The sequence below is a fragment of the Vigna unguiculata genome, chromosome 10 (assembly GCF_037176805.1).
Source record: "Vigna unguiculata cultivar grain cowpea cultivar isolate G323 ecotype 2 chromosome 10, ASM3717680v1, whole genome shotgun sequence".
NCBI classification, from domain to species: domain Eukaryota; kingdom Viridiplantae; phylum Streptophyta; class Magnoliopsida; order Fabales; family Fabaceae; genus Vigna; species Vigna unguiculata.
Genome location: NC_140801.1, coordinates 7,332,385 through 7,387,952, shown reverse-complemented (window position 1 = coordinate 7,387,952; position 55,568 = coordinate 7,332,385). Strand labels below are relative to the sequence as shown.

General features: G+C 36.2%; 3 protein-coding genes and 2 pseudogenes across 8 annotated transcripts; 4 read left to right on the top strand and 1 right to left on the bottom strand.

Moving 5' to 3' along the window:
* Positions 1 to 1,329: 1,329 nt before the first annotated feature.
* On the bottom strand, positions 1,330 to 28,813 carry LOC114167042 (chromatin modification-related protein EAF1 B-like). Of its 6 annotated transcripts, none has more exons than XM_028051961.2 (23): positions 28,549 to 28,813; positions 26,605 to 26,795; positions 26,444 to 26,498; positions 26,264 to 26,361; positions 24,768 to 26,124; positions 24,542 to 24,661; positions 24,117 to 24,386; positions 12,691 to 12,882; positions 11,519 to 11,599; positions 11,269 to 11,341; positions 10,674 to 11,179; positions 10,496 to 10,549; positions 10,188 to 10,245; positions 9,877 to 10,070; positions 9,722 to 9,775; positions 9,523 to 9,603; positions 9,124 to 9,261; positions 8,903 to 9,022; positions 7,002 to 7,102; positions 6,557 to 6,772; positions 6,100 to 6,463; positions 4,056 to 5,778; positions 1,330 to 1,752 (listed from the first exon to the last, which is right to left on the bottom strand). In XM_028051961.2, exons 2-22 carry the CDS (start codon positions 26,745 to 26,747, stop codon positions 4,138 to 4,140), a joined length of 5,916 nt encoding a protein of 1,971 aa, XP_027907762.1. In that variant the 5' UTR covers positions 26,748 to 26,795; positions 28,549 to 28,813; the 3' UTR covers positions 1,330 to 1,752; positions 4,056 to 4,137. The 6 variants fall into 6 exon arrangements, with proteins under 6 accessions (XP_027907762.1, XP_027907757.1, XP_027907763.1 ...); XM_028051956.2 differs by having other exon boundaries at positions 6,100 to 6,472; positions 28,549 to 28,812; XM_028051962.2 differs by having other exon boundaries at positions 6,100 to 6,472; positions 11,269 to 11,326; positions 28,549 to 28,812.
* Positions 19,271 to 19,858, top strand: LOC146882074 (uncharacterized; annotated as a pseudogene).
* Positions 19,646 to 20,990, top strand: LOC146882073 (uncharacterized). The gene is made up of 2 exons (XM_085668197.1): positions 19,646 to 20,329; positions 20,415 to 20,990. The coding sequence occupies exons 1-2, from the start codon at positions 20,021 to 20,023 to the stop codon at positions 20,802 to 20,804; spliced, it is 699 nt and encodes a 232-aa protein (XP_085524323.1). The 5' UTR covers positions 19,646 to 20,020; the 3' UTR covers positions 20,805 to 20,990.
* Positions 28,814 to 43,945: 15,132 nt separating the features above from the next.
* LOC146882072 (uncharacterized) lies at positions 43,946 to 46,615 on the top strand (annotated as a pseudogene).
* LOC114165166 (uncharacterized) lies at positions 46,582 to 47,045 on the top strand. The gene has a single exon (XM_028049828.2). The coding sequence runs from the start codon at positions 46,620 to 46,622 to the stop codon at positions 46,959 to 46,961; it is 342 nt and encodes a 113-aa protein (XP_027905629.2). The 5' UTR covers positions 46,582 to 46,619; the 3' UTR covers positions 46,962 to 47,045.
* Positions 47,046 to 55,568: the final 8,523 nt, after the last annotated feature.

The following is a 55,568-nucleotide window of genomic DNA, read 5'->3' as shown; positions in this document are numbered from 1 at the left end:
CTTTTTAACTATCAAGCTCAACAAACAATATAAGAAGATATTCAAAATGATTTCAATGCTACACATTGACAAAAAAGGAATTGCAATAACTACTTTGTCAATTTTTCTCTATGCCGTAAAGCTTTAGAAGAATATTGTTTATATTCATTTAGCAAACTAGAGTACTTAACCTTATAAACATTAAAAAAAAAAAACACTACCCCATTCGATTACCTAGGACGGACTACAATATGAAAAAAAAAAAAAAAAAAACCCAATTTTTTTAGCTAGGAGTGAGCAAGTGTCATGGATACTTGATGGAATTAGAGTAACTACCATCCAATCAAGAGTAACTATGATCTAAAACCCGAGTTGTAAAATCTTTATCGTCTAACTACACATTTAAACAAACATACGTACAAAAAATTGCAATCAACTCTCCATTCTTTCCTTTTTTCTTATTTTTCACGAGCCTTGTATAACTTGTCACGATACTTGCAAATTGCATTGCCATCCACCCTTCTGTAATGAACCCAAGCCTTTGAAGTAACCTTTTTGTAACTTTTCTCGAATTCTTGACATAGTTCAAATGGCTCTAAATTTAACATTGATGGTGATTGAACTTTTAAATAAGACAGATTGAGTAGGGTTTGAGAAGATGTTACTAGTAGCATGTAACTTGAGATATTCATACTTCCAATTCAAATATTTTCATCAATTAAAATATATTTATGCATAAACAAATTTTTAGGAACTCCTTTATATGTTTAATTCCTACTTTAGTTAATTAATAATAGATTATAGAAAATTTATATAAACAAGCCCTTCAAATTAGAAATGATAAAACAGACTGCTCAATCCACTTGGACTTAAAATAAACCCTAAACCCACCAAAATAAAAAGAAGAAAGAGATTTTAATTCATAAAATTAATTTTAACGAACAAATTAAGTACAGAAAAATATAAAACGTTTGTAATCTAGCCTAAACTCTTATCAGTATTACAAAAAAGAAATGTACAAAGTAAACAAACAATAATAGCATAATAGACTTTCATTTTTAAAGAACATTAAAATACTAAAAAGCTCAATATTAAAAACTTTAAATTTAAACTCTTAAAGTACTTTTTATTTCATGTATGCCGATCAAAAAAAAATGTAGATCCAATCCCTCAAAATTGGTCATGACAAGCTGGTGAGTTTGAATCTCCTAACCCAAGGAACCACTTTTCTATCCTACGTAAAACTGATGCTGTTGTTGGTTGATACACATTTGGGATAAAAGGAAAAGCTAGTGAGACATGTTTCATTAAAATGATTACAAAATTGAGAAGTTGCATATATACAGATGGTAGTACCAAGACATCATTGGGAAACTTGTATTCACAAAAGCTTCAATTGGCTTTTGCCAATAAAAATGATTTCTATCCCGATTATCTAGAGTAATAATACATTCACTAATCTAGTAAAACAAAAATAAACTGTTTCTCTGCACATGAGAAGGTAAAACAAAAAAGGAAAAGGAGGGGAAAGTACAAAGGACCCAAGAGACGATCCTATACAAAAAGACCTCTATACTCGTCTCTTTTCCAAAAACCAAAATGGTGGGGTCAACCTTCTAAGAACACTGTTAATATACAAGATTTGTCAAACAAGAACATGATAAGCCATGATGCCTGCCAATATAACTTGGGTTAGTACATCAACAGGACCTGTGCAGAAACAACGAATATCTGTTTCCATATTCCACAGTCCCCATGAATAATCAGCTTCATCTGCATAAAACCCCACAAATGAAGTCTGTTTTTCTTTTGTCATCTTACAGCAAAAAGAACAAATGTGAAGTACATGTGTGTGATGATATCTTCCAACCAAAGCAACACTTAATAAGACTACCGTCACTGGATTCATAAGAAAATTAACAAGGATAAGACCGCAATACACATTAGCCAAGATAAATTACTTACATGACACTAATTTCTATACATATGAACAAATATCATTAATAATGAATCTAAAAATACATTTCTGCTAAGAGATGTAATCATGCGAATCGATAAAACCGTTGACATGCCGAAATTTAAACAGTTTGTCTTGGCGAGTTAGCCAAAAACATGATATCAGAGCCTCCTTAACCAAGTGGTGATGAGGTTAACAGCTTTCAAACTCCTGAGGTGACAAACCTAGGGTGAAGAACTTCACAAAAGGAAGAGAGACTTGATAAGACTTGATATGACTAGATTTACATTCTTATTTTCGTTTAAATAAAATATATATTTTCATTGTTTTTAAGTACCTTTTGTAGCATTAATTTTCTTTTAAAAAAAATAAGAGTACTAAAACATCAAAACATCACGAGTTGTATGTGATCCCAATAATGTTAACACTAACATCAATCATATGTAGCACCTCAGAATATCACAAAAAAAGAGGAAACTACAAAGAATGGTGGGGGTACCAAACCTGACCCACTAATCCTTAACGGTATAAAATGAAAAATCAAATCCATCCCTGAAAAACTCAGAACAATGACTACCTTCTATAAAATATTAAAAAAAAGAAAACATGTTTTATAATTCCATATGATTTTGAGACATGAATGTTTTATTTATATTGAAAAAACAGAATCAATACAATAAATCAAGAAGATTTAGTAATATGAGAATAAATAAAAGGCTTAATTATTGATTAAGTCCACCAATTTGTTGAATCGGTTCATTTTGATCCCCTTATTATTTTCTGGTTCAATTTAGTCTTCCTCTTTTTAAAACGATCCAATTTTGTCCTCTCCAATTTGAGACCAAATTAGTAATTATGCTTAATTACAACTTATATGTACGTGTTAAACTAATTTTTTAGAATTTATATGTCAAATCATTCCACCTAATGTAAAAAATTTGAGTATTTAGGTGGGAGGTAAATTTGAGTATTTAGGTGGGAGGTAAATTTGAGTATTTAGGTGAGCTGATTTGATGTATAAATTATAAAAAATTATTTAACATGTATGTATAAGTTGTAATTGAGCTTAATTACTAAATTAGTCCCAGATCGGAGAGGACAAAATTAGATCATTTAAAAAAAAGGACTAAATTGAATCAAAAATAATAAAAGGACTAAATTGAAAAAAAATAATAAGAGGACCAAAATGAATCAAAGTAACAAATCAAAGGACTAAATCACTAACTAAGACTAAATAAGAATATTCCAAATATAACATAAAATTTAGATATTCTTTATTATATAGGATCTGTTCTGTAATTTTATAATTATAACACTACCAACTAACATTACTCCAGCGGTTTGATAATATTATTCACAAATGAACCTTTTTAATAGACTTTCCCTAGTTCCAATTAAGTTAGTTTCTGGGTAGTGGATTTTGTGTAATGTTCTAAAATGATACTTAGCATGTGATACGAATCAAGCCCAGGCCCAAGAAGATGAGAGACAAAAAGAGAAGGTTAAGAGGGTATATGAAAGAAAAAAATGGAAAACCATTAAGTGGGGTCCACAAGCAAAATCTGAGGGGGAGAGTGCTAACGGTTTTAGCAGAGATGGGAAGAGGAGAGAGAATAGCGAATCTTAGAGATTCTTTAGGTTAGAAGGGCTGAAGGAAATATAAAGGGAGGAAGGTGAGGAGAAAGCGGGGGAATTGGCAGGGACAGGCTTTTGGGCTGAGATGACAGTGGCTCGTGACAGCCATTGCTCTTTGTTTTCTTGATTTCATACTTTCAATAAAACAGTAGCTCCTTGGAGCAGCGTTCTTTTCTTCACTTATACTATAGAATTGTGTGTACGTAAGAGCATGCCAATTTATTCCTTTCTCACATTACCATTCAACACACTCGAGGACAGCAATAATTTCTAAGAAAAAATCTGCAGATATTGTAAACAAAGTGATCAATTACTGATACGATCATTCAGAAAAAAGCTTTCATATACGACGAATGTGTTTTATATGCATGTGGTGAAAAAAACATGAGCCTGCCACATCCAATAGAGTCAAACAACAAACAAATGCAATTCAATGCTATATTTGCACATATACGAGCTAAATATTTTAAGAATATAGAATTACCTGTACAATGCTGTCATTAAGGCATAAAAACTCCAATCTTGACAGAAAAAGTGCACTTGGCTGTTCCATCCGTTGCAAAGCATCATTCAACTTTAGAATTAGGTGGCTGGATAAACATACTGTTCTGCCCTGATTGTAGATGCGGCAAATGTTGTTGAGGTTGTAAAACAAGATCTTTGGGAGAATATTCTTCTTTCTCATGCTGTTTCTGCTGCTCAGTCTGATATGGCTGCTGAGATAGGATGGGTTGTGCCTGTTGGAGAGGTTGTACTTGATGTTTTTGCCACTGTGTATCAGAATTGTGTGCATGACAAGTCAAGCTAACTGATCTTGGCTCCAACCCTTGACTAATTGTCGGTTGCTCATTTCCCGTGGAATTTCCAGCAGGTGCACTTCCCAATGAGCTTATTTGAGTGGTTTGATTTTTCATAGTGGAATCAAATGGCGGTTCAGCTGTTTTCCTCTGAGAAGATACTGTGGCAATAACTGGTACAGCACTAACAGAATCCATACAACTCTGAGTCATTGTAGCACATGTGCTAACCTGGGAAGCGCTGTTTGCAGACTGTTGGTCAGCTTGAATTGGATCAGACTTTAATGGCTCAGTATGAACAGGATGGTTTAGTGGCAACATTCTCTGAACATTTGTTTGAGTATGATTAATTTTCTTAGACTGACTCTGTGGCTGCAGCTGATGGTGGTTAGAAGCAATAACAGCTGGCTGTGTAGGTGACAACAACTGGCCTGATGAAACTGGTGAAACCTGTGCTTGAGCTTTAGTATCAGAAGGAATATGAAGTTGCTTTGACGAAGTCGTTGGTGACACAGAATGCAGCTTCTGCTGATGATTTGAAGAATGAGCATGGCCCAAAGGCTTTGGATTTAAACCAGATCCTGGATATATATTTTGACCTTGCATCATGTGCAAGATTGGGTCCCCTTTTTCACCAGTTTGGCTTCCCACAGGCAGAGAGAGTCCACTTAGATGAGAAGTATCCACAGAGAGGTTCGGATGGACCAACATATTTCCTCTTCCCATTCCCTTCATAAGTTTTGCCTGTTGTTGAGACTGTACATTATTCCGTTGATTAGGATGCTGCCTACCAGATTGTTGATACTGCTGTGGTGGCGATGGCTGCTGTGGTGGATGTCGTGGGCGTTGCTTTGCTGCTTGGTTAGTCAACCCACTAGCAGGGGGATTTCTGCTGAACACAGGTTGTGATTGGTGAAGTTTCTGCTGTTGGAGCTGGGATGACATGGGAGTCAGAGGGGATGATGGTGTTATAGGTGAATGTGGGACTTGCTGAGAAGAATTTTGTGGTTGAACTTGAGAACTGTTCTGCAATGGTGTTGATGATATGGGAAGTTGAGACTTTGCCTGGACATGTGGCAACAATGCATTGGAGGCAGCAAGCTGCTGCTGGTGCTGGAGATATCGTTGCCTTTCCTTCGCTAACCGGACAGCATAGGTTTGCTGCTGTGAATTGGTATGACTTGGACCTTGAAGATGAGGACGAGGATTACTGAGATGGGACTGCTGCTGCGAGAGTTGGTGGGACTGTTGTGCATGTCCTGGATAAGGCTGAACAGGTGGTGTTGTCTGATTGCTAAAGGAAGAACTCAGCCCACATAGAGCAGGAATACCTTGACTGTTCCCTTGGGTGACTTGCATCTGAAGCTCTGGAACCATCATTTGTCTTTGATGTTCTGGGTTATGGCCAGGCTAATGTAGGAAAAAAGTCATTAGTATAAATAAAATAAGATCACCATAAATGTTAAGAAATAAACCAAACACCTAACAGACTAAGAGAGGCAATTATGATTACAGTCAAAGAAAAAATGTTAATTTGGTTGGGAAAACAAGTTTCATAACCACAAGGTGAAGTACAACTTAGGCACATTTTTGTTTTTGGCATTCCACAAAGATTTAAAAAAGTGGCTTTCTGATTAAATTGTCTCTGGCAATTTGATTATTAGCTTTTGTGAATACGTAATAAGCTTAAAGAATTCAATCCTAATATGACGGAATAAGAATACTTCTCACCCTCATCATATGTAGTGTCTCATGAGGTCTTAAAATTGAGTTGCCTGGTCCAGGGCCAACTCCAGAGTGCATATTTACAGGGCTTGGCATCCCAACCATACTAGAGGAAATCATGCTTCCAGAATTAAGCATCGATGGTGATGCTAATCCTTGAAACCCTGGCCTAGACATTGCCATGGCTTTGTTAATTCCACCCATTATACCAATACCATTTCCACCAGGAAGCATGCGACCATGATCACTTCCAGAAAGAGTCCCAGTAACTGGAATTGTCTGCTGAATGCTTCTTCCAGATAACATTTGATTGTATTGTATTCTCTGTTGCTCATCCACTGATGAAGGAGAATTCCTTGGAATTCCATATCTACCACCCCTGAAACAATCACATCAATTGATTGTATAGCAATGCCCAAAATGTTAATGCACAACAAGAATCCTCAGCAATGAAACTGCACACCTGACAGATGTTATGGCTGAACCAGATGATGATGACAAGTGATGGCCGAGAACCATACCAGAAGACCCAGGTAGTGAAGAGTTCACCCCAGATGTGGTAAGCGTTGACTGTATAGAACCTTGATGTGGTAATGTCAAACCACCAGGATGAGAACCTTGGTACCCAACGGCTGGGACATCTGGGTTTGTTTCTTCAGCTTCACAGAGATCAAGTGGCCTTCATCCGGGATTCAAACAAAAATTAAATTCTTGTGCTAAACAATCTAATCATGTGTATTTTAACTTGAAAGGAATAATTTGAAAGAAAGAAGATTCTTATTTTGTTAATTCATCTGAAATAGTACATCAACTTCTCTATATATAGAGTTTAGATGCGCAGAGTACAATGCAACAGAATCCAAATTATAAAATGTCCCTATTGGCAAGAAAATAAAATAAAAACTTACGTTAAAAGATTTCCATTCAGGTTGTTGGGACTCGTTAGGGAAAGAGCAATCACGTGTGAATTATGGGCAGGCACTACTTGTTTTGAATCCTGGTTATCAACCTGCATTAAAAAAAAAAAGACTTTCTGCTAAGAACAATCTCACAAACTAGCAACAAAACAGACAAATTTTGAATATAGCTATAATTCTGCTCCGTGCAGACAATATTCTTCAGAAGTAATCATTACTCAGACCAATAAGAAATAATTAAACTGTAAAAAATTAGTACGCCAAGGAATTGCTCCAAAAATTGGTTCAACTAAAGTTTTGCTGACTAAGATATGTTACAATATCTACCTAATATCTAAGATATTTTAATAATCTATGTTTATCTACTCATCTCTCTTTCTGATGTATATATATAGAAGTAAAATACACTTGAGTACAAGAATTATAGTATTTAATGTTATTTATTGCGCAGTAACTTTACTTATATCTAAATTAATTATTTTTCCTTATATAATATTAACTCGTATTTATTAAAACTTACATTTATTTAATGTTAATAATATTTTAACTATTACATTTATAAATGAAATATATTTATTTCATTTGATAAATGTAATATATTTATTAAACTGATATTGATAATCATATCACTACATGAATTTCATGCTGAAGTTACACCAAGCAACCATGGTAGTTGAATCGTGAATCGTATCGTGTATCGGAGAGCTGATTTATCGTATCGTGAATCGTATGATTCGTAAACATTTTGAAAGTTATCTTTTATAAATTTTTTTGGATGTAGTGACAGTTTATAGAGTTACTTTTTTGGGGTGAAGTAGTAACTTTAGTCATTTTTTTTTGGATGCAATAACTTTAGTGGAAGTTACCATTTACTTATTAGATTTTAAGATATTTTAAACAAAATGGGCTAAATTTAGGTTAAAACAGGCCCAATTCCAACACACTAAAAATCCTAGGGTTTTCAGTCTATCATATGCACAAGACCAGCTTTGAGGTTGTGCCACCGTCAGATACAATGATATCATGCAAGTTGCTACGAGTTGCCGCCGCTGAGGTCTGTTAACTTCTCTGTCATTGCTCCGCGAGGTAGTGAGAGACACCACGGCAAGAGGCACCACCGCGAGAGACACCATCGTAAAAGGCACCACCGCAAGAGGCGCCATCGCAAGAGGTGCTGCAGCAAGAATCGCCATCGTGAGAGGTGTCATCGAGAGGAACATTTGTGTCTGTGAATGTCAGGATTCAGATCGATTCGGAGTCCAAATCGTACGATACGAACACGATACAGGAACAAAAACGATTCATCAAACGATTCATATCGTGGAGCTGTTGAATCGTTTCGTATGGTGAATCATACGATACTTACTACCATGCAAGCAACTAACAAACTTTAATTGAGCATTAATAACACAAAAAGTAACCATCTATCATCTATTGCTCAATTAACAGCCAATCTAATTTAATCATTGACATTAGTGATTGAATGAGTATTGTGTGCAGGAGCAGTTATTCAACTGCCTCCTTGAGTATTAGTGTTCCATTACAGGTAGTTAAAAAACTCTTACCATCTGTGCTTTTAGTTATGACAGCTATGCATTCTATCATGTATAAATACACAATAGTACTCTATTTGACAGTGTGCTAATAATATTTCTCAAAATCACTTTTCCCAATTATCTGCTTTTCTTCTTTGCCTCAAACACTATGAGTGATAAGAAGGTAGCATATCAAGATTCAAATCATGAATCACAAGTAGTGAATTGAAGTGTATCACAAATCCTAAGATGTCCAATAATTAAAATAATGTATGTGCTAACAACGTCACACGTGCAAAATTTTAAGTGTCTCTGCATCTTATAATCTTTCCTGACGTAAATGTTTTGGATTCAAACCTGATTCTTAAAGTAATGTTGCTTCTGTCCAATCTTTATAATTTTCTCAAAATGAGACTTCAATGTATCCTCCTCCATTGGCCCCTGTAACCGTTGAAATAGCTGCCTGGCACTACCCTGCTAAAGATACGAAAGATTTACCCAATTAAAGGCACAACAAAAAACATGACATTGCCCCAACGCATCCAAATAACACAATGAAAATGAAAAAAATTCCATGCCTTAGGAATTCCAGGCAACGTAGACGGATAAGATTGAGAAGACCCTGAATCTTCAGCACTATCTGCGCCATCCCCAGTAGTTCTATCCATTAAAATTTTATGACGATCCTTGCACTCTTTTGGTTTGCGAAAGACGCACTGGATATATTATAAAATGTCATTATCAGCAAAGTTCCAATAAAAACCAAAATAACCCACCAAATCACAGATTAAATGAAATTTTAGCATTTAAAGTGTCATAAAGCACAGCTCAGAGATTCAAGAGTATGATGTAAGTAACATAAAGCATCAGAAGGATTTTGCATGATGATCTAATGGAATATGACATTATTTAGAAAAAGAAAAATCCAGAAACGATGTCCCCTTTCCTCTAAAACCATCCATATTGCACATCAGTACCTTGATTTGGAGAGCACTATTGATAGCATCACTCACGAGCTCCCAGTTTGGACCCATATCATGCACCAGGACCACAAGAGCCTGCAAGAAGTAGGGCAATAACGGTAAGCCTTTCAGACAAGTCATAGATATTCAAGTATAAAATATTAATTAAAAAAGGAGAGAGAAAATTTGGTAAGGCAATTGAACTCCACACCACCTGATCTTCAAATAGTGACCAAGGACTTCCAGAACCAGGCTGTCCAGCAGAAGTCTAATCGTAAAAAATAATAAAAATATAATAATAGAATTAGCACAATTGCAGAAACAAAAATTGCTAGCACATGAGCATCTAAAATCATATAAAAATTTTACCTTCAGAGATTTAGTTTTCCGGCCCCTGTCTCGACCACTAATGATCTTGATAAATTTATTAGGAGATGACATGTTACTCATTTGTGAAGCAGCAGGTGAAGGAATAGAATTAGTCAGTGGCACAATATTGTCCAAAGGATTATCAAGTGGCCTCATTAACTTTGGTTTCTTCCCTTTATGTTGCCCATATAAGCCTTCAAAACAGGAAAGTTGAATTTGTAAATCATTAATCATGAAGAAAATAGAATACACATACTAAATGTAAATAAAAGAAGTTTCTAAATCTATAATAAAATTCCAAGTAGCTTTACCACCACTTCCAATAGATTCAAAGTGATGACTATCCCCTCTCTTCTTAGACTGATCCCTCTGCATTGAGAAAACATGACAGAATAAGCATTAAAAATTAATATTCATAAACAGTTTATAAAATGAAGTTGAGAATACATATATAAGGTGGGTTATATAGCAATCCTAGATTCAAGCTATAGTAGAGCCTTAGGTTTAAGCTACAAAGTATAAAGATTCCCATTGAAAATTAACAATCCAGAAATTCAAATTCTGTTTCATAATGTTGAAAGATGAAGGCTACTAAGGCAATTTCACTGAAATAGGTTACCTGTTCATTTAGGACAACACAATCCAACTGCCACCCCTGATCATACATCGAACCCTGCAGAATAATTATAAAGCAAATGAAGCTGAAATACAGATTCTGAAATAAATCAAAAAACACCTCCACCACATGTTCAAAAATAAGTATCTCTCAAGTTATATAATTACAGATTGATTATTACCAAAGTCTTTGCCTTCTTCTTCTTCGTTTTAACAAATGTTTCTGCACAATCATAAGATAGCTGTTTTTCAAAATCTGCATTTGACTCCACCTCAGTCCCTTTTTGGATCAGGGGTCCGACATGTAAAGTACTCTGGTCATCATGAAAGGAATTGGTATCACCACTTGAAGCATCCGCCTTAGCTTGAGCTTGTACTGTCCCAAGGTTAGTAAAAGGGCTTACAACTCTATGCCTAGTAGCAGTACGCATGCGCTTTGTTGGTATTGATCCAACATTTAAACTAGCAGGTCTTTTTCCAAACATCATGGATGATTGAGTTCCAGTTGTATAGTGTACATAAGGCAAATCAGCACCAGCATCACCACACCTAGGAGTATAAGACTTCAAATTTTTATGTTTCTTCTGTGCTGATTTCGATGATTTGTTGCCCTCATAGACACCGGGCAAGTAATAAGTGCTATTTTCTCCTTCTTCCTCATCATATGCATTCTCTTGCGATCCAAACTCTATTTGAATCAATAAAAGAAAATAATGACAGGTTCAGAATAACCAACTAAACACAAAAAACAAACAGTGCATGTAGTCTCAACAGTACCTGCTGTGGTATCATACACAGATGTTTCAATTTCCTCTTGAATGCTATTCCCAATTTTCTGAAAAAGTTTATTCTATTGTTTCAAGAAGTCAAATATTGTGTTTCAATAAATATTTGAACTAATAAGATAAACACGTATTTTCCTGAAACGGCTTTGCCTTCCAGGAGGGAATAAAACATGGTAACCAAGTACTTTCTGTTTTTTTTCCTGATAAACAAAGTAATTGAGAATCTTAGATCATACATTTACCTCAAAATGATGGAAATGAGATTCTATAGCTTTTCTATATGTTTCCGTTGCAGTAGGAGAAACTTCGTAGAAAAGATTTTCCTATAAATTTAAAATGACATGTAAACTAGTTATTTGCATATAGCAGTTACATAACAACAACAAAAGCCTCCCACTAAGTGAGATTTGTTATTGACTACAACCAAAATAATAACAAAAGCACTCCATAAAATTCATCTGCTAAAAAAAAAAGATGAAAACACCACATTCAGTGCAGTTGGAAAAGAACATTGCATTTAGGTATACTATGTTGGAACAAAATGATATACAAAAAGACATACAAAGTTGCAAAGGTAACACGAAATAAATATGTTAACAATATTAAATCATAAATTAGATAAAGAAAACACATCTGGTCAAGTTTAAATAGAATATTACATTTAGATATAATATTTTTTATGGAGATCTCATATTGGCTAGGGATTAGGCCAAATTACAATTTATAAACAGAGACAATCTTCACCTTATAAGTCAGTTTTGTATGATTAAGTTAGGCATAAGTCAAATTCTTAAAACAGTATCAGAGGCATTTAAAGTATATCCTAGCAAGGTTTGTTGTTTGTTTGACCTATCATGCCAGCCACTATAAGGCCATTATCATACCACCCACAAACATCTAGTCTCACACTCAAACCATACATGCCTCAGCATGAGAGAGTATGTTGGAAATCCCATATCGATTGGAGATAAAACCAATTTACAATATATAAATGTGTGCAAACCTCACATTACCATCTGGTTTTGTGAGGATGAGTTAGGCTTAAATTCACTTCTTAATACAACATTAAAGGCTATTGTAATAAGATTTTTTGGGCCTATTGTGTCACTGCTATCAGACCACCCACATATCTAGCCTCACACACAATATGTACATGCCTAGATTTGAGAGTGATGTGTTGGAGATCTCACATTCAATTAAAGGTAAGACCAAATTACAATTTATAAGTGGAGGCATTTCTCACCTTACAAGATAGTTTTATAGGATTGAATTAGCTTAAAGTGCACTTCTTAAGAATCTTAGGACAAATGAACACATATGACACAATCATACACAAAAGGCATGCACACCAAGTTGCAAAGCTAACATCAAATAAATATATTTAACAAGAACTAAAAAGTAACTTGTCCCATACTTCATTAAGATGCTCATCCCATGACATATCAACCGTGCTTGAGTCAAAAATCTTTTCAGGAGTTGTTGGTGCCTCTGCTTGAGAGGAAATTCCATGAGACCTATTAGCCTTTAGAAATCTCAAAGCATATGCATGCACTTTAAGTTGAGCATGTTTGACTGGATTTTGTCCCTCCACAAGTTTGCTTGTTTCCTGACAAAAACCACCAACATATTCAAGCATTAATAATAAATAGCTCAAAACAAATTGATGTGGATGTTACAAACAGTTAAGAAAAAATAATTAAGCATTCCAAAATTTCCCTCAATAAAAAGAAAAATGTAATAGTTCTTGATTTAAACCTCTAGTGCTTCCGGATCACATCAAAGTTGATAAAAAGCATTGTGAAATTTACAATTTTTATCTTATGGTTTACATTAAATATTATGCTACCTTATCTGATCAAGAAAAATAAACTGTAACCACTAGAGCAAATTAATTTATTTCCAATGTTAATTCATCAAGAAATCAACATAAAGCCAAAAGTCAAATAACTACCTACAAGATCTAAATGTATTCAAACAAACAATCTCTAGTCACTATATCCCGGATGTTGCAAGGTATAACACCCAACAAAGGATGTTCTACATCCACTCTAGCATGATTTCAATTTGAAGTGAACCATACTTTACGATACATAAATAAAATATTATAACCCAAATTGTAGCATGATAAGTATCCAAGCACATGGGAAACCCATCCTCAAAAGCCAAAGGGGGAACCTACTTAGATACTTCACCGAACATCTCATACTACTTGATATATGACTTAAACACCCCATAATACAAAGTTCCCATCATAGCACCGCCCCTACAAGCTAGTGTATTAGAGGCTTTCACTCCACAAGACTCCATTTAGTTGCACTTCACTCAACTCCTCGTTTCTTAGAACCTTCCACTAAACATAACTCGCATGGGTAGCTCATTTCAAGAAACTGACAATGATAGGATTCAACTGATAGAATAAGAGATTCTGGTCAAAAGAACAAGTCAATGAGCCTATATTTTATTAAATGTCTATTGATCAATGTGACCAAGGCATGCACTAAGGGATCCAAGAGTCCTCTCCTCTCCTTACAACTTTTGAATCAATTCTTAACCCCTAGCCAGTGGCAGAGCTTCTCATTGTCTGAGGGGGGCTTTGGCCCCCCCAACTTTTTTTAATATATATAAAAATGATTTATTTTAATTTCAGTATATTTTGTGTATGTGACAAAATTTTGTATATTTGTTTTGGCACCCCCACAATATTTACAGAAGATCTGCCACTGCCCCCAACTACCACCCTTTATCTTCCAATCTATTAGCTATTCATTACAACTATTAGCCCTCGCATACATTCTCTTAACCACTACTCTCCTATCAATACTTCCCACCAAAATCATTCTCCTTCTCCTAAAGGTGAAAATGTGGAAAATAAAGTTGAAAGTCTTCAATTGTTTCCCATGAGTTGTCACAATCAGGTAGATGAGCCCAGTTCAGTAGAACTTCCAATTGTAACAAAGGCATGCCCTGGCTTATTGTAGTTGAGCCCACAATAAGGCATGCCCCTGCCTACTGTAACATAGCTCAAGGATATCTTCCAATTGAGGTTGAATTTCACAATCCTCAGTCAAAGTAGCAGCAGGCATCTACCAATTTCTCCTTCTCCTCTTGGCCAGAGTCTTCCATCCAGAAGGGGTAGCCTTGGGATACACCTAGTCTCCTTGCTGTAGTTGCACGTACCTCCTATTTTATCTGCTTCCTTCTTCATCCTTTGTTGTGCCACATTCGGATTTTTCTGCAGCTGATCAAGGACAAATACCTCTGTTTTCAATCAATGAATTTTACTGCTTCAACTGATGATAGTAAAGTAGAGGAGCCCTTAATGATGGGTGGTGTCCCTTTGATATAATGCCTTGAAAGGAGTCATCCCTATGAAGACATTCAAATTGGTATTCAACCACAATTCTGCCCAACACAACCATTTAGGCCAAGAATGTGGTTTCTCTCCAGCAAAACAGCATAAGTATGCCTCAAGGCATGCAGGCTCTAAAAAATCTGAAGGGTGATGAGTGAAATTCTGATATAATGGTGGAAAGCTTGGAAAACTGCTTAAGAAACATCAATATATTGTAGACGAATAATAATCCTTTTTTTCAGGAAGGAACTGGCAAGAGACCGTGGCCACAATGTGACTTGGAAAAAATTATTGCACCCTTCAACTCATCCAACAATTCATCAATTAGTGGAATAGCAAACTTGTTAGGAATCACTACCCCGTTTAGAGTTCTATAACCCAATTGTCATCTTTTTTCTTTACTAGTATACTTTGGGCTGGAATAACAAGCTTCTCAATTTCATATTTTGAAATGAGGATACCTATAAGGCCTGAGATTGGGGATTGTTGCCCCTTCTTTCAATGATATAGCATGGTCATGAGCCCTTTTAGGCGGAAGCCCCGATTTTTCTTGGAAGACATTCATAAATTCTTCTAATACATCCCTGACAATTGTTGGAAACCCACTCCCCTCTGTTAGTTTGTGATTCACACTCCACTGTAAAGCCTTCTTCCCTCTCTTGTCATTCCTTTGATAATAGTTTTGCTTATACCTCCACCTTGAAAAGGGTTGGATCCCCTTTCGAAGTGTACCTTACTCCATCCTTTTTAATTCTGTGTCAAACCTCTGAAATTAGTTTTCATCAAACATTTTCTACAGCAGCATTGGTAAGCTCTCACACACCACTAGTCTTAATTCTCAACCCTCTTCCCACCTTTACAGTGTAGTGTCAAATCCCATGATTTATGTTGCATTTAATATTTACTTGTACAGTTTTAATTACATAATTAGGAGATTGAATTACATTCCATAATTAGGAGGATTAATAGGTTAACAGCATATTTTATATTTATTGTAAAGGATCACTGATCCTGAATTGTAAGAGATTATATCCATCATAAATTAAGATTTTCAGTTATTAAGTCTTTGTATTCTACTTAAGAGCAATTGTTCTTCTATGAATAATATAAGAAACAGTATTTCTGACATGTAGGGTACTGGCACTGGTAACCCTAATCTTTCTACCAATTTTGTGAATATGATAATGAGTTGCCCCACTATCAACAAGAACCCAAACCTGCAAAGACTCTTCTCATCTTTTCATCATATTCCTCATCTATTACCCTCCTCAAGACATTGAAAACTTTACCTTTCTCTTCTGTGCTCACTTTGCTTTGGCTTCCATCCTTGTTCCTTCCTTAGATTGAAACCTGACAACAACACCATACCCATAGGACCACAAGATAGTATGACCTTCTCCTTGACTCATTTTCAGACTTCCTCCTCCTCGATTCTGGAATTGGGTTCTGGTTTGGGAGTGCCAATCCTTCTTTTCATTGATCCCATTCCCTTTGTCAAACAAAAGGGTGATGCCCATCATCACCTTCAATGAAGATGGCCATTAGAAAATTTTCCACACATGTACTCAGCTGGGTGGCCTATAATGGGCCCACTAAAATCTCAAATTGCTTTCTGTACTCCTTGATCCTGTCCTCTTCTAGCTTCAGTCCGAGTAAAATTTCAAGTGAGTTATACACATTGCATCTTTTAACTCCCCCAATTGAGATTCTCTTGAAATAATCCCACCACTATAACCAAGAAAGTACCTCCATGGCTACCAATAACGCTTCCATCATTTCTTCTTGATCAAGTTCCCTCAAACAAAATACATCTGGATTCCCCATATGCAACCTAACACATCATACTCAGCTGGGTGGCCTAAATTGTTACTCATTTGCCAAATCCCATGGCTTTGTGATTGAATTAATTGTTGCCTCCTAGGTTTTGATTTTTCCCGTACATACCTCCTCCCATTTTAACGTTTCAATTTCAATTCACATCAAGATTGGAATTTCCTCTTGGTTACCCATCATTTGACCAAATTTATGTATCATCTTCCATATGTTGTAGTGATACTTGAATCCATTCCTTAACTATGCAAAATTCTATCTTTAGAGCTTCAATTCTTGCATTCGTTCTGTTAGAATTACTACTTATATTTTGTATCATTAACCCTATGTATAAGGTGTAGAGTGTGGGAAACGTCTACTGCTGTATGTAATTATGCACCTAGGGTCCTAGTGCAGTCTCTTAGTTTTCCGTGTACTTGTATAAGTTTTCATTATAAATAGAAGAAAGTGAGAGTGGTTCCATAAGCCCACTACTCATATTTTCAGTCTCAATCTCAAGTTGGTATCAAAGTGGGCCGATCCCGCTCTGGTTTCTGTCTTGTCTGGTCCACCACCATTTGTCACCGTTGTCCATGGCAGTTCTCCACCACTAGTCACCGCTATCCACGACTATCTAGCTTGGTTTGTCACTATCTGAAGTTACCCACTGCTGTCCAACACTGTCCAGCACTAGTTTCTGCCAGTCTGCCCCTGTCCACCACTGTCCGCCGCGGTCCCCGTCACAGTTTTGTCCGGCGACCACCGGATCTGGATCGCCTCTTCGAGCGACGGCCAACCCTGCCGATGCCGAAGGCAAATTCTCCTCCACGCAATGCCACGCGCCGCCACACTATCCACTGTAGCCAGGCACGCGACATTCACGCGCCGCCTTCCTGCCGCTAGAACCTCGTCACGTCTCCACCGCAGGGGTCACCGGAGCTTCCTCTATCTGTTCAGCCCCCTAGAAGTCAGTTTGAGTGAGATCCCGAGGCCTCCCTTGTGAAAATCACCCTAGGGCTTAGGGTTTCTCTTGTTTTTTCTTCACATCTACAACTGTTCTTCATCTCCCTGATCCGAAATGGCCACTGCAAGTGCTATTTCATTTTCTGGAAGCCTTTGCATAACTTCAGAGAAACTAAATGGCCAAAACTATCTATCTTGGTCGGCTGCCGTGGAAATGTGGTTTCTTGGTCAAGGACACCACAACCACCTCGAGAAGAATGGCAGCCACATTCCTACTGAAAAGGCTGAATAGTGGAAACAAGCAAATTTCCAACTGTGCTCTATTGTGGCAGTCGGTGGAACCACGACTTTTGATGTCCCTCCGAGCCTTCAAAACATGCCACTCGTTTTGGAAGAGGGCTCAGAATATCTATGCAAATGACATCCAGTGCCTCTATGATTCGGCGAACAAGTTGGCATCTCTAAAAATGACTAACCATGATATGATCTCGTTCATGAATGAAGCTCAATCTATTGTGGAAGAACTTCGAATGTTCTTGGAAGTTGACTCTCTAGATGAAATGAAGAAAAAGCTTGACAAGTACTATATGGTGATGATCCTCTGCGCTATACATCTAGACTTTAATCATATCAGAGATCAACTTTTGACCTCTCATGAGGTTCCTTCAATGGACACTTTCATCACCCGCATGATACGTGTTCCGACTCTTCAAACTCCAGAAACTCTTGCTGTTGTGGAACCATCTGTCATGGTCGCCACCCGGGGAAGAGGAGGACGTGGAACTAGAGGAGGTGGACGCGAAGGTTGCGGGCGTCCTCAGCAATGTTGTCAAGATCGCGATCTAGATCGCAAACTCGTACGATCTTGTGAGTTTCTGTCCTCCAAACGAGTTGACGCGGTCGTCAGATCGGAGGCTCGCCGGATCGGAGCGATCTTCCGAGTTTGGTCGCCGGATCGGAGGATCGGAGGCGCGTCGATCCTGTATCGATCTTCCATGGACACATTTTAGGGTTCTGTTGTCAATGGGGCAGCTAGGTTAAGTTTGATGGCTTTCCCTAATATTAAAAGTGGGCTGCTCCATGACTTATTAAAGCTATCCCGGCCCAATTTAAAACCCAACAACACTTTTCCCCCCTTTTAGGTAGGTTACTTTTGCACCTCGTTAGAATACCAACGAAGACCCAACGACTCACTCACGTTCGCGCGCCTACTATACTGTCTCGTCACTGACGTCGTCGCCGCCCTTCCCGACGCCGTCCATCTTCTCCACCCACGTCACTCTGTTTTTTCTCCCTCACGCAGGTTCTGTTTTTTCTCTTTATTTTTCTCCCTCACGCACGATCTGTTCTTCTCCCTCACACAGGCTCTGTTTTTTCTCCCTGTATTTTCCCTCACTGTTCTACGCAAACTCTACACGGCCCCTGTATTTATTTTCTGTTTGAAGAAAAAAATGGCATCAAGTGGAAGAGGGAGTGGAGTTGGGCTGAGGACAGATCCTGCATGGAGTCACTGCATTTCTATTGATGGGAAAACAAGAAATCTGAAATGTAAATATTGTGAAAAGGTATTGAGGGGTAGAATTTATCGACTCAAACATCATTTAGCAAGAACTTCAAAGGATGTTGGAGCATGTATTGTAGTTTCGGAAGATGTTAAAAAATCAATGTTGGGTGTGGTTTCTCTGTTGTAGCAAAATTTGGTTAAAAAATCAATATTCAGAGAATTTGAAGGGGATGGTGGCATGGGTGAATCAGAATCTGCTAGAAAAAGACCAAGTGAAGAACATACTGATGAGTCATCAAATATTTTTAAGAGAAGGAATACACAGACTACTATCAATTCCATCTTTAAGAAAAATTGAGAGGGAGGATGCTTGTCAATGTGATCCAAATTGTAACCGACAATGCAGCAAATTACAAGGCAGCTGGAGACTTGTTAATGCAAAAGAGGCAAAAGCTATATTGGACACCTTGTGATGGATGATGGATGATGTTGGAAGATTTTGAGAAGAAAATTCCACTTCATCATGATACAATAGGTAGTGGTAAGAAAATCACAACCTACATTTATTCAAGAACGAGTCTTATTTCCTTGTTGCACAAATTTACTAAGGGGAAAGATTTGATAAGACCCGCAAATACTCGTTTTGCCACTTCTTATTTGACTTTGGGATGCTTGAATGAAAATAAAGGGTCGTTGATTAGGATGTTCACATCAAATGAGTGGCAATCTAGTCAATTGGTAAAGACTAGAGATGGAGGACTTGTGGAAAATTTGATACTGGATAAGGAATTTTGGAAAAATATTTTGAATTGCTTGAGGGGTGCCCTTCCTCTAATTAAGGTGCTGCGCATGGTGGATTCGGATGAGAAACCAGCCATGGGATTTATCTATGAAGAAATGGATATTGCTAAAGAAAAGATACAAAGTCTTTTCAATGGAGTTAGTAAGAGGTAATAATAATAACTAATTCCCTTATGCTAATTTATTTGTTTTTGGAGATTAATTCATTTATTTTTATCTTAATATAGCTACACCCCTCTTTGGGAAATCATCGATCATAGATGGGACAGCCAATTGCATAGGCCATTGCATGCTGCAGGCTATTATTTGAATCCCATGTTGCACTATTATGTTGAGTTTAAAGCTGATTATGAGGTGAAACGTGGAATGTATGATTGTTTGGAAAGGCTAGTGGGAGACATTGATGGGATTGGTAAGATTGACTCTCAAATTGAGAGTTTCAAGAGTAAATCTGGATTTTTTGGTAGTGCAATAGCTCAACGCGCACTCAAAACTAGAACCCCATCCCAATGGTGGGAATCATATGGTGATGAACATCCAGAACTACAAAAATTTGCAATTAGAGTATTGAGCTTGACTTGTAGTTCATCCGAATGTGAGCGTAATTGGAGTGCTTTTGAAAGGGTAAGAATTCCTATTTATAAAATTGATTTTATAATTATTTTTTAGATGTTAGTATAAGGTGTTAATTAACTTTGTAATTGTTTAGGTCCACACAAAGAAAAGAAATCGTTTACAACAAAAGACCATGAATGATGTGGTCTTTGTAATGGCTAATTCAAGATTGAAAAAGAAGAAGGATGTTAGGAAAACAAAGGATTATAACATGGATGATCTTGCTTCTGATGATGAATGGACTGTGGAGGAAAATGAAGCAAGTTCAAGTTTGGATGCTTCATATGAAGAACTCTTACTTGAAGTTGGAGAGAATGAAGATGCTAGTAGAGGTGGTGGTGTTGCACCTATGGATCATTTGGAGGTTCCTCCAATTGTTGATAATGATCAAGGTCCTAAAGGAGAGGACATTGATGAAAATGAAGATGCTATGGAGGACAATGATGATTATCCTACTTTTGATATGAAAGAATTCCTTGGATAGTTTGTATTAAACATTGAACAATTTATTAGATGTTTTATGCTTGGCCACACTTATGAAACTATTTTAATTGTTATGGATTCATTTTATGAATTATGTATGAGTTGTTTTTGTCATTTATATTTTTTTAAATGATGCACCTATTTATGAATACATTTTTTTATCTACTCGTAACTCTTACGAGTCTCGTTACGATCCTTGAGTTAGGAGTTTTCACTCCCCTTCTCAATCCTCTTACGATCTTCGAGTTTAACAACATTGGTCCTCAGTGCACGTATTGTAAAAGAATGGGTCATACTCAAGAAAACTGCTACACTTTACATGGTTTTCTTGCCAAGTTCACTGAGGACGAGTATCAAGAATACCTACGACTCAAGTCCAACAACTTGGCACAGTCATCTCAAGCTCCAAGTACATCAACTGCTTGCATCTCTCAATCCATGGAAGGTCACAATTCATGGGTAATTGACTCTGGTGCTTCTGACCACATTTCTGGTAATACCTCCTTGTTCTCAACCATTTCATTTCAAAAAAAATCTCATTTTATAACCTTTGCGAATAGTTCTAAAACATCCTCAAAGGGAGCCGGTCAAGCCATCTTATCTCCCTCCTTAAATCTAAAACTTGTCCTTTTTGTCCCTAATTGTCCCTTCAATTTAATTTCCTTAAGTCAGTTAACCAAAACATTGAATTGCTCTGTAACCTTCGATAACAAATCTTTTGTTATACCGGAGCGTGGCTCGGGGAGATAGATTGGAGAAGGATATGAAGCGGGCAGATTATACCATTTTGGATGTCGTCCACGAGTGTCATGTGTTGCAACTCCCAATCCTAAAATGTTACATGATCGGCTTGGCCATCCTCACATGTCCAAGGTAAAGAAAATGTTTCCTGAACTTAGTAGTCTCCAGACCTTAGAATGTTAATCATGTCAACTAGGAAAACATGTTAGATCTACCTTTCCTATAAGGTCTCAATCAAAGTGTACTTCTAGTTTTTTTGTCATCCATTCCGATATTTGGGGACCCAGTCGTGTCTCATCTTTTAGCTTTAGGTATTTTGTTACTTTCATTGATGAATATTCGAGATGTACTTGGGTTTATCTTATGAAAGATCGTTCTGAATTGTTATCCATCTTCACATCCTTTCTGAATGAAATCAAGAATCAATTTGGTCAAGTAATCAAAATCTTAAGAAGTGACAATGCCAAAGAGTACTTTTCATCTGCTTTTTCTAACGTTTTGAGTTCCCATGGTATCCTGCATCAGTCTACTTGTCCTCATACGCCACAACAAAATGGTATAGCAAAAAGAAAAAATAGACACTTGGTTGAAACTGCTCGTACCATTTTGCTTCATGCCAATGTTCTTGTCCATCATTGGGGAGATGTCATCTTAACTGCAGGTTTTCTCATTAATCGGATGTCATCTTCCTCTTTCAATCATAAGGTCCCTTTCTCCATTCTATTTCCAGATAATCCTCTCTTTCACACTTCTCCTAGAGTTTTTGGTTGTGTATGTTTTGTTCATGACATGTCTTCAGGGTTAGACAAGCTTCCTGCTCGCTCTCTCAAATGTGTCTTCTTGGGCTATTCACGACTTCAAAAAGGGTATCGATGTTACTCTCCTAAAACCAAGAAATATTACATGTCTGACAATGTTACATTCTTTGAACAAACCCCTTACTTCTCTCCATCTGTTCAAGCTGTTCATGTCATACAGTAGGTCCTCCCTATTCTCGTGGTTGAGTACAATATTTCCAATGACTTTGTCAATCCAAGTCTCGATCAAAGTCCTCCTGAGCCATCATCTCCACATATTGATTCTCTCCAACAAGACCCCGACGAATAGTCCAGTTTTCCAGGAACATGGTGAATCCCCTACTTCAAATTCTTCTCCCTCGTCTCTTGATACCACGACTCCTGGTGAAGGTGATTTAGGTTGGCCCATTACTCTCAGAAAAAGTACTCGTTCCCATTTATAATTTTCTTAGCTATCGCAGATTATCGCCTTCCTATTGTTCACTTTTATCCTCAGTGTCTTCTGTTGTTATTCCCAAAAATGTGAATGAAGCACTTGATCATCCTGGATGGTGACAAGCCATGATTTCCCTTGCCCTCACATGCAACTACCACCCAACTACCACCCCTTACGCTCTTATTCATAAGCCTATTGAGTTACAAATGTGTTTCCCCTTCATTAGCCCTCACATGCATTCTCTTAACCACCAGTGCCTCCTATCATACAACTAGCATCAATACCAACTTCTGGGTATCCAAGCACACGAGAAACCCACAAAGCTAGATATTAAGGGGGAGAACAAAGCACTTAAATACTCAACTGAGCATCTCGTCCTACTTAACGTGGAACTTAGACACCCCATAATTCTCAAGTTACTACCAAGTTACTACCATAGCACTGCTCTTTATTTATTTTTTGGTTTAAAAATGTATCAATAATGTATCAGATGCTACTATTGTATTATCACTCCTTAATACGTTCAAAAGCTCTTATCCAATGATAGTAATAAGAAATAAAACAACACTGATAGAAATGATAGTATGTAGTTTTCTAGCAAACTCCTATGACAACCAACAGCAATATTAAATGAATAATTAAATCAAAAGGGAAAAAATTCGATAGAGAAAGCAAAAGCAAACAGACAAGTCAAAAACTATAACATTTTAAGTACACTACCATTTGTTTCAGTTTATCCTCAAAACCTTCAACAATCCATACAACCAGTTTACAACAAAGGCTTCATTTAGAATTTTAGCAACCTTAATCAGCCCTGACAAGTTATTCAAAGCATAAGTCTAAGCATAGTTCACTATTTTCTACATCATACAGTAGCTTGCTTATAGTAGTTAGTAAATTAGTCAGCTATGTTGCATCTGTTGTAACTGACAGCTACATGAAGGCTGTCTGTCAGTGATTATATAGACTGCAAACCATATATATAAAGCACCTGCAAGATCCATAACTTAATCACTTTTTGTCACTGTTGGTTTCTCTCAATCTCTAGAACTTTCTCTTTCTATTTACTTATCTCTCATCTTCTTAATCACCAAACAGTGCAACAACTTTATATTATTACACAGTATGTATGGAAATGCAATTCATGGTTTCAATCATTCACTTGTGTAGACTAAAATAGAAACATTCAACTCCATACTTAATGATTTCCTAAAAGCAACTCATTCGATAAATTAGAAAAAGAAAATCCATACAACAGAAAAAATCTAGCAATAGAAAGACAAAATTCAAATAGCACAGTTTCTTTTGCAGACAGAGTGAGAAGGATGGAGAAAATAACCAGCAGCACATTGTAATTTCTTCTCTGGTCCCTCATAGCTTCATTTGCATCAACATTTCCAGATTTAACACAACCCAAAATGCAGTTAATGTCAAGATCATTGTCTAGAAGAAGCTCGGCAGAATGCCAAAACTGCATGACAGCCTTTGCTATCTTGTGAGACAAAACTTTTGTCTCTAATTGTTTGTCTAGTTTTACAGATCTTGACATACAAGTAAAAGCTGCTTGATGGCCCAATTGTCCAGCAGCAGCTATCTTCCAGAGACGCTCCTACAGATGAATATTTTAGGAGAAAAATTAACATTTACGCAATCACATAAATAAATCTAATGGCAATTATTATTTTGCTCAATTCTAAAAGCAAATGATTTCCGCAGAAAGTTTGAGAGAGCACAGTATCACCAGTAAGTACAAAAAAATAAAACCTGAGCAAAATCATTTGCCAGCCATGCCATTTCCTCGAGAACAAAACCCCAATGTGACTTTCTTTGGTTCTGTGTTGGTAATGAGCGAAGGGATAACTCCACAATTCTCTTTCGCTTGGCCTGTTTAGTGCATCACATCAGACCTTCAAAATTTACTGAGCAAACGTCCAAATGTAACCAAACAGTATATACAAAAATCACTGGAAATGGAACCAAAAATAGAGACCTCTATAATTTGAGCCTCTTCCAATATAGAATCTTCACGGGCCTTTTCTACTAACTTCATAGAGTGCATGGCACATGGTTGATCATCCAAGGTGGCGCTCTTAACCTTTTCAGCTAGAGCAGTCTGAGGAGATTCTGATAGTGACACATCTACAGGAACCTGATGTCTTTCTGAACTGCTTTCCTTGACATTGGACTGATCCACTAAGACAGTATCGTTATCAGCTTTAGGTGTGGTACTGTCATTGTGTACTCCCTTGATATTTGACATGGAAGAACTATTGATATTGAAATCTTCCTCAGCTTTGACGATATTATCACTACCAGAATGATCTTGACAACCAGCATCATGTTCATTGCTAACAATAGCACCAATTTTGGTCTTATGCCTATCTTTCACAACTTCACAGTTGGCAGAGTTAAGCTTACTCTCTAATGTAAATGTTTGTTCCATGGTATTTTCATTAGTGTCGACAGTCTTTGTATTAGTACACATATCATTATCATTATTTACATGCCTACCAAAACTAGTTCGTGTGCATGAGGACCCTAAATCGAAATTCTTCTTGCCTAATCTAGCAATGTTATTTTGACCTTCATTTTTTACACTTTTCCTGTCTACTTCACCACTGCCAAATCCATTTGGCTGACAATCACAAGGCCCATTTTCAGCTTTAGTAGTAGGTATGTGAGATGGAGACTCACGATTGACAACACCTACTGGTTCGCTTAGTTCAACCACATTAGCTTCTTCAGTAGCCATGAGAATTGGATTTTCAACAGTATTGTCTTCAGAAGGTACAGTTTCAGGATTTTCTTTTAAGTTTATGTTCACTGTGATATCCAGTTTGTCGTTGGGAACACTAGCACTACCACTAGTGGATTGGTGATCTCGGATCCCAACCAACTCATTATTCAGTGTATTATCAGTCATCAAATTTTTAGTACCAATATCACCATTTAAACTAGAAGGCTCGGGCTTAGATACGGTTGGTAAATTAAGGTTCTTTTGGTTATTTGTTTCCAAAAGTATCCCCTTTGCTTCCCTTGAAGCCCCCCGAGGACCATGAATTGGTCTAGATCTATTCCTTCGTGCATATGGCCGGAAAATAGCGGAATCTTCAGTCTCCTTAGCATTTTGACTTCCACCAATTTGAGAAGACTGTTCTGATGCAGCAATATTATTCCTCCTATTGAAACACCTCCTTTCAGTTTCAGGCAACTCATTCTCCCCATTAAAAAGTTGCAGATTATCAGCAGTATTAGGTTCACTAGCCAAAGGAGCCCCTGGTCTAGCACTACTGTCAACAGAGTCAGTATGAGGGGAGGCAGTCAATGCAAAACTACCTTTTGCTTCACTGAGACCAGAACAAAGAAAAAGTGACAAGAGAAAAAAGCAATAGAGCATTAATAAATTAATACACAAAAAGATATGAATAGAAAGATAACACACATATTATGCAAGAAAAAAGATTAAAAGAGAAAAGAATAGCCAACCTGGTCACAAACTGCTCATGCGGCTGACCAGTGATTGAAGTAGACTGCACACTAACTGAAGCAGTAATCCCAGACTTAAAGTCCAGAGGATTCCCACCCTGCACTTTCAAAGTACAGGTGACCCTCATTTACATCAAAGTATTATGAGATTCAAAATGCAAAGGAAAAGAAAATTCATACTTTTTCAAGAAATTCAAGCTCTCTTCTTCTTTCTTCACGAGCATCATACTCCTCTCTGATATCAACATGCAATAGTTATTCTTTATCCATAATAAATGGATTGGCAATCAAAAAGGTAAATCACACACAAAATGCATCCACATGAAGGGTTGCCCCATCACCTGAGCTCTGCTTGAGCCTTTTCAATTGCTGCTCTGCGCGGAGATATCTTCAAACCTATCCCAACTCCGCCATCAACAACTCCTCCCATAGAATCAACCTCAGCATTTACAAGGAGCGCAGATCCTGATTTATATCCATTCATTCCCAACTTCTAGTATCTTAGAGCGTCATTTCCCATCTACTGAAGTGTCTGCCAAATTTGTGAAGCAAAAAGGGTAAAAGAAGGTATAAATCAAAATAACAAAGTGATTTATAGCTACACAGAAAATTTTAAGAAAAAATGTCACTAAAATATTAAGACACAAATAATATCTCTAAGAATTTGGTTTTTATCCAATGACATAATACCCATGTGGCCAACCTCACCTGGAGAGATAAGGCTATTGTTGTATTAAGACACACAATATCAGTCAATTAGAATGGTATTTTGTTAGCTCTATATGACAGCAATATACTGGGACACATATATGAGAAGAAACTAAAACATTACAATATTCCATGATGCCTTTTGCCAACATACAAGGTTGCTACTTAGAGACTATGAAACTGGGCCCCACCAAGTAATTGATAGATATCTCCTAAAGATCGTTGGAGGATCTGTTATAAAGGATCAAAAGCCTTGATATCTTCTCCAAATCTGTTATCAAGGGATAGAATCCCTCTAAATCCCATAATGACAATATCTTACTTGGTAGCCAAGCATCTCATTCTCACCACAGAAATGGGAACTAACCCTCTGGAAATGGATCTAATGTAGTATACAAGCCTTCTAGTACACATACTAACTTCAGTGTAGGTATGTTTTTTCATGAACACCTCCCACCACCCACAACCACTGTACTTCGAGCCTCTATCTAGCACCATCAGTTGTCGTGAAGGATCATAAATAAGTAAGAAAAGCACTCCATAAAAAGTTTGAAATGTGTGACCTGCTTTCCAGCAAGGTTTAATCCACTATATGACAGGTTCGTGCCAATTTGAAAGAGGAACGAACTGAATCTGAAGCATAACTATTAAGTTAAAATGTCACAAAGACACCTTCCAACAATGGTGAATAGTCGTGAAGTCCTTCATTGGCTATAGCCTATAAGCAAGGGGGGAAGGATGTACATTATAGAATGTACAGGAGGTGGAAAACATAGTCTATACAAGTATTATCTATCAGGGAAGTAGAAAATAGTGGCATATTCATACATACGTGTAATATAACTTGGCAACTGAATGAAATTAAAGATCAAGATGATCACAAGCATAGTATTGACGACATCTTCTACGTAAAGATAGGAGCAAGATATACACGGTCCAATAGGCTACAGAAACATCCAAACCACTTTCCAAGATGAAAGGATGAAGGCACCTTAGTTTAAATTTCTCAAACAGGATAGCACATGCAGACAAAGGTTGCAGACTCTTCAATGATGCCTTGCCAACTAATAGCAACAAGTAAAAGTGTGTGGTAGTTTATATTCAGGTACTAGTCACTAATAAATGCACATATTGAGAAACTAATGCATGCATGAATGCTGCCACTTGCCACCAATAATATTTTTTCCTTTCAAATTCTCAACCAACATTGGAAACCAAAAGTTTAAGCTTCACATTTCAATCCAGCCACTTCAAAGATATGCATTCCATTTAATTTCCCAATAGCGGGACACAATTCCCCTTCATTTAATACCACATTAATACCGAATACCCGTAAACAGACAAACCGGAAAGCACTTCCAGCATAATGCACGACACAGTCGCACGGAGACAACAATCAAGCACAATTCGCCCCACAAAATTAAGCCCTAACAGAGCTTATTTCCTCCAATTTCCCCAATTTGCATGATCCTAGGGTTTCCTTGGGAACACAGGAAAATGCCAAAACCACAACAATTGGTGCAAGAGAAACACCTGAATCCACAAAAGGTTGAAGTAATTGGAAGGTAGGTTGCAACCTGAGAGCCCCAAGAGGCCGTTTCAATGTGAAGTTTCTCTCTCCTAGGGTTTTGGAAAAGGGCCACCACTTCGATCACGAATTGGCCAAAGAGAATAACATGTAGCAGCAAATGCCAGCCATGGAAACAATTCTGAAGAACCTAACGTCTCCAATTTGGGTAATCGTGATGCTGATTTTGTTCCTCTCTTTCTTTACCTATATTCTGCACGTTCCTTGTTCTTCTTGCGCGTGTGGGTGGAGAGGGACTATGCGAGTTGTTGTGGGCAGGGCATGAAGACGACGACGTTTTTTTTATTCTTCAGAATTAACATTTTTATCCCATTTTGTTTCTTTTTTTTTATTCTTTGATTCTTTCATGTGACTATTTTTATTGACATAAAGATAAAATATTAATTTCATATTGACCCCAAAAAAAATATATTCAACGTAGATACAAGGTTTTCTAAAGTGCTCAAGGACATTTTTGAACGTATATATTTTTGAATTCATGATAAATAATTTATAGTGTGAAATATTTTTCAATTTAATTATTCAAAAGATATTAAAAACGATAGATTGAAATAGATAAAAGGTTATGTCAAGAAACGTACAATGGATTAAACCTTTAAAAGATACTTTAACATAAAGATAACGTAGGAAAGTTATAACTATATTTTAAAAAGACTATTTTTATTTTTTAAGGATATATATTGTAAGAATTTAAAATATTTGGAAATAGTGGCGGACCTTATTTTACAACGAGGGTCTCAATTTATTTTTCAAAAATGAAATTTAATGTGTATATAAAATTATTTTTGTAATTTTAATATTTTTATAAATTTAACGCTTCTAAAATTTTAGTACATTTATTTTGACATTTAGTACATTTACTTGACATCACTAAAATTTTAATACATCTATTTTATCGCTCCTAAAATACTTATTCAAGATCTATTACTGATTGGAAAGACTTTATAAAATTATAACTTATAAGATATGAAAAATTTCTACGTACTTTTTAAAATTCAAAATTATAAAAATCATTGAAAAAACAATAAAAATTATAATATTTTTATTAAAAAATAAACACGACATCTTTTTCAATCTTTTATAAGTAATTATTTTTATATTTATGCTCTTCTATTTTGGGTAACCATGAATTTAAAATTATAATCTTTATTTAACAATAATAATATCGAAAACAAAAATTAAATTAATTATAATTCATTTAAAAAGTTATCGTATCAACCTTCTTTTGAAGATAATTATCAAATATTACAAATAAATATTTATATAGTCTTCAATGGATTACCAAAAAGGTCACTTACTACCTCATATTGTCTACACATTTATTCCGGTGGATGTATTTATCATGTATAATATCATCATCAACGGTTGTAATTCAATTTTCGAACCATTTAATGATTGTTTGTAAGTGTATCTTGCATTATATACTATTGTTGTCATATTACACTCATTATTTTCTTTGAGAGGAAGGAGAATGTTTGCAGGTTTCACTTGACTCTTAGTCATATCAACAAGCAACGACTATTCAGTGGATTTTAACCTCCCAACAAAAGGGTGATCAACTAAAATTTGTGATAAATCATGGTTATGATATCCACACATTAGCTTCTCCATTAGAAACTATTTTGTCTCTCAATTTAAAAGGATAATCAAATTTTCTTGTGCTAGATATATTAGGTTGAACATCATATTTGTATTTCTGATACTTTCCACCCCTTTCACTTCCTAATAATACATACATCTTTCTTCTAAATTGACCATTTGCTTTATCATATCTTATAATAACGACAACAAAAATCAAGATCAAAAACAATCCCTTTAACCCACTAAATTAACGCATTACGTGTGGAAAAATCTAATCAGTTGTAAAGTTATGTTTATAACCTCCCTTGCACATTTTATTTATGAACAATATAAATCTGACATAAAATAAACATTTACTTATGATACCATAAAATTTAAAGGAAAATCTTTCATCTTAGATACGAAGACCTAACAACCTAATAATAACTAAAATGGAGATCAACAAATTCATGAAACAGAACAAGCAAAATAATTTTTTTAAATAAAATTAAAATAGTAAAAAAAACAAGCAAATAAATAAAAACAGTACCGAATTTCAAAATATGGGAGAAAACGTAATCGAATTTCGAAATCTAGGAGAATACTTAACCAGATTTCGAAATTCGATAGTATCATTAATGGAATTTCGAAATCTGTATGAATCCATAACCGTAATTTGAAATCTGGTGAGTTCCTTAATCAAATTTCAAAATTTGGTAAGTTCCTGAACTGGATTTCAAAATCCGATGAGTTCCTAAAACAAATTTTCAAATCTGGTGAGTTCCTAATTTGGATTTCAAAATCCGATGCTTCCCTAAATGTAATTTCAAAATTCAGTGATTACTGAAACTTTCCTCCTACAACTTTCGAAATCCGATGAATACTTTTACAAATCGGATTTTGAAATATAGGACATACAAAATATAATAAAAATAAATACTAAATATACTTTAGCCGAACAATTCAAAAAACAATCGTATAAGTGAAGAAGAATGAAGTGAAAACGTATCTCTCTATTTGAAACAGACATAATGAACAAAAATGAAGGAAGAAATGTATGAAAATGTCATTGAAAGAAAAAAAAAGTTGAAGTTAAAGAATAAAGAAAACGTCGTTGGAGTTTCTTCTAAAAGCGACTTGGGGGTGCTAGGATCAATAAATATACCACCTTCTATAATAAATACATTTGGTAAGTAGTAATTATTATTAGGAATGACAAAAATATTTGTGTCTCTAATATTAGCGGATAAAATATCCGCGAGTAACATGTAACTATTATTTTAATGCCAGTTTATAAACGGGTCGGGTGCGGATATCATACTATTTGTATTAGCGAGTATGTGTTACCCACAAAAAATTAAAAATGAAATTTAATTTTTTTATGAAGTTAAATTTAATTAAAATTAAATTTATATTTTATTAGATTAAATTTAATTAAAATTAAAATTTAATTTATATTTTATTTGGGGTACAAGAAAAAAAATGGAGATGAAAAAAGAAAAATCAGGAGGTGTAGAAAGAAAGCCCCTACAATTTTATAAAAGGATTGGTGTAAATTTGTGGGCTTTTAAAAATTTAGAGAGGGTCTTTCTTTCTACACCTCCAAAATTATTTTTACATCTCCAAAATTTCTTTAAATTTCAAAAAAATCCTTTGACCATTTAAGTAAAGCCACGGAAATCATACCCCCAAAATTACTTTCGGATGTCGACTTCCGAAAGTCAAAATATATTATCGGACTTCCTGAAGTCAAAATATATTACTAGAACTCGACTTCCTGAAATCAAAATATATTACCGGAAGTCGACTTTCAAAAGTCAAAATATATTACCGGAAGTTAACTTCCGAAAGTCAAAATATATTACCGAAAGTCGGCTTCCGAAAGTCAAAATATAAATTTTGTTTTAAATATTTTTAATTTTATTTAAAATTTATGTTTTCTAAATTTTAACTTTTTTTAGTTTAGTATTTATTATTTTATTTATTTTTTACGTTTTCATATTTCTTAAAATATATTTAAAAAATAAAATAAAATATTAATATCTATATATACAATTTTATTTTTATTTAATGTACTAAAAAATAAATATAAGTATAAAATTAAATAAAACTAAAATAATATTAAACTTAAAAAAATAAATAACAAATTAATTCTATTTTTTTTTAATATTTTTTTAAAATAATAAAACTTTAAATTAAAAAAATAAGAATATATATATATATATATATATATATATATATATATATATATTTATTTATTTGATATTTGGAAGTCTAAAATTTTAATCGGATGTCAACTTTTAGAATTATCTCTTACCAAAAGTAAAATGATTTTAGGAATGTGATGTATGTGGTTTTATTCAAATGGTAAATGGGTATTTTGGAATTTTAAATATCTTTGAAGGTGCAGAAAATATTCTGGGAAGTGTAGAAAGAAAGACCCGACTATAGAGCATCAATAATTAGAGGCCTTGTACAAAGAGTCTACCTGTCCAGGTTATTTTACGGTCCTATTTCCATTCACATAATTTACCAAAAAGGACAAAAAAGTGCTAACCATATCAGTTTATTTAATACCTCAAAGAATTAGTGTTTGCATTTTTGGTGTAAAGTTTTTATTATCAATTATTATTATTATTATTATTATTATTATTATTATTATAAATTATTTTCTTATTTTATCATTTTTTAAATTTAATTACCTACTTATAATAAAATTATAAAAACTATTTATTTTTTATCAATGTTTTTATAATTTTACTAATAAAAATTCTTTTTATTATTTCAATATAAATAAATAAATATGTTGTAACACCCCATTTAATTAATAAACAAAATTAAAATAAGCATTACACAGGATAATACAGAAACGCAGTCTAGAAGTTTTAAACACAACTCCCTACAATCCAAGGCACCCAACTATGCCAAAACGAATCAGATACAAATATTCAACAGTAATAAAATTTGGGAACTTAAAGAACAGTCGATACATGGGTCGTGGCCCTAAAAGGAAATCCACTAAGCGGTATCCAGCCCAGGCGGGCTAAGCAACGGAGTCACCATTCCCCTGTTGACCGCGAGAACCTCTCGCATCTGCTCACATCAATAAATTGATGATCATCGCAAAAGAAAAAGAACCACATACAAGACAACCAAACAAACAAACATGGTAAGCTAGAGTAGAAAACAAATTATCATGCAGTCACATGCTATTATCCAATCCAAGCGGTATATATATATATATATATATATATATATATATATATATATATATATATATATATATATATATATATATATATATATATATATCATCCAAACATGTTATGACTTTCTCAAGCAATACATTAGACTCTGACTCGACTCATCCGGATACATATAATCTGGTCAGATTCAGCGGATGCTTACACTTGTGGTGGATACCCTTTGATCCATTAAGTCATCAATTATCGGGAGAGGGTACTTATTCTTGATTGTCATCTTATTCAGTTGTTTGTAGTCCACACACAGGCGTGAGCTTCCATCCTTCTTCTGTACCAACAACATTGGCGCACCCCAAGGTGAAGTACTGGGCCAGATAAACTGCTTCCCTAGCAACTCCTCTATATGTTTCTTGAGTTCTACTAACTCTACCGGATCCATGTGGTATGAGGCCATCGACACTAGACCGGTTCCTGGTACCAAGTCGATAGAAAATTCTACCTCTCTACGGGGAGGCAACCCTGATACTTCCTATGGGAACACATCTTCAAATTCCTGCACAACCGGTATCACTGACGTCGCCTCTCTCCTCTCCACCTCCAGATGTGTGAAGATCATGAAACATTGCGCACCGCCTTGTAGCTCCTTCATAACTCAGTGAGATGATAACAACTCAGGTTCCACTGAGTCGGGGAACAACAGCTACTTCTCTCGGCAATCTATAAGAATGTGATTGACAAAGAGCCAATCCATCCCTAAGATTACCTCCAATTCTTGTAGAGGCAGGCAGATTAGGTTCACTTTGTACCTGCGTCCCTCTACCTCCACCAGGCACCTAGCACACAAGGACGACGTCCTTACCAAACCCGACACCGGAGTAGACACCGCAAGCTCACACTGCAGTTTGCACACCGGCAGACCTAACCGTTCCACACATGCATTTGACACAAAAGAGTGTGTTGCTCTAGAGTCATATAACAAACAACATTTCATCCCAGCTACAAACAATAACCCATAACCAGGTTACCTGAGCTTGCAGCCTCCGCTCCGGTCATGGCATACACCCTGCCTGTCGCTTGAGGCTTGTTGCCTTTGTCCCTCCGCTGATACTGGTGGGGAGTATGAACTGGAGGGCGTATCGCTGCCCTAGAAAGGTTGGGGCAGTCCTTCCCAAAGTGGTCTTCCTTGCCATAGTTGTTGCATCTGTGGTAGCCTTCCATGCGTGGGCAGGCGCTCCTCAGATGATGGCCTCCGCATATGTAACACTGTACTCGACCCTGCTGGGGAGGAAAACTCCTAGACCCATGAGACTGATGGTGAGGTCTGTCATAAAGCCTCCTCTTCTCCTCGTGCCTCAGCTTGGACCCAGATGGTCCACTTATCCTCTGTGGTTGCTGTGGGCACTGACCTTCCACCTCATTCTTCATCTTCTCCATCACTCGTGCTTTCTCCACCAGTGCAGCAAAGTCCTTGATGGATAGAGGGGCTACCATCAAGCGGATGTCTCCCCTGAGGCCGTTCTTAAATTTCTAGCATCTCCACTCCTCATCAAGTGGCAATGTATAGAAGCGGCTGAGATGCTTGAACTTCTCAGCATAATCTACCATTATCTTGTTCCCTGTGTCAGCTAGAGGAACTCCACCTCCTTAGCATACCTCACACTGTCGGGAAAATACTCAAAGAGGAATTTCCCCCTGAATGCCTCCCAAGTCACTGGTTCTCCTCTCTCCTTCATGATGGATTTTGTACTGATCCACCAATGCTCAACCTCTCTGGTGAGACTGTATACTATGAAAGCCAACCTGTTCTTCGTTGGGCACGATTTAGCATCGAAGATCCGCTCCATATCCTTTAGCCATGGGTCCTCAGCATTAGGACTTGTCTTGCCTCCAAACTTCGCCGGGTGGTGCTTCAAGAAGTCCTCTAGAATTCACTCCCTAACAGCAGGTCGTGGCTCGGGACCGAAAGCAGGTGCAACTGTTCTGGTCTCTTCCAGCTGCCGGAGGGCCTCCATATGTTGCATGTGGACCTCCTCCGTAGCCACCCTCGTAGCCTCCATCAGCTGCATCACCAGCTGCTGCTCAAGCAACGCTGCCTGCCGCTGCATAGATGCCTCGTGCTGCTGCATCATCGTTGTGCTTTGTTGCATCATAGCAGCTACCATCGCCTCGATTGCCTTGGCGATATCTGGCACATCGCCCTGGGAGGATTGTAGAGTCCTACGAGATGGTGCCATCACTAACTGGCACACAGGAAATCACTTGGTTAGGCTTGATAAGATAAGATTTTAACTAAGAACACTCGGGAAGACACAGAGAAAGCTAAGCGGACATCCAAGTCCACAGTCCTAAGGAATGACCGCTCTGATACCATAAATGTAACACCCCATTTAATTAATAAACAAAATTAAAAGAAGCGTTACAGAAGATAATACAGAAACGTAGTCTAGGAGTTTTAAACGCAACTCCCTACAATCCAGGGCACCCATTATGCCAAAACGAACCAGATACAAATATTCAACAATAATAAAATTTGGGAACTTAAAGACCAACCGATACATGGGCCGTGGCCCTAAAAGGAAATCCACTAAGCGGGATCCAGCCCAGGTGGGCTAAGCAACGGAGTCACCATTCCCCTGTTGACCGCGAGAACCTCTCGCATCTACTCTCATCAATAAATTGATGATCATCGCAAAAGAAGAAGAACCACATACAAGACGACCAAACAAACAAACAAATATGGTAAGCTAGAGTAGAAAACAAATTATCATGCAGTCACATGCTATTATCCAATCCAAGCGGTATTTTATATATATATATATATATATATATATATATATATATATGTATATATATATATATATATACATATATATATATATATATATATATATATATATATATATATATATATATATATATATCATCCAAACATGTTATGACTTTCTGAAGCAATACACTAGACTCTGACTCGACTCATCTGGATACATATAATCTGGTCGGATTCAGCGGATGCTTACGCTTGTGGTGGATACCTCTGCTCACCCCCGAGCTAAGTGTTACAAGTGTTACGATGTTTCAATCCCCCCCACAAAATGTTAGCCCTTAATTAGTTTCAGACCTCCTGCTACTCTCACCACACGAGTCAGTCCGCTCTAAGTGAGACTTACTGACTCCTTAGAGTGCCAGGATGCAACCTTACCTTGAATCCTTACCAGACTATATAGATGGGGCACCACCATGGACACCCACTAACAGAGGCCATGGAATTACGTCCCGACCACTAAAGCATGACCCTGAAATCTCACCTAGAGATTTCAAGGAATTACACACTCACTGTAAGACACGAGAAATTTAATTAATTAATTAAATAATTATTTAATAAATACGGGTAGTAGAAGCCTTTAAGGCATTTAATGCGGTGTGCTATGATGTGGAAAAGTACTAGCTCAAGTGGTTGAGAGTACTTTGAATGTGTGAGAGGACTTGGGTTCGAGTCCTATGTATGTCAATTGTATGTTAATTAATTTATGCATTTTGTATATATATATATTTGAATGTGAGACGTGAGATTTAATTTGGAGAGAGGGAGAAGATTTAGAGAGGAAGAAAGACCTGGAATTGTTAGGAAAACGTTGGGCAGAGAAGTTCTGGCATATTGGCAAGAGCTACAGAGAAAATTTGGATTAAAAGCCATTTTTGTAAAAGGACCAAAGGAGAGGAGAGTTTCGTTGAAGGACATCTCTCCAAATTCGAAATTGAGGCAAAGATTCCAGGTTAGGGGAGTTGTTTATTGTATGTTTAACTCATTTTTGAATGGTTATATACCGCTATGTAAAGATTGCATAAATTTTCCTCTTTTTGACGTCGTTATGCACTGTTCTATTGAGGTTTCTGGATTTTTCCAGAAACCGCCTGGCGGTTCAACCCAAACATTGGTGTTGTTCTTGATTTTGGCTTGAACCGCCTGGCGATGATGAATATCTGCCAGGCGGTGCGACTTTGTTCGCGTATTTTTCTTGGCTCCCGATTGATGCAGTGTTCATTGGACTCCTGAAAGTGATTTTTGTGAACGCTATTGTCTGTTTAATGTGATTTTGCATTAGAGTCTAATGGTGCTTCTATGAAGCCATGTATGAACAATCACGAGTTGAATTGGGTTCTTGTATAGGAAGGATAAATGAATGGATGTAATTGTAACAATGATTATGTGACGCGAAAGGGGACAATATTGGACTATGCAATTGGTGAAGGTGAGGGAATTGGTGTGGGTTGGTAAACTAAATTGGGTGTCAAACCAAGGAAGGGGGGAACTTGGGGCTGGAGTAGGCAAACCTAGAGTGTGCAGGTATTGTGGTACCGCCTAGCGGCACCTTGACATCTGGAACAGGGCCGATGGAGTGTTTTGATTGGATGGCTGCAAGGGACGTTGGTAGAAGTGGATTAGGATAGAAGACTTGACCTTTTAAAATATGAAGAATAGGTACCAGGAAGTTATAGTGGTTAAGGCTTGGGAAGGAGTTGGTGAGAATGTGGTATTTAGGTATTTACTACATGTTGGTAGTTGTAGTGTCAGTTTGGTAGTCCAAGTATAGGTACAACACTGATCAGATAGGAGTGGCAGGAATAATAGGAATAACAAAAGGTAAGAACATAAGACCAGGGTATATTGATTGTGAGAGCAGGTTCAAGGTAATCAATAAGGAAAAGGATGGTGCAGGATATAATTGAATCGGAAATAATTGTGTATGTTGCAATACTTTGGGTATGGTAATGTAAACTGAATAACTTGTATGGTGGTAATGGTGGGTATAATATTGTAGTTATGGGGCATGTTCCTTTAGAGAATCAAGTGAGGTATGTTAAGGCATGATGATATTTAATTTGGGCATGAATTAATGGTACTTGAAGTGTTTTAGTTATGGCGATATGTCTTAAATATTATGATTGATGTGTGAAAGTTGTATTGCAAGTTTAGGGCCTCTTAAGACAGGTAAACAGTGCCAAAAACCAATAACATTGAGCTACTGGCATGGCGGCTGGCGGTGCGGGGTGAGCCGCCAGGCGATAGAGTCTAAATTAGTGGCAGTAGCCACTATCTACAGGAGGCGCCTGGCGGCAGGGTTGTTTTCGCCAGGCGGTGACGGGTTTGAGTGACATCTGTTTGGCGCTTGGCGCCTAGCGGAGGGGGGGCTGGCCGCCGGGCGGTTTGCTGCCAGTTTTCGCCTAGCGGCGTCTAGGCGGCGCCAGGCGGTTTTGGTTGTTGTGAAGTTGGTTGTTACTTTGATTAGTGGACTTGAAGGACTAAGTTCACTTACCTTTGTGCTTGGGCTTGATGGACTAAGTCCAATAGGGGTCTGGGATGTGCTTGGTGGTGAGACGCATGATGGGCATGGAACTGGCTAGTTCCCGTTGGCTACTAATAGGCGAGGAGTCTTTAGTATGGTGATTGCATGCGTCGGCCGCACGATGGGCAAGGAATAATTGTGTTCCCGTTGGCTGCTATTGGGCGAGGAGTCCATAGTATGGTGATTACGTGCGTGCCAGGGTCCGAGCGAGGAAGGCTTGGATGGTTTTCTACAAACGAGGAGTCTGTAGGGCAGGACTATGAGCGAGATAGGCTCGTAGGGTTGGACCACGAATGTGTTTGTTTCGTGGGAGCACAATAAAGTCCTAAGACCTAGTTTCATGCATATGACTCATGAAGGACTATGAGATCAGGGATGGGTAATTTGGAACAATGATTTATTTACGAAATATGTATTTCTTGGGATGGGTGTCATATTTGTTATTTATATTTATGTGCATAACTCACCCTATCTGTTTGTGTGTGGTGATGGTCAGATAATTGTTATCCAGGAGCAGATGATTTGACAGGTGAGCCGGGAGACGCTTGAGTGCAGAGAGCGGGATTAGTTGGGGAATTTGAAGACCCTTGTTATTTGGATATTTTCGTGTTTTCAAACAGTTTATATTTAGTTATTTTGTGGGATTGTAATGATTATTACTTTTGCATTTTTGGTAAAGTATACGATTTTACGGTTTTAATTTTCCCGTATTTTGGGAACATGTGATTATAAATGAGGTATTATTAATATTATCGCGTTTTATTTTCTTTTATTTATTCATTTATATTTATTTAAAAGTAATATTCCTTAGGAATGTTACACTCACCATAGACCAAACATATTCAAACAACCAAGTAATATTTATCATGCATGTATATGTATCATGTCAACCCTTATAACCAATCCCTTTCATGTTCTAGGCCAAATCCATACCAACTCGTCATACTCCACCCATGAATATAGAGTTTCAACTCATCTCATTACCATGCCACATTCATAACCAACCAACTCATATTTATTACATGCCAAGAATTTATCAAAGTTCATCATTTATAACCCATACACCCTCCTGCTCATGCATATTCATCCTTCCCTCATGCCATTATACAACAAACCAATCAATTTCATGCCAAACATCCAAGAACAGGGAAGGAAACATCAAATCAGAGTGCACCCTCTCCTAGCTCTTCGCTCAGGCTAAAGGGCCTCGATCAAGTGAGAGGGTCTCTCGCTCAGGCGAGCTTCCTTCGCCTAGGCGAGAGCTCGACATCTAGGAATAGTGGCCTCTGCACGTTCTCGCTTAGGCGAGACTCCCCTCGCCTGAGCAAGACGCTCGCTCGCTCAAAACTGAGTTGGTCGCCTGAGTGACCATTCGCGTGAAAAAACCTGGGCCAGTCGCTGCTCTCCTCGCCTAGGCGGGGCAAGCTCGCTTGGGCGAGATTAACAGCCATTGCCACTGTTCACTCACGGAACATACCAAACATCCAATCCAAACCATGCAATAATACATTTCATAAGCTCAGAGCAGTAACAATCCATCAAATCACGAAAATATCATCAAAGCAAACTTGGAAACCAACAATTTAGCAAAACCCTAACTTCCCTTACCTGGAAAGGGGTTTATACGAGACTTCAACACTGAACCATGGTGCAAAGTAGTTCTAGAACTAGTCTTGCAAACTGGAAACAACGAACAAAAATGGGTTATTACAGGGACTGCAACAATGACCACGAAACTAGACTAGAGAGGACGATAGGAGTTAAAGAACACTTACGTGAGCAGAATCAAGGTCAAGATAAATGTGAATCTAAGTAAACTTTGGAACCCTAGCAGAGGAAGACGACAACAACTTTAAGGCGTGAGAGTTCTGTTTTTCAAAAATGAGCAAAATGGTTAGGGTTAGGGCAGATTAGGTCTGAATTCGTATTGGACTAACCCCTAGGCCATAAGACTGGGGCAACCCTTAAAATAAAAGGGGCAGAAACAAATGGGCCTTACACATGCTAGAAGGAATATGTAGTTCCTTATTATTATTATTATTATTATTATTATTATTATTATTATTAATAGAAAAAGTGTTTGTATTAAGTTGAAAGATAATCAAGAAATGAAACTGGATAGTGGAAACATCACCTTTTTTTTTTCCTTTTCCATCTGAATAAAGTGATTTGGGTTGGGCATATGTGCAGGGAGATAAACATGAACAAAGAATCCAAGAGATACTGCCAAGCAATTAATATTTCAGATAATGCAGACATTGGATGGTGTTGTTTTACATGAGGCAAATAATAGGTTGTTTATAGTGTCACACCACAAAAAAAATAGCTTTGGTAACAACTACATGGCAAAGTCACGTTATTCCTGTCTTATTATTCTTTTTAAGATATACTTTTAGCTTCAATTAAATTCATGTTATTAATCCTAGTCAGCAGCCAGGCAGTTGTTGAACCCAAAATCACTCAATACAAGGATAATGGATGATGACCCCTATTATGAAATTATTATTATTATTATTATTATTAATTTAGTATATATTTGTTATCATTCATTTTGTATGCTCTAAATAGTTTATTATATTTGTATTTTTTTTTATTTTATATATATATATATATCATTTGTATTTTTTTATTTTATATATATATATATATATATATATATATATATCACATTTTAAAATAAAAAAACCTAATTTGAACTCAAATTATATAACATTATGCAAAAATTTGTCAATAAACTCAAATTTTCTACCAAACTTTTTTGATGGTTTCACAATTTAATTTACCAAGAAATAATTTTGTTAGTATCAAATTCGTATATAAAATTTGTTGATAAAGTGGTCATTAATAAATTTTACCGACATAATTTTTGTTGTTTGTAATTATTGACAAATTGTGTCCATTGGTAATATGTGATTTTCTTGTAATATATGCATGTTAATTGAAAATAGTAATTAAGTAACTAAAAGAAAGACATCCATTATAAATCATGAAGTTAGCCTATAAAGCATAAACAATGCCATTTATTGAAAAGTGTTCCCAACCTCTTTTAAGGGAACGACATTGAGTAAGTTCACCAAGTTGCAAGCTTACTTCATCAATTGCTTTCATACTATGGTAACTAATTTTGGAATATATTTTTCCACAAACAAAACCATATTAGGTGGTAGTATTTATCTTGGTGGACATCTAAGAAGAGAAAGATGAATCCTTACAGGCCTTTGTTGAATGACTTGGAAAGGTGGAACACAACGTAAGAAACTTAAACCTAGAGGTAGTTTTACTTTATATGGTCATTGTTAGCATTCTATTTTTTTAGTTTAAATAAATATGTGTATATATTTAATTAAGTAGTTTTTGTTGTTTGTCTAGGAAAATAGAGTTTTCTTAACATTGTGGTAAAAAGATAGTTTTTAATAGACTTTTGTTGCAAATAAATTTTGTTCTTTTAGAACCTCTCTTTTAATAAAGTAGCTTTGCTAGTAAACCTTTTAATTGTGTTGAATTGGATTTAACCCATTGATCAAACTTCTCTTTTATTGCAAAGGTGCCCCTGGTCAATTCAATTGTTGGTGGTCAAAACACATCGTTTTACTTAAGTGGTTAATCCATGGATGTTGATCAAGAGAGGCACGAGGGCTTTCCTTCGAGAACAATCCCTGATGCATAGAAAAGAGACAGTGGCCCTGGAGCGCAAATGTTGATGCTAAAATCTGAGGCGCGAGTGCTAGATCATGTTTTGATTGATGATTCGTGATGGATGAAGGCAATTTGAAGGTTGATGTGTGATCAAATTGAAGAGTGGCATGATGGACGAACGAAAAGGGGTTTTCAATGTTGTAAGTTTGATTTGAAGAGCAGGGAAGCAAAAATGGGTTAGGTTAATTTCGTTTTTCTGATTTTTCTTGGTAAGGGGTTTAAAAGGGCAAGAATTAAGGTTTCATTGGCAAACCCTAATAGTGCGCGAGAGAGAAATGGCGAGAGGCTAGGGTTCATGTTCGTGTTTGAGCGTTCTTGTGAGCGAGGGAGAGAGAGTGAATTGTAAGGGGGTTTCCTCTTCTTTGATGAGCACAAAGCGACCTTCTCCTCTAGTGTGTTGGGCAGTTTCATTTGTTCAATCACGAGCACAAAGTGGCCGAGATTAGGTTAAGTGAGACTCTCTTCTCCATCTTAATTTCAAAACTCTTCTTGATCTCGTGTACTTTGTTGATTTCAATGAAGTTCACTGGTTTAAATTTCAGTTCTGATTTCCAACTTTGAATTTGATTATTTAAGCTTTGATTGCATTTTAAGTTTTCTTGTCTTTAATTTCAGCAGTTTTAAATTCCATTTTATGTTTTTTGCCTTTAAATTTTGCAGCAATTCAGATTTCCTTTAGTGTTTTCCAAGTTTAAATTCAGTTTAAGTTGTTGAGTTGCCGAGTTAGTGATTGAACATGGGTGAATTTTTCACAGTTTAATGTTTCCTTTTCGGAACCAAGTGACCCCAAAATGGACACCAAGTTACGAGATATCACAAAGCAAGTTCTGCTGTTGTATTATGCTGAAATCACTCATGTTATATACTTTATGGATTTTTGTTCAATTTGATTTTATTGTCATGAGCTGGGCTTTATTAATTCATTATCATGCTAGGTTCATATAAAGCATTTGTGCATCCACATTTTTCTACTATCACAGATCCAATTATGCTGCCATAGGGTCTCATGCACACTATCCTCTATATTAGTGCTGCATTCATGGTGCTCTCATTCACCTTCATTCTAGAATGCTTTAGATAATTTCAGCTTGCATTTTCATAAACTGGTCGTGCATTACGCATTCACTTAGATTCATTTTCATTCCATTTTAGATTCAATTCACCATCCCTCATTCCATTAGATTTTAACCATGCATTACATTCATGGCATATTTGCATTCATGCATTTAGGTTAGTTTCAATTCAATAAACGCTTCACTTTTCTTATTTCATTTTAATTTTATTTTCCCCCTTTTTTTTCTTTTATTTTCTTTTTAGCAAGATTTGATTATACAAGCTAGACGTAATAAGTACCATGATTCGATCCTGAGTCATTTTCCCCATGGTTATCAAACTCGCGAGTTAACTCATTAACTCGGACGAGTTTGCGATTCTAGACATGGCTTCTGAGTTAACTCGGAAGCAAACTCGTTTTTGATGTAAACTCAGTGGAATCGGAAGTAGGCTCATTAGAATCGTGCAAAATCGAGAGTTTGGAACGTTTGTGCGAGTTTGAATGAGTGAAAAAACTGAAACAAAAACGATGACGTTTGGGAGATCTGACATGATTTTGAAACGCGATTTAGGGTTTTTGGGTTTCAAATTTTTCAATCGTGTGCCCTCTCTGTGTGTTAAGCTCTCGTCGTGTCTGGAGATCTTGGTAGCCGTAGTCACCGTCGCGTCTGGAGGTTACCACCGTGCTCGCGTTCGTGTTCGTGTCCTGTCACTGTTTGCTTCTATCGCAGCTCGCATCACGTTCCCTTTCGCATCGCCTCGTTGTCATTTCACCTTGCCGTCATCTCGCCTCGTCGTCGTGTCATGGTTTGTGATAATCATCGTCGCCGTCACGTGTGGAGGTTGCCACTGCGCTCACGTTCAAGTTCGCGTCCCGTCACTCTTCGCATCGCCTCGCTGTCGTTTCGCCTCGTTGTCGTCTCGCCTTGCTGTCACGTCTTGGTCTATGACAATCTTCGTCGTTGTCGACCACCATCTCGGCGTCAAACGTTGGTAGCATCTCCTCTCTGCAACCGCAGTGCAGTGCGTCGCGTGATCTATCCCTGGTAGCTCATCCAGGCTTGTTACCTATAATTAGAATGATTTACTTAATTTTTTTTAAAATAATTGTAGTTTTATTTAAGCCTTTGATAGATAGGTTTAGTTTAGTTGTGATTTTTTTATATGTTAATTTTGTAGTGAAAATTTAGACCATTGTGTCTGGAAATGCTTCAAATTCAGTGGATACTAATCCAAGTGCATCCTCATCTATCAAGAGTAGAAGTAAAAATGCTCTAGGGAACTAGTCTGATATTGGATGGAAACACGGGTTTGATATTAATGGCAATGGTAGAAAAGTTAAATGTAACTATTGCTCAAAGAATTTGAGTGGAGGGATATTTAGATTCAAACATGATCTTGCTGGAACTAGGGAGGATTTTGACCTTGTGCCTTTGTTTCGAAAGAAATAAAAAAATTGATGATAAAGATAGTTGTAGAAGCTAAGCATGCAACATTAAAGAGAAGAAAGTTGAATAACATTGATGAAGAAGATGAAGAAAGTGAAACTGTTGAAGGAGGACATAGGTTGTTTGGCTTTAAAGGAAAACAATCAGTTGCCAATGCTAGTAAATGGTGGATCCAAGCAACTATAAATCAAATGATGAAAAAAGGATTCAAAGAAGAGGTTGATGCTCAAGTGGCTGAAGTCTTTTACACTAGTGTCATTCCTTTCAATGTGATTAGAAATTCAACATTTGCAAAGATGTGTGAAATGATTGGTAAATACATGATATTAGAGAGAACCTCTTGAAACAAGCTGTGAGCAAAACAAATTTAATGCTTGAAGAATACAAGGAGGAGTGGAAGAGAACTGGTTGTACCATTATGTCTGATGGTTGGACGGACAAAAAAAGACGTTTTATTTGCAACTTCTTGGTGAATAGTCCTAAAGGGACGATTTTTCTTTATTCACTTGACACCTCAGACATTTCAAAAACATGTGATAAAGTATTTAAGATGTTAGATGATGTTGTTGAGTATGTTGGAGAAGTAAACATAGTTCAAGTTGTCACTGATAATGCTGCAAATTTCAAGGCAGCTAGAGATTTGTTGATGCAAAAAAGAGAACGATTGTATTGGACTCCATGTGCTGCACACAATATTGATTTGATCTTTGAAGATTTTGAAAAGAATTTGAAGGTCCATGAATTGACAATCAAGAAGGGAAGAAGGATTACCATTCACATTTATGGAAGAACAATGTTGATTTCGTTGTTGAAAAAGTTCACTAAAGGTAGAGACTTGATAAGACTAGGTGTGACTAGATTTGCCACGACATATTTGACTCTTGGTTGTCTTTTTGAATTGAAGGCATCATTATTGACCATGTTTCACTATGATGAGTGGAAGATAAGCAAATTTGGAACTTCACAAGAGGGGAAAAGAATAGAATGCGTGGTATTAGACAACCGATTTTGGAAGAATGTCTCCACATGCTTGAAGGCTACTGCCCCTCTTATGGTGGTCTTAAGATTGGTGGATTCAGATGTAAAACCCGCAATGGGTTTCATTTATGAAGAGATGGACCACGCAAAAGAAAAGATTAGGTCCAATTTGAACAATATTTAGAAGAGGTAAACTTCCAAACTTTAACTTATTAAAAGTTTAATTCCTTATGTCTGAAATTTGTTTGCTATTGAATGCAGTTATGAAGAGGTTTGAAGAATAATTGATGCTCGATGGGATAGTCAACTTCATAGGCCTTTGCATGCAACTGCCTATTTTCTCAACCCCTACTTCCACTATGAACCTAACTTTAGATGTGATGATGGTAAAGAGGTTAAAGAAGGATTGTATGAGTGCATGAGAAGATTGGTGCCATATATTGCAGAAAGAAGAAAAACTAATTTGCAAATTGTTCAATTTCATTTTGCTAGAGGTCTTCTTGGAATGGAAGATGCAAATGAATGTAAGAAAGCATTAAATCCTGGTGAATGTTGGGAGATGTTTGGGGATGCAACTCCGGAGTTGAAGAGATTTGCTATTGGAATTCTAAGCTTGACTTATAGTTCTTCGGGTTGTGAGCATAATTGGAGCTCATTCGAGATGGTAATTTAAATTATTTATAATTTATAATTTTCTTTATTAGGTTTATATCTACTAAAATTTAATATTTCGTTTTAGGTTCATACAAAGAGAAGAACCGTTTGCATCAGAAAAAAATGAATGATTTAGTTTATGTGATGTATAACTTGAAGTTCAAAAGTAGACAAATTCAAAAAACTGTCGCTCTACCATTTGATGACATTGAATCAGATGATGAATGGATAACTGAAGAGGCAGATGATGTTGTTGAGATTAAGCAAGCTGAAGGTGAAATTGATGTTCAAAATGTTCCCTTAGATGGACCAACAACAGATCCAGCTCTAGATGCTCTTGATCTTGATAACATAACTTTTGATGCCAATGAGGATGCACATGTTTCATCAGGGGAGGAGTTGGATGAAGATGATGATGATGATGGAGATGATGATATCATTAGAGGATTAGATGATTACACATAGACATTTGATATTTGAATTTATGTTTTACAGTATTTGTATGAACTTATTTATTTCAAATACTTTTTAGCTATATAATTTTATGGACTTGTTTGAATTAGGATATTATTTATATAAATTAATTTTTTTCCTTGTGAAGTAAACTCTTACGAGTTTACGATTTGAGTTTACTAGGCTCTCACGAGTTTACGTAAACTCTCGAGTTTGACAACCTTGATTTTCCCTACTACATTAGGGGGATCATTTAGGTTTTGTTACTCTAAGGGCAAATGAAAAGTTGAGTTAATAGTCATGAATTTGAAATCTAGATGAGCTAAGGTAAAGAGCCACCAAGTTTATGCAATTGGAGGAATTTAGGGATTTTTGCAGTCAAGTCCAAATAAAGACTCCCTGAATAAGAAATCATATATTGAGGTCATACGAACCAACATATGACAAATCTTAGTGAACCACGAGGACCTCAATTCACACATTACAAACTACTAAATTCCAATATGACATGAATCCTCGAAAAAACCTTAAATGCCAAGCTCATCCCAACATCTTAAAGGGTGCTCTCTCCCTCAAAGTTACAAACATGCAATAGAAGAATGTGTAAATTTAAAAGATAAAGTCAAAGTGTTCTCCAAGCAAGTTGTATGTTAGATTCATGAAAAATATTACAATAAATGGGAAAGAGAATACCACCCAAGAAGAAGAGAGGATGACCACCTAAAAGATCCTCAAGAAGACCATTGACAAGATCACCCTGTCAAAAGAATAAGACAATAATAGGGCAAAACCTAACCTCTTCATGGGAGTAATAATTAATATAAATAGAGGATTTGTGATTGAGGAACCTCAAACTCTATTTGTAGGGAACATTTTTGCATTTTGTAGTTAACATTGTAGTAACTAGACCAATGAGAAATAGGTTGCCTATAACCTTTATTGATGTTGGTCACAAACTCACAATATGATGACCCTATGGTCATCAAGATAGAGGTAGCCAACTTTGTTGTTACAAAAACTTTGGTTAAACAAGGGAGTTTGGTAGATATACTCTATTTGGAGAAGTTTAATCAATTGATATTGTCAAAAAGTTTCATATATTCATATGATGATCAGACATGTTGACTTCTTAAGTGAAAGGGTTGGCACCAAAACTAGAGAAGGGAACGTAAACTATCTCAAAATTAAAAAAATTGCACAACATACTCATTGGAAAACCTTCGCTTGATGCCTTGAGTGTAATTGTCTTAACACCTCACCTTGCCACGTTGTTCTCTTTGATGAAGAAAAACATAATAACTATGCATGTTAATGGGAACACGAGGGATAAGTGGTACATGGCTAGCTTAAAGATCAACCCGGCATCATCACAAACTCCAAACTGCAGGCGAGGGATGTAATACTATAATGGTATAATGATTATTGTCACCAATTTTGATATTATTTTAATGATGATACTATTTTAATGATGATACTATTTTTTAAAAGATAAATTGGCATGAACATTGAGGTCTACATTGACAAAATGGTGGTGATGTCTGATTCATTTCATTGACATGTAGAAAACCTTAAAGAAGCCTTTTATGAGATACAGAAATATAACATGAGGTTGAACTTGAAAAAAATACGCTTTTGTGTTCCTCAACTTTATGCTAACATAGAAGGATACAAGAAAATCCTAATAAATGGTAAGCGTTGATAGATATGTGCATCTCGAAAAAAATCTAAATGAAATGCAACGACTGATATTATTGTCCCTATTTCTCTCAAAACTTGTCCAAAGATGAAACTCATTATCTATTTGATGAAGAAATCACAAACCTTTGAATGGACCCATAATGCAAGAGGATATTTATGGAAATCAAGGATTTTCTCACTTCACCACTTATACTTTAAAATTGACACCCTATTAAGCCAAGAAAGAGGGCGGGGGGGGGGGGGGGGGGGGGTTGAATTGATTGTTTAAAACTTTTTCGAAAGCATAAAACCCCTTTTAATTAAATCAAATAGACTGTGAAATTCGAATGCAAAAGTTGCAGAACAGTATACATTAAAGCACAACAAAAAATGAATTACTTGGTTTTCTTGAGTTTTTAAAGTGATTCAAAGTGAGTGAGATTAAGGAAAAAGAATTGCACAATTATTTTTATATTAGTTCACTCAATCATAGAGCTACATCCAGTTTACCAGGACAACCCGAGTCTGTTTTCCAATATATTCAAAAGTTTTATAAATCACACACCAAGATTACACTTTTAAACAAAGAAACTCACATGATTTTTGACTCACAAAAATCTAAACTAATACCTTGTAAGAATCACACTTACATACCTGAAATCACATCAAGCAAACAACTAGAGGCACAAGAACTACAAAACTTGATGATGGTTGTAACATTTTCGGATATTTCGAATTTAATTAAAATAAAATAGAATTAATAATTAAATGTCATTTATTATATTGTATTTTCCCAAAACGCGAAAAAATTAAAACTTTCTTTCATCATAAAGTAACTTAAATCCATATTTATAAAATTTAAATACAATATCTAAGTCTAGAACATAAAAGTTTACAAAATTATTCCAAAACCATAAAACATCAAAACTCTGATAAATCTTTTCTCCCAGTCTAGCCCCGCTTCGGCTCTAGGCCTCACTATATCTACCTGCAACATCATCTACTCACGTGTAATGCAATACACGATCGTCGCCAAACACAAGCAGATAGGGTGAGCTAACAGTATAAAACATATACATATTGTTAGATATTGCTTAGATATTGTTTGATATTATTAAGATATTGTTAGATATTATTAATCACAATATCAAACAATATCTTTTATTTACTCTATTTATTTTCAGTTACTTTTTTTAATTGTACCTCTTTCTACTATAAATAGATTACCTTATGTGTGGTTTATACATAAGGGAGATTAATCTCAATCCCTATTTTCTTTATTCTCAACACATACAATTCATAAATTATTCACACACATCAAAGGAACTCCTATCCTTTGATTCCACACAACATGGTCACCACCATATCATCCATGATCTACGTCTTTAGATGAATACCTCAAGATGTCTTGTTGCCACACCTACAAGCCACAACTTGTAGAACACGTGTGGAAAACCAGCTACGGACCATACTCCGTAACGCCAGGTGGAGTTCCCAATACAAACATAATTTGTAACGTCCCAAGACTACTAAACTCGCCAACCACATATTGAGGAGGGCTATCTATTTGGATCCATCCGTACGAATCACAACTCACACACTCACACCGGTAACACTCGCCAACTTGAGCCACAACTCAAGAGTTCCTCGTGTTCATCCGCCATCCCGAGCCACAACTCAAGAGATGTCATTCCGAGCCACAACTCAAGAAATGCCACGTGCTTAACCCCTATCTCGAGTCACAACTCAAGGGATACGTTCTGAGCCACAACTCAAGGAACACCAATAAGTCGACCTTCGAGGTATCACCAAAGCTTCGTAGACCACACACATCCAAAGCAAACAATTCACAAGCCCTACCTCTGCATTATTGCCTAACGTTGCTCCTGAGCCGCCAGGCGAAATATGCTTTTAGACTGCCTAGCAAGGGACACATGCCGCCAGGCGCCAAGTGCCCCTGATGCCTCTGATTTGTAGGTATCGCCTAGCGAGACCAACCTCATCGCCAAACGCCACACATTCTAGAATTCCTCTGTTTTTGTAGCTATCGCTTGGCGGTCTAGACCTCACTACCAGATGCTACACTAGTATAGCAAAACTTATTGGTTTTTCTTTCGGTGGTCCTATCTCCCAATACAAGTGAGTCCTACAACAGTATCCCAACATATATAACAATCTTCTGTACTATCACAGTTACATTCATATACATGTTGGAACCTTCTCAACTCTAAATCATATCATTGTCGAATTTAATCACACAACTATTCCTCTCTAAAGGACTCCAACATAGTAGAAATTTTGTCTATGTTTTCCTTAATTAGTTCCATACCATACAGTATCTCCCACCTCCAAGTCCCGATATGCATAGTCACTTGTTTCTCTATGGATACATCTCCATATCGATCCATCCAATATCTATCCAAGCCATTGAACGTATACCAAACATACTCAGGCTTCCCATTCTAGTAACATTTAGCCTTACCTTTCGCCAATAGCTAACCATTTCTTCTCAATCCATGCTTAACAAGTTCAAGTTTATCCATTTAATCTCTCATTTATATTTATGAACTCTTATTTCTCATACAACCAGTTTGTTACAATATTTTCCCTGTATGATCTAACTAATCACCTCATAATTACAATTCCATATTACTTCACGTCACCCAAATTCCACTACACCTACTGCCGCGTTGGCGCTTGGCGGCAAACTAGGTGCTGCCAAGCGGTGCAATCAAACCTGGAATTCTCCTGAGTTCATCAACACATGCATAAACCCAAACCTACAACAACTTCCCTTTCACCACTTCTTCTTCAATAGGACAATGTAATCCATTTTCCAGCATGTGGCTACATTAAATTCTTACTACTAGATTATCAATCCTCTGCCATCGTAATTTCCATTACAATTAATCCCAAATTTCCCAAAGTTCTAAAGCTTCATACCAATTTAGTCCATTTAATTTCGATTCTTGTTAATTCGCACTACATTAGCATTCAACATTCCATTTTCAATTAATAATTTCTTTTCCCTCCGATCAGAATTTCCACAACATAAAAAATTAGCATCTTGGCTCGCGTCGCCTGGTGGGTACTCATCACTACCAGGCAGTTCATACAACAACCTAGCAATATGGGTGAGAAAGATGGCATCGCCTAGCGGCCAAATTCATGCTGCCAGGCGGTTCCTCACTAGAACCCAAAAACACACAAAAAATCACATGCGTCGCCTGGCGACTTTTAAGGCCCGTCAGGCGATTTCTGGAAAAATTCCAGAAGCTCAGAAATTCGAACCTTAGCAGCAAGAAAACATATGCAATTCATATCATGCAACACAAAATTTATCAATTTACCTAAGAATTACGAGATTCAACTCTCCTAACCTGGATCCCTTGCTCCAAAAGTGCACAAATCTTTGCGTCCTTGATCTTAATTAGCCTTAGCTAGTGATTCCTCCTTGGAGACTCCTTCTCAACTCTCACTTCTCTCTCTTTGCGTTGTGATTCACTCTCTCAATATGCACCAATGGCAGCCTTAGCAAAAACTCACTCACTCACCCTTAATTCTCACTTAATTTTGCCTTAATTAGCAATGATAGAAGGGAAAACGAAAATGTGCATTAAGCTAAATTTAATTGTCATTCAAGGTTTATTAATGGTTGTGTTTCCAGTCCCTCTTGGCTGTCCCTTTGTCAACTAGGATTTTTGGCGTTTCACATTCATGCCAAAAGAAATTTTGGCAAAAAGAAAGTTATTTTGCATAAGCCTAGGTTCAAACCCAACACCATACAAATGTTAAATCAATGCACAACCATAGAACCAATTCATGTTTCATGATAATTCCTATAATTTTAAGATTATATTATCATTCATCATGATCAAGTACATTATTATTAAAACAAAAATCAATTAAGTAACACACAATTGACATACATAGGACTTAAACCCAAGTCCTTTCACAACAATCAAGTACTCTAAATCACTTGAGCTAGTACTATTCCATGTCATATAATTTAACATTTAATGTCATAAATGCTCCCACTACCCGCATTTATTAATTAATTATTTATTTAATTAATTAATTTTTCGTGGGTCTTACAATGAGTCTCCCTAGCCAACCATACATGTGTTCTTCAAGTGAATCCGAAGCCAAAATTCCTCTAAGATCAACAAAGATCTTCAATCAACACGTTGCAGTTGTGTATTGCAGAGAGAGAGAGTTTTCTAGTGATGAATGACAAGTTTTCACTCTCTAAAACTCATAATTGTACCTCTACTCTCGAAAATACAACTTATATAGTCTGGTTTAAGTGAAATTTGTTGGTTGAATTTTTCTTACAATCTGTCGATTTCACCTTACTTAAGTGAAATCAGTCGATTGAAAAATAATTCAACTTATTGAATACATTCATACCAGAAACTATATACAACAAGCCTTTTAACCTGTTAAAACCCATTTTAACATATTGAAAAAGGACACACTAAGACTAACAAGACATCTAACCTATGTCATATAGCCTACCAACATGATATAACATCTAATGAATACACTTAACACATTATTTCCATATTTAATACACTAGAAACATAATCTTCAAGTGAATCTCCATCAATCTTCATTAAACACATGTGATCTTCATGCACTTGAATTTATCAAATCTTTGCTTCAAGCTTGCTTTGCCAACACTTTTTGGCAAGCTAAAGGAAAAAGGACATCAATCTTACATACGTCAACAAAAGTTAATCTTTTCTAGCAAGCAAAAGTGTGACCAGTGATTACAAATCATACAATCTCTTCATCTTAGCCAAGAGTTGTTGTTGGACAAAGAATACTCGATTATTAGCCAAAAGTGGCTATTGTTCAAAAAATACTTGGTTAAGTCATAAGTGACTTATGAAAGAATATTTGTTTAAGCCAAAAGTGGCATGTTGAAAAAAAAAACTTGAACGTGGTCAACTAGGAGCGAATAAGAGCCAAAACAATACTCTTGTTCAGCCAAGAATGGCTTGAAAAAAAAAGAATACTTGGTTAAGAGAGGAGTGGTTTAGGAAAGAATATTTGGTTGAGTCATAAGTGGCTTGGAAAATAACACTTGGCTAAGCGAGGAGTGCTTGTAGAAAGAGTTCATGGGGTTAACCATTTAGGGTTGTGACCCTAAACAACACTCAGATTGTACCTCAGAACATTAGTATGTTAAGTGAACTTGATAAGAACATTTTCAATCAGAATTGGAACACTTAGTTTTAACATTTTCCAATTAGGATTAATTAAGCCTTGACTTAAATCATTGATTAAAATTGACTTTTAAAGCCTTGGTAGACATTAAGTTCTTTAGATAGACAAGTCTAATTACAAAGTTTCGCTTGTTAAACTTCCCTAGATAATATGATAAATATCCATGAACTGAGTTTTGATGATATATGCATTTCACAAGCATTTCTTGAACTTTCTAACTTGTGCTTTGTGCAACTAAAGTGTAAGTTAGCCCATAAGTCATCTATAGATAATATAATTATAGATCGTCTAATGCACCTATCGATGATGCTAACAAGTTGATTTGGGGACTTTTTAGTGATTGAAAGAAGTTGAGATTGTAAGCTTAATGAAGTAATAAAGATGTTTTTCAAGATCGAAAAGAGAAGTTAATTCATCATAAGTTTTGTAAGTGTATGTTCAAAGTCCTCTAATTTGTTACTCATCTAGTTAGTATGTCACTAGACTCATCTAATCAAGTGCACTAGACTCGTATAATCAGTGTGTCACATGAGACCCATTTACTCTATGAAGACACTAGATTTGCTTACTCAGTTAACCACTAGACTCGTTTACTTTGTGGACCACTAGACTCATCTACTTTGAAAAACCATTGGACTAATTTGATGCTTTGATGGCTCATCAAGTTGTCTATCAAATTAGATCTTATACAAACATAATTCGTTACCTTGGAATATTTCACGCATTGGAGTTTTTGCATCAAAATATGATAGCTTATGTTGTCTAAACTCTTAAATCCTTTGCAACAAAGTTTGTTTAGATTTATCTTCCATATTGAACATATAAAAGAGAATATATTAATATGGATAATCTACTGCATTGAAACACTTGCAAATAAATCTATTAATTTAGATCAAATGAATCAAAAGCTAAAAGATTTCATTTTGCTGACATAGATTCAGTTCACAAAAGACAATGTTCATCAATCACAAACCACGATGCCAACGACTACTGCGTCATTCATCACTACACCACTTATCACACCATGTTTTATTTTGTTATTTGTAACATATTTTTTTGTCTTCCACATGGAAGGCTAAACCTTTTGGATTGATTCTTCTATGATTTTATAATTAATTCTAAGATTATGTGCAATTAAAGTATTATTCTATTTTTTTTTAAAATAGAGTCTATTTTATTTATTCTTTTTTAGTTCTAATTAGAATTATTGTTAATTTGCTTAATTATAATAATCCCTTATTTTCTTAATTTAAGAGGTAAAAAAAATCTCACGCATATACGCTTGGTGTAAGACTCGAGAAATTTAAATAATTAATTAAATAATTATTTAATAAATGCGGGTAGTAGGAGCCTTTAAGGGATTTAATGTGGATTGCTATGATGTGAAAAAGTACTAGCTTAAATGGTTGAGAGTACTTAAATGTGTGAGAGGACTTGGGTTCAACTCTTATATATGCCATTTGTGTGTTATTTTATTATTATTGTTTCTAATAATATGCTAGAGCATGTTGAATGATAATATAATCATAAAATTATATTAATCATCATGAAACATGAATTGATTAAATGGTTGAACATTGATTTGGCATGGTGAAGGGTTTAAATCTTGGTGAACCTAATTTAAACTTTAATTTTTAGCCAAAATGTTCTTTGGCATGAAGGTGAAAGGGCAAGGAAACTCTAGCAGCCAAGGGAGGGCTGGAAAACCAT

Excerpts from the sequence above, each read along its gene's own strand:
- LOC114165166 (XM_028049828.2), top strand. The coding sequence starts at position 46,620 with ATGAATGATTTAGTTTATGTGATGTATAACTTGAAGTTCAAAAGTAGA.
- LOC146882073 (XM_085668197.1), top strand. The coding sequence starts at position 20,021 with ATGTTGCACTATTATGTTGAGTTTAAAGCTGATTATGAGGTGAAACGT. Across the intron at positions 20,330-20,414 it reads ATTGGAGTGCTTTTGAAAGG|GTCCACACAAAGAAAAGAAA; the intron begins GTAAGAATTCCT and ends GTAATTGTTTAG.
- LOC114167042 (XM_028051956.2), bottom strand. The coding sequence starts at position 26,747 with ATGAATGGATATAAATCAGGATCTGCGCTCCTTGTAAATGCTGAGGTT. Across the intron at positions 6,773-7,001 it reads CTGAATGGAAATCTTTTAAC|GCCACTTGATCTCTGTGAAG; the intron begins GTAAGTTTTTAT and ends TCCCGGATGAAG. Across the intron at positions 6,473-6,556 it reads TCAGCCATAACATCTGTCAG|GGGTGGTAGATATGGAATTC; the intron begins GTGTGCAGTTTC and ends TGATTGTTTCAG.